The following is a 72,089-nucleotide window of genomic DNA, read 5'->3' on the forward strand; positions in this document are numbered from 1 at the left end:
AGAAGAAAGGGGCATGTGTGTAAATGGAAATTACATGTATTTTGTCTTATATGTCACAAACTACTAAGACAGTCTAAACGTGATTTTTCTCTCCCGTAGTGTTTAGTTCCCACTTTTATGGGTGTGTTTGGGAATCACGTTGAGGAAGAGAGAAGCTCGTTTGAGCGTCTTGAACGTTCCACTTTTATGTTTGGCAATCTTTTAGAACTCTCAACCTAGAAGTGCTTATACCTCTAAACGTACGTTTATCAGAAGCAAAAATTTCTAGCTTATGCGTTCACGTTGGAAAAGTTTGGTTATCATTAAGAAATTAGATGAGAATTTTTTTCCTTTTCTACCAATTTTATCCTTTGTTTTCTTCTATAAAAAAAATGCAAGTAACCATATAACTTTTACAATAGTTCTTTATGTATGTTTTTCGTTCCAATTTTTTTTCATGCAAATTTATTTCAATCACGGTGCAGATAAAAAAATTTATTATTTTTTATTTATATAAATTCTTTTTTCTATTTTTTATTGTACTATATTTATGTTGTGTATAAATTTTTTTATTTTTTATTTGATTTTATTCGTATGAATTTTATTTACTTTTTATTATATTTTTTTTATATAATATATGTTGTTGATCGTAATTATTATATACGATGTTTGCATGTTTTTTTTCGTTTTTATTGTACTTCTGATTGTACTTTATTTTCGTCTTTATTATATACTAATTATAAGTAACAAAAGAGTCATAAATAATAAAAATTTATAGTCTAAAATGAGACTAAATTAAAGAGTACTAACGGTACTAAAAAATTTATAGAACATTTTCTTTTTCTTTGACATTATAAATGTATAATACTATCTTTCATATTTTTATTTTTATTGTATTTATTTTATTTATATGATAAATATTTTTATATTTTTTTAATGTTCTGTTTTTTCATGTATATTATTATTTTTAATTGTTTTCTAGTTCATATGAATTTTTTTTATTATATGAATTTTTTATGATATCTCGTATTATTTTTTATGTATTTTATTAGTGTTTTATCATGTCTCTTAATAAGATCTATTCAAATATCTAAAGTAAAATAATAGAATAATATAAAAAATTATTTAAATTGATGTCTCTTTTAGTAATTTTTCATCTAAAAGTGATTTTGAGTAGTATAATCCAAACAACATTTATTTTACTATAATCCATTTTGATATAAAGATTGCCAAACATAAATCACGTTAACACAAACTTACTTTTCATCAAAAGCAAGTTTGCAAAATCAATTTTGTACAAACTATAGTTTGCAAACTGTAATCCAAACACACACAAAGTCGACGCTTTATATTTCTTGTTTTTTAAGGTGGGGGGAATTCACGCAAAGTAAACTTATCGGATTAGCATTTAGCAGAGAAACCAGACGCACCAGATTTCAGGGAGGCCTATGTAAACAAGAAGATGGATGCAAATTAAAATTAGAGTGCTGGAAGTTCAAGCAAGACAGGAAAAAAGAAAACATTGGATGAAAGCTCAACTTTTGGTCTTGGAAGGCTAAAATAACTAGCAACAAACGACACCATCAGACATAAACGCGTGGCATAAACACAAATACTGTTTCCTTGTTCTCACTGTCACAGGCATGCTTCAAAGGTGCTGCTGCTATTCTCTGCATCGTCGAGCATTTGCACGACCTGTCGAACACCTTCCTCAATTTCCTTCCGGATCACTCCATCAGGCATATCAAATGTCCTCCTAAAGGAGCGTGATCTTCCACCAGGCTGGGGATCTACCACATCAAGCATTGCTTCCAGCTCATCCACGATCGACCTCTTTGCATATCGCACCATCCGATCAACTCCCTAAAATACAAGTAATGAGAAAAATCACAAGGAAAACAGATGAATGGTAATGCTCCTTTTAACACACTCATGATCGTGATGTAGTCAGAATCTTAGGCAGGTGCAAAATTCCGTTCTTTTTATGGCTAGGAGTCTAGGACACCATGACTTACCTATGCAGTACTTAAAATTTAATGCTTTATTATGATTAACGTCACCATATTTGAAATAAACTGATCTTCACTGCCTAATTCTTGAACAGATACAGAGATATGTAGATGGGAACTGGGAAGCAAGCAGAAGCCAGAATGATTGTACAACTACTGCAAAACATGGTTTAGATTTTAGAAGATGAACTCTTCTAAACTATGATTGAATCTTCAAACTTGCCTAAAGTCCATATGCTACACAATTTCTAATAGTTTTCAACTGCACGTGGTGTTAGAGACAACTAAAAATGCCCTAGGATTTACTACAGTCAACCACATTTTCAATAGTCTGATGTTTAGAGGTTATAAACTGTGAGAAAGAAAGATCTATTCCATAGACAAAAGACAAAGATATTCAGAAATTGGAGATCGCTACCTCAATGGCATCCACTGTGAGGAGCAAGACAATGATTTTCTCTGAAAACCTCTGGCGTTCCTCTGCATCACGTGACAAGTGACGACGGTAGGAAAAGTTATTGAATTGAGCTCTGATTTCCTTTAACTTGGATTTTGCAACAGCAAGTTCTCTAAGGGCACGTAGAGCTTTGGATCTACGGATCAGATATGTTCTAAAGCTGATCTGGATCAACATTGCAGCATCTTGTGGAGATAATTCCTTCCTTTTGCCTCTGTTATTTTGAACAGCTCCAAACCTCTTTGCAAATGCCTTACTCAACAAGAAAGTTAGCTTGCAGAACTCAGCATGCTTAAATGTTTTACGTATAAAATTCCAATAACAGAAGCGTATGTGTGTGCTACACATTCAATTAGATGCATTTGAGACAAAAATGAAATGTAGCATGCTTATTTAATGCACTAGTATCTGTCATAATACTAATCTAAATGGTGCAGATTTCACCTTAGAATTTGAATTATAATTAGAGGTCCCAGCCTTCTGTAATGATCACACAAAAAGAAATAACGAAAGAAAAAAAACAATAAATAAATAAATAATGCATCTACTACTTCATTTAGCGACCACTTGCAAGAATTCAGGACACGAACAAAATAAATGCATTTAAGACCAACATTATCATTTGAACAGATTATGCAACTTCAAACAAAAGAATAATTAAAAAACAAAAAAGCAGCACATTATTGGAATTCATATGGAACATTCAAGTTCTGAGAACAAGAGCAAGAAAACATGTACAATCGGATTACAAGCTAGTTCTCAAAAAAAAAAAAAGAAAAAAAAAGAGACAAGCTAGTTAACTTTGGAAAGCAACTCACTTTTCAAAACCAACAGATTCAAACACTACAATCAATCACACATTTGCAATGTAATTGAATTTAATTAAACAATAAACCACGATTACGCATCTAATATAACTAGTAATGCTGATTCAACCCTGCTTAGCGACACTTACTTAAACATAAATCAAGCAAGCAAGCAAGCATTTATCAACCAAACAAGCCATGTCCTTCACTTAATCACTTCCGAATACAGTTTCAAAATCCGATTCACAAACTCAACAGATAAGAAACCAACACAAACCTGTCTCAACACGAGGGTTCTGTGATCACTGGGTTCTTCAATCTCCACAATGCGCAATGCACTCCCTTTCTTCTTCTTTTCATGCTCAGTCTCCTTCTCCTTTTCCTTATTCTTCTTCTTCTTCTCAGCATCAGCACTTTCAACTTCAAACGTGTACTTCCTCGTGTTCCCACTCTCCTCTCCCTTTCCCTTAATCTCAGCCGTCCATTTGATGTTCCTCGCCGCCGCCGCCTTCCTCTTCTCCTCCTCAACGATCTCCGCCACCCACTTGTACTTCCTGTCAAACCCGTTCCTCTCCGCTCCCTTGATCTCCGCCGTCCAAGTGTACTTCCGATCTCCAACACCGCCGACGCCGCCGCATCTTTTCGCGGCTAGGACCCGATCGAATCGATACTCCAACTCGGAGACTCGGTCCGACAGGTTCTGAAGGAACAGCTCGGTCTCGAGCTGCTTCTCGACGCGGTGCTTAACTCGCCGCAGAGCGATCGCCGCCGAGTGCGGCGGGACGATCAGATCGGCGACGGAGTCGACGGTGTCTTCGAAGAGGTCGAAGCAGAGTGAGTCTTCGACGAAGGAAGGGAAGGTTAGGGTTCTGGTTGGGACCACAATGGAGGAAGTTTCGGCGAAGAACAATGGCAGAGATGGTGGTGATGATGATGATGAGAAAGTGTTAGAGTAGTAGCAGAAGGGTTGTTCTTCGATGAGCTCAAATCGCCTGAATCGGCTCATGGTGACTGGTGAGTGACACAGCGAGTTAACTCTGAGTCAGAATCGGTAACAAACTCGTTCACGTGAAGAAACAGAGAAACACAACAATAAAGCGTGGAATGAACAAATGCGTCAACGAATGAATCAATTATATTGAATCGGGTTTAAAATGGAGAACGCGACAAAGTATTGAGGAGAACGAGGACGAAGGAGCAGAGCGTCTAAAGGTGGAAGGTGGTGACTGGTGAGGGTATTTGTGGGAATTCATCTCCTGAAGGTGATGGGATTAGAATGTTGGTGGTGATGATTTATGATGTTGCTGATGCGGGGTTGGGTGTAAACTTTGGGCGCCGCATATTGAATTGACCAAAGTGGGGTCATTGATTGAGATTAATTACGGTGGATGCCAACAATCTTATTATTACTGTATTTATTTATGGTCTCGTCCTAAGACGATTGTGTTTTTGGTAGGGAATGCAATTGTGCCTCCCATGTGACCTTTTACTCGATTCATGGCCCCACATCCCTGGCACTATGCGACCAAACTATTTGAGTGATGAATTTAACTTTACATGTGAATGCGATTGTTGAATTATTATGTTAACTATACCTAAAAATTAATGACCAAATAAATACTCTTACAATCTACATCTCTTGTAATAATTTTTGCGCTGAACTTGAAAAGGGGTAGTACAGATATGGTTGAGCAGGAGCGTCACATTTAAAGGAGTTGGATTATGACTCAATCTTACATGTAAAAGAACCTTTCGCAATATATACTTTGTATGAACTCTGTCCATGTTATGTATTAGCATTTTTTATAGTTGATTCTAAAATTATTTTATATAAAAATAAATAAATCAATTGTTTAAAGTTAAAATAAAATATGCATGTCTTCGTTGTAAAAAGTAGATAACAAGTTATTGTGGTTCGTAGAAAAGTCAAAATTACTAGTAATAAAAAAGGGAATTTTTTTTATTTTGAGTTGTATTAATAAATTTTTAATATAATGCACTTATACTAATACGGATATGAATACGACATGGGATATACGGATACACAAATTTAAAATTTTAGAAGATATAGAGAAATGATATATATATATATATATATCAATTATTTTTTAGATAAATTATAATAATATTTTGATATTTATTAATATTTAAAATATAAATTAATTTTTTATTATTTTTAATTATATAAAGTATTTAAAAAAATTATTTTAATAAATAATAATATATATTATTTTTAAACTTATTTCAAGAATACATATTAAAAACAATGTTAAATACACTAATACGTGATAATATTTAGGGTTAAGTACGATTTTGGTTCTTAAAGTAGAGACTGAAAATTTTTTTCGTCCCCAACCTTTTTTTATTTACAAAATCGTCTCTAAAATTTGACTTATTTTCAAATCACCATTCGGACCAAAATACCCTTATTTTTCTTCGCCAAAATACCCAATTTCTATTCTTCTTTTTCATTCTTCTCCATCAATAGCTAGCAACAACAACAATAAAATCAGCAACAATGAATCAAAAGAAAGAACAATGAAGCACAACAATAATGAATCCGAATCCGAATCAGAAGCATAAGAACAATGAATAAAAAACAAAAACAATCACTATAAGAAAAATACCCATTCAGGTACACTTAAAAAGTGTAGCCAAAATTGAAAAAAAAATGATGTCTTAGACTACGGCTACGCTTTTTGGGCTATGGCTACGCTTTTTGGGGTGATTCCTATTCGGCCGTTGCCTATTCTCAAAGGCTACGCTTTTGGCATTTGGAAATAGGGTGCGCTTTTTAAGTAATGCTGTTCAGTATCAAAGGCTACGCTTTTCAGCTTCCATTTTTACCATAATAGGCTACGCTTTTCAGCACTACTGCATCACCTGTAAAGCGTAGCTACATTGTATACCATGACTACCATTTATAAGTGTAACCTTAGGTCCTCTTTTTTTTTTGTATACCATAACTATTGTATATAAGTGTAGCCTTAGGTCCCTTATTGTTTTTTTTTATTTTCTATATATATATATATTAATAATTTTTTTTCTAAAACCTAATATTTAATAATATAATTATATATATAATCCTATATTTTTAATTAAATTAGTGAAATATTATAAAATAAAAATAAATACATAATAATACTATATAATATTCTTTAAATAATAAAAATTATCCTTAAATAAGATTTAGGTTGCCATAATAAATTAGCAGCCATAAAATCTTCTATTGGAAATAATATAATTATTTCTCTAAAAAATAAAATTTATTTCTCTAAAAATAAATTACTTCAAACATAAGATCTTCTATTTGGGAATAATACAAATTAGCAGCCATCATTCTAGCTAGTAAACAAACATCTCTTGTCATTTCAGGAGTCACTCTCTGATTATTATCTGCTCATTTATCCCTATGTTCTTCATTTATCATGGAAGTAGCTCATTCCTGCTCTCATCTCATCTTGTGATGTTGGAGGAGTTCTCCTGATTTCGTCCGTTCGAAATGCAGCTTAAATCTACACAAACAAAAGTTACATAAGCTTATCAGAGATATAATTCTCTGCAAAATAACTTCAAATACAGATGATTAATAAAAATGCTTCACCATGTGAAAAAATGAATCTTAAAATTACTTTAGTTGTCTTTATTTCTTTTTTTAATTCTTCAATTGTAATAAGCTCCACTATAAGTGTTGAACTCTTTCTCTCTTTCAAAAAGAAAAACTTTGGAATTATAAAGAATGAAGCACTTGATACCATTGTCTATATTCTTGATTGAATAAATATCTTAGAAGTATATTTTCAGTACTTAGTACACAAATTAAGAAAGAAAAAGAAATCACCAAATTTACTTTCTAGTTTGCATTATTGAAATGTACTTGTCCTGTTTTACTGAAAAAGATCAGATAGCATATGAATTATCAATTTACTTTAAGCGTGAAAATTATAATTTCATATCTAAAAGTGCGAAAATTGTTGATGGATTGGACAGACGATGCAACGCTTACGAGGAAGAGGAGCGGCGAGATCTAGTGGCAAGGACCGAACGACGAGGAGCAGCGATGGTGACGAAGACCGAACGATAAGCAGCAGCGGTGACGGATTCCCTTCTTCTTCTCTTTCCCACCTTTCCTTCCCCCTCTTCTTCCCTGAAAACCCCCTCTCCCAGCGTTCCTTCCTCCTTTCTTTTTCTTTTATTTTTTAATTTTATATTTTTTAGTTAGGAGTAATTTGATAATAAAAATTAAAATTTTAGTAAAAATGATGATTTTAATTTGAAATTAAGTTAAATTTTAAGGACGATTTTATAAATAAAAAAGGTTAGAGACAAAAAAAAATTTTAATTTCTATCTTAAAAACTAAAATCATACTTAACCCTAATATTTAAATGTATTTAAATATATTTAAAATAAAAAATTTCAATTTTTATTAATTTTTATTAAGACACAATTAAACAAAACACTAATATCAAATAAGTGTCTATGAATGTTAGACACGCACGCAACTGAACAGAATAACTCACCTTAATAGGTTTTAAAATTTAAACAATGTCAGCTTTCACAGCTACCGTATGGTTGAGGGGTTGAAGCTAGATAATAAAGATTCTGAAGATGGACTTTGGTTACGTTATGAGAGTCCGTCTAAAAAATTAAGTAGTAGGTTTTATGATGGGCTCAATATTTAGGGTAATTTCATCTATTTATTTTTCCTTTGGAATCATTTTATAAAAAAATTTAAATATTAATTATATTAGATATATACTAAAAATTAATAATTAAATCAACTTACTATTATAAAATAAATATTAAAATATATATTTAAAAATAAAATAATATATATTTATATATAAAATATATATTAGTTGATTTGATCATTAGTTTTTTAATATATATAATATTTTTTTTAAAAAGGAATGACTTCTTAATTTTTTTTTTCAAAAGAATTTTTAAAACTAAGAAAAAAGAAAAAGAATAGAAGAGTATATTGTTTGAAAATGGTTGGAAATAGAATTTAAATAAATCTACAAACTATAAAAAAACATTTAACTTTAGCAAGTTAGCCAAATTAACTATAAAGACTTTTGTAGTGTATATATATATATATATATATATATATATATATATAAAGCTTATAGTTGATATAAATATTTTATTTTATCTCACACTATATTTGTTATTAGACTAGAAGTGAGTCGAATTGAATATACTAAATTTAAATTTAATTCGAAAAAATTGAATTCATTTCACAATTCAACTTATAAACAATTAATACTATTTGTAAAGATTAAATTTACAATATACATTTTATGAATTCTGTTCATATTATGTACTAATATTTTTTTTATGACTAATTCTAAAATTGTTTTATATAAAAATAAATAAATCAATAAAGTTGAAACGAAGAACTATGTCCTCGTTGCAGAAAGTAGATAACAAGTTATTGTGGATTGTAGAAAAGTCAAAGTTACTAGTAATAAAAAATTCTTTAATTTTGGGTTTTATTGATAAATTTTAAGCATGGATATTGATATAAACATAGAATATAATATAATATAAAGTATGTGAATACATAATTTTAAATTTTTAAAATATATATAATATTAAATATTTTTTGAATAAATTATAATAATATTTTAAAATTTTATTAATATTTAAAATATTTTTAACTGTTTTTAATATATTTTTAATTATATAAAATATTTAAAATATATATATTTTAATAAATAATAATATATTATTTAAATTTATTTTAAAAATATATATTAAAAATAAAATTAAATATATTGATATTTAATAATATTTAAATATGTTTAAATATATTAAAAAAATAAAATTTTTTATTAAAAAACAGTTAAATATAAAATAAAATCGTGTCTAAAATATATTCAACAAGTGAATATAATAACTCAGCTAAGGGCATGTCTTTAATAGTTTTTAAACAATGTCAGCTTTCACAGCTTGCAGTTGAATAATTAAGATTCTGAATATGGACTTTGGTTACGTTCGATCGAGAGTTCATAAAAAAAAACTAAGAGGTAGGTGAGACCGTGAGAGGTTTAATGAGCTCAATATTTAGGGTATTTTCATTTATTTATTTTTCTTTTGGAATCATTTTATCAAAAAAATTAAATTTTAAGTGTATAAGATATATACTAAAAATTAACAACTAAATTAACTTGTTATTGTAAAATAAATATTAAAATATATACTAAAAAAATAAAATAACATATATACATTTATACATAAAATATATATTAGTTGATTTGATAATTATTTTTTATATATACATAATATTTTTAGTTTTTAAAAAATGATTTCTTAATTTTTTCAAAAGAATTGTTAAAACTAAGAAAAAAAAGAAGAATATAAGAGTATATTTTTTTAAAATGGTTGGAAAAGAAATTAAATCCACAGACCATAAAAAAATATTTCACTTTAATAAGTTAGCCAAATTAACTATAAAAACTTTTGTACTATTAAATGTATATATATAAATTAAAGCTCTTCTAGTTGATATAAATATTTTATTTTCTCTGTTACGATATTTGTTGTTAGGATAGAAGTGAGTCGAATAGTTGAGTTTAGGATCCCTTTAGATTAACTTTAAAAAAAAAAAGTAATTATTTTTTATTTGTTTTTAAATTTTTTTTAATCAAAAAAAATTATTTCACATTGAGATAAACTTTTTAAAAAAAAATTTGTAAGTACGTCTTTTACTTTTATTTTTTTTAAAAAACAAAATATTGCTAGTTTATAGAAAAAATAAATAATTTATTTTTTTAATAAAAATATTAAAAAAAGCATATCCAAATAGATTTTAGTACTAATTTAGATTGGCTTTTTTTGTTAAAAAAATATTTCTTTCAAAAAAAATACTTTTTTATTTTAAACATGTTCGCATATCATTTAAAAAAAGGTACTTTTACTAAAAAAGTAAATAACTTATTTTTTCTAAAAGCCAATAACACATTGCTTTTAAAAACAAAAGGAAAAGTAGTTTTTAAATCTTTTCTTTATCAAAAATATCTTTTATCATGATTAGTAATTACAATTTATATCTTTAATTCTAATTTTTTCTCCAAATCTTTGATTTCTCTTTAAATCTTATTTTTCCTCTAAATATTAAACTTCATATCCTAATTTTTTTTCTATATTTACATTTATATATTCTCTTCATGTTTTTTACATCTATCTTCTTTTTAATTTAGGACAAAATACATTCAATCGTATGCAGTTTATATATGTATTCTTTAGATTTTGTCTACGTCCACTATTTAGAAAGAAACTGTTGTTTGCATAAAACCAAAACTAATTAGTCCTGCCATCTTAGATTTCATGGTGCAATACGTGAATATATATAGTTTTTGCAAAAGCCAAATGAATCACTTAAACCATGGTTAATGTAACAGCAAACTAAAAGTAAATCTTCGAGTTATTATATCTTGTTAGTTATTACATTTTATTATTAATTTTGGTTACATTTTCAATTAATTATACAAGATATATATATATATATATATATATATATATATATATATTATTAAATTAATTTAAATTTAGTTTATTCTAGTGTCTTACATTTAAAAGATTCTTAGCACTATAGAAATATAAAATATCATCTTTCTAAATTTAAGAGATTATATATTTAGATCACAAAATGTTTTTAACTACTATCATTTAGATCACGTAATAAAATTTTTAACTACTATTATTCAAGTGTTACTGAACAAACTTTTAGAATTTTTAAAGCAAGATAGAAGATTTAACAAAATATGACTAACTTCAAATTTAAGACTCAATTTTAAATCATACAGGCTTGTTTTACTCTACATGTTTATATAAGAAGAACAAACTCAAATAATGTTAATATCTTTAAGCAATTTAACGATATCTCAAAGAAAGAAAACATTAAAAGATGTTCGGTACTTCGGATCCCGGACGAAACGGTGGTGCTCTAAGAGTGTGATGGTGGGAATCGACTTGGATCTAGGTTTGGTGAGTGAGGGTTGAAACTTCACGACTTTTCGAGCTGTTGCGGTGCGAAAAGGGGGGAGCTACCTGCAATGACACTCCGACGCTCAAGTTAGAGTTTGCACAGATGGTAGTAAATGTATAGAGGTAGTGACGTACCGTGGGGGAGGGGTAGGACCCTCCCCTTTTATACTCAGTGTCCCAGGGCGGGTCCCACAGGAATGCTTGGCACCTTCCAGAAAATTTTCCCCTCCCAGCTACCTTCCAGCTGCCATGAACCCTGCTGGAGGAGAGGGGGTCTGGGAACTTCCCTCGGATCGGCTGTTTGCGATTCGCCGGGTCGGTCGCTTGGGTCGGGTCGCCGCATCAGGCAGGCCGGGTCGGAACAGTGCCCCCAACGCGCCAGCTATGGTTGCGAGAACCATGGGTGGCGCGTGATGCTTTGGCTATCTCGTCACTGGGTCGGTTTGCCGACAATCGTGGTAGGGGCGTGCCCCCTACGTGCGAGTGAGGCTCGTGGCCTTGATGGAGCGTCCTTTGTCACCTCGTTCTTCGCGTTGTGCATTTAATGCTCTTAATGGTTGATTCAAATCCTGCGCAAAATGTCAATCTTGCCCCCCGCCTTTCGCGCTTTCCAGCGTCAGTTGTCACTTCAGTTTTCTCTCGCCTTTTAACGTTTCAGATTCTAACTCTCCCACTCATGACCACATTTTCCTCACTTCCCTTCTATATTCTCTGAAGTGCTTCGTTGTGAATCGATTGCTTCTTCCAAATTCTTTTGGGATTTCCCAGCCCCTCTTGATCACCTCCATCAGTCTGGTAAGTACTTCTTCTTCCCCTGCTCCTGCGTTTTACTCTGCGTTTATGCTGCTTTCCTTCATCTTGGATTTATTCATGATCTGCGTATTTTGCTGGGTTGCATGCCTGATTCGGACCGATGCTAGGTAGACAATAGGGGGTTACCATGTTAGGTTTTTTGGTTTTTTAGGCCTTTGGATCTCGCTCGACTGTAAATTATTGTAGGTTTGGCTTTTGTTTAACTATGGATAGACAAACTGTAGTATCTGGTGTTAGTTCCGATTTTCCAACCTCATAGACTGATTATAAGTGGTGACCTCGGACATGAAGGACACCCTCTCGCAGATGACTTTAGAGGAACTCACGGAGTTCCGACGAGAGGAATACCTTTGCGGGGGAGGTCCCGAGGAAGAGAACTATGAGGTGTTTGTTCCCAACGACCAGGAACGGATATGTCATCTAAACCTACACACTCCCCGGATCGCTGATTGGATCTGGATGTACAAAGCTATGTCCACTAACTTGGGGATTCATATTCCCCCCCCCTTTCAAATGGCGCTATTCAACCGGTGTGATGTGGCGTCGTCTCAACTACATCCAAACAGCTAGGCATCTTTTCACTGTTTCGAGATGGTTTGTGAATTTTTAGAACTGTCGGCCTCAGTGGAGGTTTTCTTGTTTCTTTTTGTTCCGACGAATCCTTCTAAAGAGGAGGAGGGCAAAGAAGGGATTCATGTCTTTTCGATTGGCCCAAGGTCGGAGGATCTTTGGCTTGTTTGAAGATTCCTACCACGGATTTAAGGATAAATATTTCAAGGTTCGCCCCGTCACAGGTCGGCACACCTTCTGGTTGACTTTGGAGGGGGAATGCCGAATCCCGACCTATTGGAGTTTTGGGGCGGGTGCTAACGCGTTCACAAAGGTGACGTACAAAGGATTGTCGCCAGAGAACAAAAATATTGCCGACGTGCTGTTGGCTGTGTTTGAGAAAAATCACGTCAATCCCCACCTCTTGATGGGGGACCCTGAAATGGGCAAAGCCTATATTTGTGAGTTATTCGGGTGAACGTTGAGCCCATCTTTATTTGTTTGTCCTCGTTTTCTCTTGATTTTAACTGATGTTCTTGTTTTGTATTTGATTTTGTAGTATCTATGGATGCCGACCAAGTTGGTCTTGACAATCTGATGTCCAAATTCCTTCTTAATGACGAAGACAGCTCCACTACTCCTCCCGTAGATCCCACGATTGCCTCTGGTCCTGAAGTTCAATCTTGCCCTCCTCAGGGGGAAGTTGCCAGGACCAGCAATAATCCAGTTCTTCCTCTTGAGGAGGCTTCCGAGGAAAGGGGTCCAGAAGTCACCATCATTGACAACCCTCGGAAGAGGAAACCGACTTCTTCCCCAGAAGGAGTTCTTACTTGCATGGAAAAGAACTTCGATGCTGGCTTCTTCATTGATGCTCAGCTCCTCCCAGGAACTAAGGAGTTTTTTTATGGTGGGGACCTCGCTTCTCAGGCCAAGTGGGTATATCGCACTCTCCTCCGGGCCGCTGCAATTGCGAGGAAAACGGAGCCCGTTCTTGCTGGTGCTTGGAACCTGGAGAACAAGCTTCAAGGAGCTGTTAATTCTGCAGAAAGAGCCAAGGCAGAGGCGACTACCTTGAAGGCCCAGCTAGCCACTGCCCAGGAGAAGTTGTCGGCCTTCGACGAGGCGGTTGCCGGACTTACTAAGCGCGAGCTTGCCTTGGAGGCGCATGTTTCCACTGCACAAGCTTGGGTGGCATAGCTGGAGAAGGAACTGGCCGCTTCGGTGGCCTCCGCAGATGCCACCAAAGCGGAGGTTGTTGCCTTGAAGAAGAACAAAGAGACCGTGAAAGAGGCGAGAGACGCCATTATGGCCACGGACAAGGCGATTAAGGCCCAGGTGAAGCTCCTAGCTCCCAAGTTTGACGTGTTCACCGTGGGTGCCTTCAAGACCATCAGGGATGGGAAGATTGTCGACCTCTCTAAGAAATGAGTTGTTTGTACTTTTATTTCTTTGTTTTTTGTTTGGTAGTTTGTAATACAATTGTTGCCAATCCACCGTTCTGACTTTTTAAAGCCGACTTAAGGCTTTTATGTATGTTTTGTGGTTTTTGAAACAATGTTACTGCAAAAACCTAAGCCGAGTTGTGGCTTTTTCATTTAAGCGTCTGGATTTTGGCCTTATTTGATAGCCGTTAATGGTAGCGTTTACGATATCTAGGATTCCCGGGGTAATCAGTCCCAAGATGCTGTATCGCCGTCGAACTGGCAGATTTCACAAGGAACATTTGGTCTCCCCTGAATGCGATTATATTATGATAAACTATGATTTACGTAAACGACCAACAAGAGATAAACATAAAACGGGCCTTACTAAACCGGGAGATTATTCGCCCGCTGGGAGTGCTTCGACTTTTAGGAGTAGAATCTCCTTAGGTCACTCACATTCCAGTTGTTCCAACTTATAGGCTCAGTTACCGACCACTTCCTTTATTCTGTATGGACTTTCCCAGTTGGTCACTAACTTTCCTTCCCCCAGTGTCGGGAGACCCACGTCGTTATGTCATAAGACTAGGTCGTTTGGCTCGAAATCTCTCTTTAGCACTTTGGCGTTGTAACACAAGGCCATTCTTTATTTTAATGCCGTCTCTGATAAGTGGGCCATCTCTTTAGTCTCATCTACTAAGTTCTTCTCCACGGCCTCCTCGACTCCACCCGAGAGTAGTCGTGGGCTCGGTTCCCCAACCTCCACGGGTATTATCGCGTCAACCCCATAGGTGAGCCGGAAAGGCGTCTCCCCGGTGGAGGACTGCTGCGTTGTTCGATAGGACCACAAAACTGACACTAGCTCGTCTGCCCAAGCTCCCTTCTTTTGGTCAAGTCGCTTTTTAAGGCCTTGAAGGATGACCTTGTTCACCGCCTCGACCTGACCGTTAGTTTGGCGGTGCTCAACAAACGAGAACTTCTGATTTATCCCTAAACCGACGAGAAATTTCCCAACTTCTTGTTGGCAAATTGCGTCCCATTGTCCGAGATAACGACCTCTGGGATTCCGAATCTGGCTATTACTTGCCTCCACATGAACTTCCGGGAATTTGCCGAGGATATGCTGGCTAACGGCTCGGCCTCTACCCACTTCGTATAATAATCGATAGCGACAATTAGGTACTTGACCTGTCCGGGCCCGACCGAAAAAGGCCCTAAGAGATCGGCACCCCATTAGGAGAATGGTCGGGAGGCCATCAGTAGGCTAAGTTCAGCCGCCGGCGCTTTGTGAAAGTTGGCATTTTCCTGGCATCTCTTGCATTTCTTCACAAACTCCTTGAAATCTGTCATCATTGAGGGCCAATAGTAGCCGGCCCTGACGAGTTTTCGGGCTAAGACCTTTCTTCCGATGTGGTGGCCGCAGCACCCTTCGTGGACTTCGCTTAATAAGTAGTCCGTCTGGTTGGGGCGCAGGCACTTCAATAGAGGTTGGTTCAACGCTTTCTTGAATAGCCCCTTGTATTATTGTATACTTGGCCGCTTCTACGTTACAAGACCATAACAGGTCAGTTTCAAAAGAAGTAAAAGGAAAGGTGATGTTCATTTGGCTAAAAAAGAAGTCATAAGTATAGAAGAAGGGACGCTCCCCCTGGATCAGGACTGGGAAGCAAACTCTATCGCCAGAATCAGGTGCTACCAACTCATAATTGACCTCCTGATCCGCACTGCTACAGACACGATGATGCTTTCTAAGTGTCGCACAAAATTCTAAATCGACTAAAGAAACACACAGCAAGACAAGAGAGTCCAGCCAATCGGACATCCCTTCGGGAACCTCAGAAGACGCCTCGACAATATTTTTTCGAGAAGACATGGCCAACTAATCCTACAAAGCAAGAAAAAGATTGGGTTACTAAAAAGGTAAAGACATCCCAGACGAAATCAAAATAACTCGGACAGCACATGTGAGCGCGGTACAGCAGATAAAAAGGAAAACCCCAGGACACAACCTAGAGTCCAGGGGCATCCTTTGGAGGCAGAAAAAAGATTCAGAGAAGCCTACAAGCCTACATCTTTACACGTCCCAACAAAAAGCAAATAAAGTCATCAAAATAAGCGTTGATAGAAACTACAACCTCAGTCCACCCAACAGCAAGAACATGCCAAACGGAAAAACAGATAAAGGCGCAATCTTTTCTTCAAAAATCAAACGAATCAGGCAACAACATGCAAAAGCCTTAGGAAGCTTCAAATTGCCAAGAGAACATCAGAGGAGAAAAAGCCAGAAATCGCAGCAACAAAAAATACAGAAAAGCGAAAAGGATAAAAACTTTCCCAAATATACACTCAAACAAAAACCCTACTGTACCAGGAAGTAAAACAATGCAAGCAAAAAAAAAAAGATGAACCAACCTGAAAAAGGAGAAGCGCGCGGAGAGCGAAGACGAAGAGATCAGGAGTTGCCGTCGAAAGAAAAAAGAGAACCCACGATTGCCAAACAATGTCACAAAGAAAAATGCGAAAGGGCAGACGACAGACGAAAACAACAAAAGTAAGAAAGAAAAGGGGAAGTTACAGAAAGGAGAAAAAACCGTCTCCGTGTGTGAAGTTCAAAATAAAAGAAGCAAAAGAAACGGGGCATTGAAAACCAATTAATGGGGCATTAAAAATCCTCGCGCATTCCCAAGGCCAGGGCACTAAACGCAAAAGCGCGCACTTTCAGAGGAAACAGAACAGAAACGTTCCGCATTCAAAAAAGGAGAACTCTACAAAATAGAAATCGACAAAATGCTCGAGTTCAGCTTCACCAAAGAAAGATCGAAGTCCTAAAACTAAAGACTCGACCTCAAAAAGGAAGACCGAGCTCGAGCAGGGGCACTGTTCATACCCTGGGTCGAGCTGTCCGACCCGGGATGTTCTACAGACAAAACGACCGATCTCTTTAGGTCAGGACAACCCGACCTCTTCTCAAAGAGCTCGGCCAAGTCACAGGAAAGCCCAAACAAAGGGCCCAAATAGAGGAACACGTCCCAAATCCAAGGGCAGCCCAAGCCCGTAGATATAAAGGCGGTTCCCTTGAAGATAAGATGACCTCACTTGAAGATAAGATAAAGATAAGATAAGATAACTAACTTATCTTATCTAAGAAGATCATTCTACGCCATTATAAATACACTAGAGCACCCAGGTATAACTCAAACTCTGATTCTACTCAATACCTGCTTAATACCCTTGCTAACTTAAGCATCGGAGTCCCTTGCAGGTACCCCCCACCCTCCGCCCTCCGGGGACGAAGGATCAGCATCATCACCAAGTCAGACACAACACCCCCGACCAGCACAGAAGATCTTGTCCGAGATCGACCTACAGTTTCAGGTAACCCCCGGAACACCTGGTGTCATTGGAAGTATTGTTGCAGCCTACGGGAGGAGGTCAGGAGCGCATATGCCAGCTTTTCCAGCTTACTGTACCTCAGCTCTGCCCCTTGCAACGCCTTGCTCACAAAGTAGATCGGTTGCTGGATCTTCCCTTCTTCCCGTACCAGGACGGTCGCCAAAGCCTCATCAGTTACTGCTAAGTACAAGTATAATGTCTCTCCATTTATGGGTTTACCGAGAACATGTGGTGCCGAGATTCTATTCTTGAAGTGATTGAAGGCTTCCTCGCACGTCTGGGTCCATTCGAACACTATCCCTTTTTTCATCAAATTGAAGAACGAAAGAGTTTCGGCAGCCGACGCACCGAGAAACCGAGATAGCACCGTGAGTCTTCCCGCTAGTCTCTGTACATCTTTAACACATCCCGGGCTCGTCATCTGTAGGATTGCCTCACATTTTTCTGGGTTGGCTTCCAGTCCTCTTTGGGTTATCGTAAAATCCAAGAACTTCCCGGCTTCCATGGCAAAGGCGTACTTGAGGGGGTTAAGCCTCATGTTGTGCCACCGAAGAGGTACGAACACGGTCTCTAGATCACTGATGAGGTCTTCGGCCTAGGTGGTCTTCACCAGGATGTCGTCTACGTACACTTTGACCGTCTTGCCGATAAGACTACTAAATACCTTGTTCATCAGCCTTTGATACGTAGCTCCTGCGTTTTTCGTCTAAACGGCATCACTTTGTAACAGTATGTACCGTCTAGCGTTATGAAAGCCGTTTTCTCCTCGTCTGGCCGGTGCATCGGTATCTATTAGGGCATCAATGTTAAGGAGGGGGAAGGAATTCTTGGGACGAGCTCTGTTGATAATGGAATAATTCATGCACATTCTCCACTTCCCATTGGCTTTCTTGATGAGGACTACGTTTGACAGCCAAGTCGAGTAGTCCAGTTCTCGGATGAACCCCGCTTCCAGTAGGTTGGCCGTTTGCTTGGCCACCTCGTCAACTCTTTCCTGAGACATTTTCCTTCTTCTTTGTGACACCGGTAAGCTTCTGCCTTCACAGCTAGGTGGTGTGATATGAACTGGGGGTCAATCCCCGGCATGTTGGCTGGCATCCAGGCGAATAGGTCGCTGTTCGCCAGATCATCTCGACCAATGGTTCTTTCAAGTTATGAGGAGGTTTATGTTCACGAAGGTGAACTTTTCTTCTGATTTGCTGACCCTGAACTTCTCGAGGTCTCCTTCAGGTTCTGGCCTGGGCTTGTCGTCAACCCTAGCGTCTAGATCAGCGAGGAATATCCCGGATGCCTCTTTGGACTTCTTTCTTAGGGAGAGATTGGCGTTGTCACACGCAACTGTCGTTTTCAAATCTCCCCTGATGGATCCAACCGACCCATCATCAGCAACAAACTTCATCATCAGTAGCTTGGTACAAATTACTGCTCCGAACTCACTGTTGATTTTCCTTCCCAAGATGAGGTTGTAGGCCATGGAGTCCCTTAAAACAACAAACTCTGCCATTATCGACCTGTTCTCTCGACCTCCTCCTATGGAGACTGGTAGGGAGACTACCCCATCAGACTTGATAAAGTTATCGCGTAAGCCGACCACACCGTGTTGGTGGGTTTTTAGGTCGGTGTCTCGGAGGCCCAGAGCATCAAACACGTTACAGAACATGATGTTCGAATTGGCTTCGATGTCTACGAGGATTCGCTTGACTAGGCCGGTTCCCACTCTTGCTATGATCACCATAGGAGGGTTTTCTGGCAAATCGTCGAACCATTGATCCTCTGGTTCGAATGATATTGATGGGATCCTCCTGGAGGAAGGCGCGAGAGTTGACGATGATACAGCCAAGACTTTAGCATCTTTCCTGCATGTCGACTTCGACCTGGGGGTAACAATGGTGAGGTCGCGTTGATTGTCCTCCTCGGGTTCTTGTCTCGGTCAAACAGCGCGGCTCTTGTCGTCGCCAGATTGGTCACGATCCCGCCTCCTGGGTTCTCTTATGAGATGAGAGAACTCTGCCAGCTTACCTTCTCGTATCGCCTGCTCCAAAGCATCCTTCAAATCGAAACAATCTTGGGTCTTGTGGCCGAAGCCCTTGTTGTAGTCGCAGTAGAAGTTTTTGTTCCCTCTAATTCTATCTTTGAGTTGTCGGGGCTTCGACAGGATGCCTTTGTCGGCTATCTGCTGGTATACGTCGACGATCGGGGCTGTCATGGGGTGTAGTTAGTAAACTTCCCTACCCGGGGGAACGGCTTGAAGGCTTTAGCTGGCGCTCTGTCCTTGGAGTGCTCCTTAGGTCTTTCCCCGTTACCGGGCTGACGAGCAGGATGATAGGCGGGCTGCCGCTTGTTGGCTGCCACGACTTGGCTAACCCCCTCGTCGTTGATATACTCCCTAGCCACATTTTGGATTTCTTGCATCGTCCACACGGGCTTGGTGGTAAGGTGCTTCCTGAAATCTTCGTTCAGCAACTCCGTTCGTCAAGCATAATCTGGCTATCGAGTTATTCAAGTCGTCAATCTCCAAGTATTCATCATTGAACCTGTCCAGGTACTTCCTGGTCGGTTCCCCGCTTATCTGCGTCACCCCTAGCAAGTTGATCGGGTGCTTCGCTTTGGCAATGCGAGTGGTGAACTGAGCCAAGAAAGCGCGGGTTATGTCCGCTAAGGTTGTCACAGAGTCCTAGGGGAGAGCATTGAACCAGCGGATTGCCGGCCCCGCCTTGGGGAACGTCTCTCCCAACTACAACGTTCACATGCGTTCATTGTCCTCCTCGGGTTCTTGTCTCGGTCTCACGGCGTGGCTCTTGTCGTCGCCAGATCGGTCACGATCCCGCCTCCTGGGTTCTCTTATGAGATGAGAGAACTCTGCCAGCTTACCTTCCCGTATCGCCTGCTCCGGAGCATCCTTCAAATCGAAACAATCTTGAGTCTTATGGTCGAAGCCCTTGTGGTAGTCGCAGTAGAGGTTTTTGTTCCCTCCAGTTCTATCCTTGAGTTGTTGGGGCTTTGACAGGATGTCTTTGTCAGCTATCTGCTGGTATACCCCGACGATCGGGGCTGACAGGGGGGGTGTAATTATTAAACTTTCCTACTCGGGGGAACGGCTTGAAGGCTTTAGCTGGCGCTCCGTCCATGGGGTGCTCCTTAGGCCTTTCTCCGTTACCGGGCTGACGAGCAGTATGATAGGCGGCTGCTGTTTGTTAGCTGCCACGACTTGGTTAACCTCTTCGTCATTGATATACTCCCTAGCCACATTTTGGATTTCTTGCATCGTCCACATGGACTTGGTGGTAAGGTGCTCTTTGAAATCTTCGTTCAGCAACCCGTTCGTCAAGCATAAACTGGCCACCGAGTCGGTCAGGCCATCAATCTCCAAACATTCATCATTGAATCTATCCAGGTACTTCTTGGTCGGTTTTTCACTTCTCTGTGTCACCCCTAGCAAATTTATCGGGTACTTCACTTTGGCAATAGGCATGGTGAATTGAGCCAGAAAAGCGCGGATTATATCCACAAAGGTTGTCATGGAACTCTAGAGGAGAGCATTAAACCAATGGATTGCCAGCTCCGTTAAGGTTACTGTCAACTTCCACCGAATAAAAATGATGCCAACATGAAGAAAAAAAATGAACATTTTTATAAGATTAGATTTTTTTATTGAAATTACAAATCTCAAAAAATCGGACCCGAAAGTTCATGGCTTCCATGGAATCTCTCTCTCACGAACGATCTCTCCCTCTCTATTTGTTCTTTCTTGGCTTCGGTTGCTTTTAATTGATCAGAGAATTATCTAACTTAATGATAATGATGCGTCATGCTTTAATGGCATTCGGCCAAAGACAAATGAATAATAATTCTTTTAACTTTTTAAAAATATTTTATTATAATAAAAATAGTTTGAAAATTCTAATAGATTTTAAATTTAAAGTATTATAAATTTAATTTAATTACATTTAGAAAAAATAAATTTTTTAAATAAAATAATAAATCATAAATAACTCGTTATTTAATTTTTAAAAATGTGGAGTATTACACTTTTAGTTGATATAAATATTTTATTTTTTCTGTTACGATATTTGTTGTTAGGATAAAAGTGAGTAGAATAATTTTAGATTGACTTTTGAAAAAAAGTAGTTATTTTTTCATTTTTAAAAATAATTTTTTTAATTGATAAAAATTATTTTATATTTAGATAAATTTAAAAAAATGTAAGTATTAAAAACGTGTTTTGTTTTTATTTTTTTAAAAACAAAGTATGGTTAGTTTTTAGAAAAAATAAATAATTTATTTTTTAATAAAAATATTTAAAAAAACGTATTCAAATAGATTTTAATGCTAATTTGGATTTTTTTTGTAAAAAAAATATTTTTTTTAAAAAAAAGTAATTTCTTTTTATTTTAAACATGTTTGCATATCATTTTTAAAAAAGAACTTTTATTAAAAAAAACAAATAATTTACTTTTTTTTAAACCAATAACACATTGCTTTTAAAAACAAGCAAAAACAAGAGCAGTTTTTAAATCTTTTCTTTGTCAAAAATAGTAATTCTAATTTATATCTTTAATTTTAATTTTTTTTCCAAATCTTCAATTTTTCTTTAAATTTTTTTTAAATATTAAACTTCATATCCTAATTTTCTTCTACATTTACATTTATATATTCTTTTCATATTTTTTACATTTATATTCATTTTAATTTAGGACAAAATACATTTTAAAATTGTTTTTCATTAATTTTACGTCTATTAATGAATAATTTAGATATACATAGAAATATTATTCTATAATTTAAATATAAATATGGTACTCCAAGAGTACTCTCATATATATCTTTATTAGGATCGAAAATTATGCATTCTAATTTGTTATGATTGGAAATTATGCTTTTTAAGATAGAAAATATTTAATATAGTTTAATATCAAAAGTTGTATATATATATTCATGACTAATAGAAAAATAAGTTCAATTTTTTACATAATATCAAAGAAATTGTCCTCTATACCTCTGTCTGTCTGGAACCATTCCGCCTTCTCCATCAGTCTCCCTCGCTTCCTCTTTCCAGCAACCGCAAAACTCTTCTTTCAAAATAAGGTTCTGTCTTTTCATGTTAAAGTAGATGGAATGCGGTTTTGTAATTGGATTTTTTTTTTCACATTTTGGCGTTATAAATAAGAGCCTCTTCTGTAAATCCTTCAATTTGTCATCTAATCCTTCCTGCTTCAAGAACTTTAGTATGCAAGCAGCATTAAAAATTTTCGTGAGCAATTAATATTGTTTCTTGGCGGTGCGTGAGTCGGGGGAGAAGTTTTGTCGGTATGTGCAATCGCAGTAGCACTTCTTATTATATTTACGGGCAATGAGGACAACTCGCCATTGGAGTATGACGAGAGAAATGAAGAACGAAGGATTATCAGTAATTATAATTGATTGATTACAGATTTAGCACTTAAAAATTCTGTTTCGGTGATTATATCCAAAATATTTTTTTTGGCACAGAAAGATTTCACGCATCGAATACTGGCAAGCTGTATAATTAAGACATATATAGAAATATTATATATTTAAGTATAAATACAGTACTCCAAAAGTACTTATATATATTGTTTATTAGGATAGAAAATTATACATTTTAATTTATTAGTATAATAAATTATATTTTTTAAGATAAAAATATTTAATATAGTTTAATATAAAAATTATATATATATATATATTCATAATTAATAAAAAAATAAATTGAATTTTCTATAACGGCTTTTGATTTACATATATATCATCTTTATTATTCTATTCAATTTAAATTAAATATTCATATTTAATTGTATCCAGTTTATATATATATCTTTAGATTTTGTTTACGTCGACTATTTAGAAAGAAACAATGTTTGCATAAAACCAAAACTAATGAGTGCTGCCATCTTTAAATTTCATGGTGCAAAACGTGAATATATATAGTTTTTGCAAAAGCCAAATGAATCACTTAAACCATGGTTAATATAACATCAAACTAAAAGTCAATCTTACAGTTATTATATCTTATTAGTTATTACATTTTATTATTAATTTTGGTTACATTTTTAATTAATTATAATATATATATATATATTATATCTATTATATATTTCTAATTTTATAATTAAAATATATTACATGTCACTTTTTCATTGTAATTGCAATCAAATTTTTTCCCCTAAAATTAAAAAATTTTCATCTTCTTTTTACTAATTTTACAACCAAATGTATCACATATTATTCTTTCATTGTAATTGAAATTAAATCTTTCCTTCTAAAATTAAAGAATTCTTCCATCTTCCTTGCTAATTTTGCAACCAAAATGTGCTACACATGTTACTCTTTCATTGCAATTGAAATCAAATATTTTCTTCCAAAATTAAAGAGTTCTCCCCTCCTCCATTTTCTTTTTTCTATTTTTCTCATTCCTTCAACCACTCTATCTATTTTATATATCATTATCAATATCAATGACTAATTACTAATTTGATAATCAAAACCTGCAACATGACATTCTTTAATTGCATTAAAATTGAAATTGAAATTGAAATATATCTATATTATGTATCATATGTTACTATCTAATTTCATTATCAAATGTGTCACATGACACTCTCTTATTAAAATTGAGATCAAATATTTTTTTTTCAAAATTAATAAACTCCCTTTCTAAATTTTTTCACCTATCTATCTCTATTTTTCTATTTCTCTCTACTATTGTTACTCTATATATAATTTATATTTTATATTAGTAATTTGACAAATCAAAATATGTCATCCGATATTTTTTTACAATTAAAATAAAAAATTTTCTTTCAAAATTAACAAACTCTCACACTCACTCTCATTCTTCATCTTTATCTTTCTCTCTCTTTTCTCTCATACAGAAAACAAAATTAACAAAATAATATAGTTTAAATAAAAAATATTATTATTATTGCTATTATATACATAGTTTTTTAGTTTTTTATTTAGTTTTAAATTTTTACCGCTTATCTTTCTAATTTATATTTAAATTTATCTTCTTTCAAATATTTATTACTTATAATTTGGAGATAATACTAATATTATAATTAAAAGTAAGAATCAAGATTCAATTATTAAAAAAAAATAATTTTGAGTTGATTTTATAACTATTAGTATAATTTTTTATGCTAATATCTAATTATATTTTTATATACACAAAGAAAAAAATATTATTTTTAAATAGCAAGTATAAAAGTTAATTATTTCTATTTGTGCAACAGACTTAACAGTTAATTCCTAATTAAATGTAAAAGTATACACGTTAAATTGTTTTAAATTATAGATAACGAAGGTTAAAATTAATTACTAATAAAAAATTATATTTTTCATATAAAAATAATAACTAAAAATTTTATTATTTGACTTTTTATCTACAGATACATTGGTCTTTTTAGCCAGACACTTTTGTCAACCTACTACTTTTTTTTTGTCAAAATAATTTGCTTTTATAAATCTTTTGTGCCATGCATAATCTATACTATCAAACCAAAATGGACCGTAATTTTAAAAAATTTATACTTCCATAATATTATTACGGATAAAAATACTAGTATATATATATATATATATATATATATATATATATATATATTTAAATTAAGGATTAGTTATTCTATTGGTCTCTATAGATTTGCAAAATTTTTAATTAGGTCCTTCTACTTTTTTTCTTTTAATTGAGTCCTTGCACCAAAACTTTTTTTTTAATTGGGTTCCTACATCTTTTTTTCCTTTTATTTGGGTCGCTGCACTAAATATTTTTAGCTGAATTCCTATAAAATTAAGCTAATTATTACTAAAATGAACTTAATTGAAAAAAAATTAGTACAAAAACCCAATTAAAAAGAGAAAAATTATAGGAATCTAATTAAAAATTTTACGAAATTATAGAGACTAATAAAATAATTAAATCTTAAATTAATTTAAATTTAGTTGATTATAATGTCTTATATTTAAAAGATTCTTAGGATCTTATAAAAATATAAAATATCATCTTTCTGAATTTAAGACATTATTTGGATCACAAAATATTTTTAAATATTATCATTTAGATTATGTGATAAGATTTTTAACTACTCTCATTCAAGTGTTATTGAACAAATTTTTGGAGTTTGCAGTAAGATAGAAGATTTTATTAAATATGACTAATTTTAAATTTAAGACTTAATTTAATATCATATGGACTTGTTTTACTCTGTATATTTATATAAGAAAAATAAACTCAAATGATATTAATATTCTTAAGCAATTTAAAGATATTTTAGAGAAAAAAGATATTGAAAGAGAAGATGACAGTGATGATAATACCAATGACCATAATGATAAAATTATATGGAAAGAACTAACTCAAACAGGTAAAAATGATAGAAAAATTAAGAAATCACATCAGAAATGAGTTACCGCAACGTATGCGTCATTAGTATTTTATAAGTTAATTTAAACTAAGCAAATGGATATAGTAGCTATATAGAGATATTAGACTACTAAAGAAAATTGTGTAGTGCTTTATATTTTAATATATTAGTGGCATGTATTAGGAGCTGAAACATGTTAATAGCATGTAATAGGAGTTGAAACATGTTAGTAATAAATTTTATGTTTATTTTTTTATTTTATCCAAATAAAATTAAAAGTACTTTTTATATTTAATTCTTTTTTAAAAGATCTATTCAAATATGAAATAGTTTTTTAATTAAAAAATATTTTTAAAAAAATAAAAAAATTAATTATATTTTTTAAAAAGTCAATTCAAACTAATTCTTAAATTAAATAAAAGTACTTTATTTAAAAAAGTAATTTTTTTACTAAAAAAACCAATCCAAACTAACATTTAATCATACCAAATTCAAATTTGACCCAAAAAAATTAAGTTCGTCTCACAATTTAATTTGAAAACAATCAAAACTACTTGTAAAAATTAAATTCAGCTCAATAAAATCTTAAAAATAAATGGACTTAAATATTATGAATATAATTTATAAGTTTATATAAATAAAATAATATATATTATAAACTATTAATTACATATTATCTATTTATCAATTATAGTTTATAATCTCTATTAAAATTATATATAAAAAATTACTATAAAATCTTATATTTGAATATTAATATATAAGTATGTTGTCATATTCTATTAAAAAAATTATAATTCTACTCTCAATTTTAATAATGTCTCTTTATTTTATATATATATATATATATATATATATATATATAATTATATATTGGGTTGTATGTATGCACGAATTTATAAAAAAAATAATATTATCAAAATAGAAGTGATAATATCCATTTTTTTATCATAAATAATTTAATTAATTATGTTAGGTTATAGTATTACTTATTCAACTTATAATAAAATAAACAAAGATATTATCATACCAACGAACTATAATTTAAATGATATAATTTTTCTATCTTTATTTAAAGCTTTTAAATTTGAGTTTCATTCTTAATTTAAAAAAAAAGTATATATTACCATTTAAATACGACAAATATAAAAAGCAACATCATCTACTTTTCTAAGAAATACCTCTTATGGCTAACCTAAGAAGATACTTAGGTGTTTCCTTTATTCACGAGAGCAGAAGTGCAACCAACAACACTTACCACTATCCCCAGTTATTGTATGCAGACAATGAAACTTTCGGTGACTACTTGCAATAAGATAGATAAATTTTGTCGTGATTTTTTCTAGGGTAACAGTGAAGAAGCGAGGAAAATCCACCTTCTGAGTTAGGATTGGGGATTCGAATCGTGACTAAATTAGTAAATTTTTATTTTAGTCTCTGAGATTCATGCGATTATTTATTTTGGTTCTTGAAATTCAAAATTACCTATAGTGGTCCTCCATATTCAAGTTTGGGCACCAATATGGTCCCTCGACTCTTTCCGATAATGATTAGGCAAATGGAGTGCTGAGATGATACCCTTCCTATCATGTTGGACGCTGTAACGGCTAGCTGATATGACGAGAGTTGTATTTGTATCCAATTTAGTCTCTGAAATCCTAATTATCTTATTATTTATCTGAGTTATAATGACAAAGTTTTAATAAGGGGGGACTAAATTGGATACAAATACAACTCTCGCCACATTAACTAGTCGTTATAGTGTCCAACATGACAGGAATGGTGTCATCTCAGCACTCCATTTGCCTAATCATCACCGGAAAGAGTCGAGGGATTATATTGGTGCCCAAACTTGAATCTGGAGGACCAGTATAGGTAATTTTGAATTTCGGGAACCAAAATAAGTAATCGCGTGAATCTCAGGACCAAAATGGGGATTTAGTCTTTGAATCGCACATAAAACGAATTAGCTATTCCTTATAAAACTTGCTTAGGGTTTAGTTCACAATAGAGATGCTTTGTGGGTAAAGATTATGCGCGCCAAATATGAATATGGAGATAATAACATCACGAATGTTCGCAAGAAAGCATGCAATTCTAATACTTGGAATAGTATTTCAAAGGTCTAGGAAAAGTTTAAAGAGAATCTAATCTGGTGAATCGATGATGGTAAAAAAGCCCTCTTCTAGAAAGATCATTGGGTTCGGAATTCCTAAACTTCGGGACTTAGCTCTTGTTAGCATAGATGAAGAAAATCTCAAAGAAGCGGTCGGTGTGTATGATAACTCTGCGAGAAGTTGGGACTTGGACGCTATTGCTCAAATGCTCCCTAAGGAAGTCATGGATCATTTACGCATTCTCAAGACTCCCAATCCTACTATAAGGAATGACACGTTAGGATGGTACCCAACAACAAGTGAGGAATTCTCTATTAAGTCTGCTTATGATGCATATTTCAGAGACAATACAAGAAACAATAATTTCTATAAAAATTTATGGAAAATTAAAATTTTTCAATGACTAAGAACTTTTAACTGGTTCCTATCACATGAAGCTTTGCTTACAAATAGCAATAGAAGATGAAGAGAATTTATAGTAGATGGCCAGATGTCATGGTGAAGAAGAGACGTTGCTCCACACCCTCTGAGACTATCATTACATCTGGCCAATGTGAACTAGCATCGTGAACATTGATACATAGGAGACATTGTTCTGATAATCTTTCCAGGATCTGGTAAAATTGAACCTGTTTCTGGTCTTCCATAAACAAAATGGGACTCCATGGCCCATTATTTTCATTACCACTTGCGATATTGCCTGAAAATATAGAAATAATTTCATTTTCAAGAATGAGAACGTGCAAAACAATCAACTTCAACACTTGATTACTAACCTTGCTGAGAACTACAATTTTGCACTCACTATTACAGAAAAAAGTACAAGAAGGCTAAAACGTACCAGAGAAGTTTTAGTTGGCTGGGAGCCACCAGAACTAGGCTGGTTTAAACTCAACGTAGATGGATCAGTCATTCAGTTAGGAAATCGAGGAGCATGTGGCAAAATTATTCGAGATTAGTATGGTGACACCGTCACGAATTTCAGCATGAATATAGGTGTGTGCACCATCACGTACAATAACAAAAATTTGGGGCTTTTTATGTTGGGTCAAGCCTGCAACCAAAATGGGGATCCAAGATTTAGTGATAGAATCAGACTCAAAATGTGCTCGTTTGCTGCTCCAAAAGAAGGCGATGAATAATAGACATAGTAGCTCCACCCTCATCAGAACAATCAAAGAGCTTATGGTAAAATTGAACAAGGTTAAGGTTAAGCACATCTTCAAAGAAGCCAACTTTTGTGCGGATGTACTTGCTAAGTACGGTCAAGAGCAGGAGGTTGGCTATCACGGCTTTAAGCATCCTCCTCCCTTGCTACATCTTCATCTCCTTGCTGATAGAATGGGTGTTAAATTTCCCAGGATTATTCTAGTGTGATTGTTTGTTGTTTCTTGGGCTTTTGGCTCCCCACTTGATTAAAAAAAATGTCAATAGATTAAGGCATATATAAGACAAGACTCAAATAATTCGATATTTATTTAAATAAATAAGAAAAATGATCACTTGACTCATTTAAATTTTTTTTCAAAGATAGTAGGTTATATTTTGTTAATTATTGAAAAATGAAATACGAAGATGTCCAAAAGCAGGACAACATAAAAAAGGTGGAGATTTTTCAAAATAATACACTGAAGATATTCATCCAACGGTACATGGTCGAAAAACGAAGAAAAATCTTAAAGAAGAAAGGATAATAAATCAAATTGAATGAAACTAAGATATTGTCTCATGGAGATGACGATCTAAATTGGGAGTTCTTTGGATTTCACGGAGCAACTTGACAGAGTTTGCTAGAATGGCAGACGTCGTTGAAGTAGAACCTTCAAAAATTAACTGGTTGCGAGTTTTCCACCATTTTCAGCAAATTATGGCAAGCAATTGAGGATTACGATCATCATTCTTCAACGGGTTAAACATCTCTGGTTATGCAGTCCACATGTCCAAAAGTTGTTAGGGCTCTGAGGGGGAAGACAGTCACGAAGATAACTCTAAGACCATACTTCTTTGATTCTAGAGCAATCTATAAAATAATGAGTAATTGTTTCTGTTGCTTCATGACAGGAGGGGCATATTGGCGATATAGATGGGATGCGTCGGTGAATCTAAGCAAGCACCAGAAGTCGACCATGGAGAGCTTTCCTGATAAATAGCTTAATTTTGTAAGATAAGTTCAACTTTTATAGATCAATCCATGGCTTTTTTTGCTGCGTATAATTAGGGCAAAGTTCCAGAAGTGGATGGTGAAATAAATAGCCAATTTTATAACTTGAAGCTATATCATATTGCTTGGATTTGTTCAAATCTCGTTGCAATTTGTCCCTACTCTGCTGAATTTTAATTGACAAAATCCTGTCTGCACTATCTTAGAGAAATAATTCTTGAATGAGATTCTGATTCCAATTCCTGTTTTCAGTAATTAGGTCTTTAATTCTTGGAACCAACTCAGAAATAGCCTGTCTTTTTGACATGTCAGAAATCATTAAAGGATATAGAGGAGGCAGCCAAGGATCCTCAAAGGTTCAGATATTCTCTCCAGTACCCACAGCCTAGTTAAGACCTGTTTCAACAATCTTTCGTCTTTCTAGTATGCTCCTCCATCTCCAAGAATGTAAGACTCAAATTTCTGCAGTTATAGCATTATCATTGCTAAAGTATTTATCTCTTAGAATTTTGGAAAATAGGAAAGTAGGATGTGTTACGAGTCGCCAAAACTGTTTGCCTAAAAGCGCCAGATTTTGGATTATGGGATCTTTAAATCCAAGGCCTCCTTCTCTTCGTGGGTGAATCATAGTGCGCCAGATTTTGGATTATGGGATCTTTAAATCCAAGGCCTCCTTCTCTTCGTGGGTGAATCATAGTGTCCCAGCTAATCCAAACCATCCGCCTTTGAAAATCTTTTTGTCCCCACCAGAACTAAGAAAGTAGAGAGTGAATTTTTGAAATTAAACCATCAGCCAACTTGAAATAAGACAATGTATAAATAGAAATAGCTTCTCTCACTACTTTAAGCAATACTTGTCTACCACCCGACGATAGAAGATTGCGCTTCCACCCTTGGATTCTTTTTTGAACCTTCTCTTTGATCATACTAAAAGAAACCTTTTTCAATTTAGAGACTGTAGAAGGCAAACCAAGGTATCTATCTGGGCCCAAACATGATTAATATTCATAGAGTTAGCCAGTAGTGTACGAATAGTGGAGGGAGTGTTGTGGCTAAACAATACAGGAGATTTATTAAGATTTATCCTCTGGTCACTGATGCTTTCATAAGAATTCATTAAATGTAAGATGTTTGAACATGCTTCAAGATTAGCCTTACAGAATAAAATGGAATCATCAGCAAAGAGGAGGTAGTTCACCTTGGGACATCACCTATGTATCTGAAGATCCTGAATTAGGGTCCGTTTGGGAAACACCAAAAAATTACTTTTTTCAACTTTTGACTTATAGAAAGTTACATTAATGTGTTTGGTACAATTTGCCAAATTGGCCTTAGTCTGTTTTGTTCTATCTTATGTAGTAAGAAGGAGAGACTTTCTGCACATAAAAGAAAAAGATAGGGAGATAGAGGATCTCCTTGTCGAATACCTCTATTTGGTTTGAAGAAACCATAGGATTGTTCTTCTACAATGATATAATAAGAAATAATTGTCAATAATTCTGAAATCCACATGATCCACCGGGAGTCAAAACCAAACTTCTCTAATATAAATAAAAAAAAGTGTCATTCCATCCTATTATATGCCTTACTCATATCTAATTTTAACATCATTTCATTTTTAAGTCCTTTTTTTTGTTCTTCAAGTAATACATACACTCATGAGTAATTGAGATATTATCAGAGATTAATCTACCTTTAAATTAGTTTTTATGATATTCACAATTTGACAAATCAAAAGCTAATTTGTCATTAATATGAACTCTACTACTGCATACACATAGGTGAATAAAATCCATATGGTTATAAATTTATAATTTGTTGGCTAATATTTATTTTCCTATTTCTTTTGTCAAGGCAGGCTGGAAGTTTTGCCCAAAAAAAAAAGAAAGGCGTTTTTTGGTCTGGAAAAAAAGAAGGCTGGAAGCTAAATACTAACTTCTAGTTTTGGGCTGTAGCTAAAATGGTCTAATGAAAAGTTGGGCCATCCCAGTGGTCTGGAAAAAAAGAAGGCTGGAAGCTAAATACTAACTTCTAGTTTTGGGCTGTAGCTAAAATGGTCTAATGAAAAGTTGGGCCATCCCAGTATTGCCAGCTCACTAAAAGAACCGGCAATAGAGGAAGAAAAAAAATTTAAAAAAAAAAAAAATTATACGCTTAAACGACGTCGTTTAGATCACGCCTCCGGCGTCGCCTCCGTTATCCATTTCTCCTCCTGTATCGCTAGTCCGTGTGCTGCCACCCGCGTCTCTGCTGCCTCTTCGCCGGCGTCTTTCTACTCTTCGTCGTCGTCTCTCACCTCTCCTGCCGGTTCTCCCTCGTCCCTGGTAAGATTCATTGCTCTTTCATAATTTATTTTTATATGCTAAAATTCTATTTTGTTTCATAAGTTTGATTTTAATGTTGTGACGTTGTTTGCTAATTTTATGTGGTTTTGTTGGCTGTTGTATTTGAATGTCAGCTTTGGCTGTTCTATTTCAAATTTTGTTGGTTGTGTTCATGCCATTCCTCCTGTGCAATCCAAGAAACTCTCATGAACATGCGAAATGTGTGGTTTATCATTAATTAGAATAGGCCTTGTTTTGCTCTTTTTCCTTTTTCTTATCATCAATTTAAGTTATGTGCATTTTGATTTTATTTTAGTTATGATATTTGATAAGTTGATCTTGAAGGTGAAATTTTACCTTAGTATATAGTGAAGAAGAAGAGTGAGGGTGGAGACCTGACAGTGGTGGATTCCGTTTCCATATTGGTCGAAATATAGAGCTAAAAAGTTGAACCCTGCCATTATCGACCACTATCAAAAATAAAATTGATAACGTCACTTCCCATTACTCATCTCACTTCGTTTCTCTTCTTTTCTATTCTTCCTTTAAGTTTTTGTTTTCCCTTATGCTTTCTGCTGAACTGTTATTATTTTATTATTTTTATTTTTTATTTGCAGTGTTTGGTTGATTTGATGGGTTAATGAATGATGATATGCCCTATGGCATGTACAACTTTTGAATAAAAACGGAACATTTATATTCCTAATCTTAATTTTTATTGTTAACTTGTTTGGTTTTAGGGTTTTAGAGATTTTGATAGTTGTTGTTGATGATGAGGGAACAGTGATGGAGAGTGCTTTTGGGAATGCTTCTGCCATTACAGACCAGAGGCAAAAGATAGAGGGGAATGCAGTACAAAAGCACATCCTTTCTGCTGTTATTTCTTCCAGTGACATTGTTCAGGTTCAGGCTAGGAGATTTATTGACCGCAGTTCAGTTTCTTTTCCTTGTCCCATAACTTCTTTTTTTCTTTTGTTAATCTAGGGATTTATTTGCTTTCCTCAATTTCAAGCTCTTGATAATCTTGATGTTTTTGGTTTTGTAGTGTCATTGGATGATGTCCCATTAGTAGTGTCGCGGCAGCTGTTACAAGCTTTTGCTCGAGTTGGGAAGATTACAGCCAGCGACCCAGAAAGAAATTGCACATTACACCCTTGCGCAGATTCAGCCTCGCGTTGTGTCCTTTGAAGAGAAGGTTTAAATTTATGCATTCTGCAATAGGAGACTTTAAATTGTATCCTACTTACTTAATAGTAGTGTATAACTGTTGTTTATGGAAAGCTTTATCTTGCAGGAAACATGCTTCTGTAATCCCCTCTTTGCTAGCAATCGTTTTTTACTTTTTTCCATTCTTGTTTGATGGGTAAATTCTGCAAACCAAAAATACTTACTGGATAAAGAGGATTTTTTACTCACGTTTTGTGCTATCCTGAACAATCGTATAACTTGTCCTGAGATGATGGGAAGGAGAAGAGGAAAATCACTCTTTTGCTTCTAGAGTCACTTGTTTGGATATGCATTCGACAACGTAATTATTACTATGGTAGTTCATTATTATGTCAATCATCAGGAATGCGGTCTTAGAAAATTTCTGGCCACCAAGTTTATTTGCTTGTGTGAAATAATGTGTTTCTGTTTCAGCACCAAATAAGAAACACACTCCTTCCTTAATAATTTTATAATTTTATATTTTTTGCAAGGAAATCCTTATTAGATGGTTCTTTTTCTAAGACCGCGTTTGACTTTTTCTTTTCTTTTGTTTGTTTTGGCTCTTCTTAGGAGGATCTCTTGTCCTCCAATCTTGTATTATTTTTCTCTGTCTTAGTTGTATCCTTCTTTTTATCAATTTTTTCTTTTTTAAAAAAGAAATGCCATATAGGATAGTTGTAACAAATCATGAAAGAGCACAAGTATTCAATACTATATTATCTATAATTTTTAGCGTTATATACTGTCTATTGCAATTCCAGTTCTATGTTTTGCATATATATGAACATTATTATTTTAAGGGATGTTTCGTCCTTTCTAACTACACTTTTTGTCTTTGTTACTGATGGAAATATCATTTATTTATTTTTGCAAAGCAAAGTCTTCAATTAAAATCTACCCTTTTTTGGCAGGATGATGATGCTGTCCATGCCGAAGCTTTTATTAATAAAGCATCGTTTTTGGTTAGCAATAGTCAGCACTCAGCGTGAAGCACTGAATTTGCAGTATAAGGTTTGAAAACTTATGGCTGTGAAAGATGACTTAGCTTAATGATCCATGAATTCATTGAGTCTTGACAGATCTGATTCTGTATTTTCCAATTTTTTTTACCTCTCAGTATGGTATGCAAGGATCTCAGATTTGAAGAGGAAATTCTTGGAAGCAGCTTTGCGATATTATGATATATCTCAAATTGAGAAAAAGACAAATAGATGAGTATGTATGTTGCATTCAGTCTTTTTTGTCTGAATTTATTGATATCCTTGTGTCTTTCTACGTATGCACTTGGTGTATTCTTTATTGTAGGAAGATCAATGAGGAAGCCCTTGAGCAAGCTTTATCTGTTGCTCTTACATGCACATTATTGGCAGCTGCAGGACCGCAATGTTAACATTTTCTTGCAACATTGTACGAGGTATTTGATTCAATCATTATTCATTAATGACTGTACAATTGTGAAAGTTCTGTTCACAATGTCAAATGTTATTATATTAATGTTTGCGTACTTTGATTATGATGAGCGGTGTTCAAAGTTAAATATCCATCATTTGTGGCTTTCCTTGCTGATTGTATAATGTGAATCCATTTATATCAGGTGTATTTGGAGAGAATTCTTAGAATGTACTTAAAAGAGTTCAAAGTAAGCTAAAGAGGTAGAAAATCCAATGTTTGTTACTAGCGGAGCACATTATCTTAGCCAAATTTGTCCTTGGACCAATGGCCAATTATGATATGCAACACACCAGAATTTCAAAAGGTGGTATGCATGAAATAGAGAAAATCCAAAGAAAATTTGTTTGGGGGAAAACTCAAAACGAAAAAAAAAAGCATCATGTAAGCTCGGAGATTCTTTATCACTACAAGAAGCAAGGAGGAATAGGGTTCAAGAAGCTTCAAATAATGAATGATGTTTTTCTCATCAAACTAGTTTGGAAGCTCATATGGGATCCTAATACTCTATGGGGACAGGTGCTTATTCAAAAGTATGCAAAGAATCGGTGCTGCAGTCAAGGATTAATAGCCAAAGCCTCAGATTCTCTATTATGGAAGGAGTTATCTAGAATTTGGCCGGTTATGCAAAACCTTTTGGTATGGAACATCGAAAATTGAAGAAGTGTTAATTTTTGGAATGATAGATGGATAAAAAGAACCCCACAGCTGAGAACTATGGTGGAAGATACCCCTCCTAATGTTATGAATATGACTAAAGTTGCTGATTTTGTAGATAATAATGGAGATTGGGATTTACACCTTTTGAACAACATACTTCCAGGAAGTATAGTTAAAAAAATAAGAGCTATACTACCGCCTAATTAGAATGGAGGAGAGGACTTTCTGGGATGGAGCTTAACAACAAGTGGTACTTTCACTATAGCTACTGGCTATAAAAGACCCTCACACAACAACAAAGCAACCCTCTAAACTATGGAGCACTGTCTGAAAATGGAGAGGACCAGAAAGAATGCGAATTTTTATGTGGCTTATGAGTCGAAATAGGCTGTTCACTGCTGCAAGGAGTGGAAGAATTTTGGGCGCTTCTAGCTGCTGTCACGCTTGCCCAATTGTGGAGGAGACCACTCTTCATGTCATGAGAGATTATCCAAAAGCTTCACCTATTTGGAACCAATTTATGACCCCTACTTTGAGATCACTATTTTTCACTTCCCCTTGTGAAGTATGGCTTGACTTCAATATCCATAATGACATTGGGACATCTACTACTATCCCGTGGTTAGATATATTTATATCAACTTGTTGGTGGATGTGGTAATGAATAAAAAAGTGTTTGAAGCTCCGTATACACGACCTATGATAGTAACACAAATTATTAAAGAGTATGCATCAAACTGTAGGAGAGCTTTCATAAAGAATAAATTTGTTGAGCACACATGACAAGACATACAAGTTAATATTGGTTGGAAACCACCTGACAGAGTATGGGTTAAATTGAATGTTGATGGATCAGCCATAGAAAATGAAGAGAAGGCTGACTGTGGAGGGATTATCCGAACGCACGAAGGGGAATGGTTGGCGGGTTTTAGCAATAATCTTGGATCATACCAAGCAAGTCTCGCAGAATTATGGAGTGTGTTCTATGGGCTAAAGCTTGTATGGGAGCTGGGGTTCGAAGAATCATTGTTGAAATGGATCTCTCAAGAAATATATGATTGCAACAGCAAGGATTATGAAGAACAACAGCAGGGAGCGATCCTTATAAAAGTTCTGGAATACAAGAATAGGCCTTGACAGCTAACTTTCAGGAAAATATATAGAGAAGCTAATCAATACGTCGAATGGTTAGCTAAGAGAAGCACTCATTATCAACCTGACCTTAGATTTATTGATGTTTGTTCAGATGAACTGATTCCTAAGCTTAATGATGTAAAAAGGATTTCAATGTCCCGGATGATCTCAGTTGTGTAATATTCTTTTGGGCTCAGGCTCCATTTTTACACACACAAAAAATATTTTATAAATTATTGTAGTTGTCATTCAAATATTAGAGGTGTAAAAACCCTCCTTTTGATTTCGTGATGAAATCATGTTGTGGACAAGTGAGGTTGAACGAGTCTCTCTCTTGTTACATTAGGAAATTGATAGAAGTTTGAGTAGTCCCTTCGATTCAATTCTCAAACTATGGCGTGAACAAGTTAGGTTGAGAAAATCGGATAGAAAATAGGGTGATTCTCTTTGTATTTAATTTCAATCTATTTTTTTTTAAATTTCAATGTATCTTTTTATTCTAGTTGAATTCTTGTTTTCATGTTTCTTCTCTTTTTCCTTATCATTTTGTATCAAATTTCAGGTATTAGATTGATCTTTATTAATCTATATTTGTTTTTCTTACGTCAAACAAAAAAAAGTTCAAAAAAAAGAGTTCAGTGTCTCTAGTGTATTTATGTTCTTGTTATCTTTGTCTTTTTTGTGGTATTTCATTATTGTTTGTCTTTTTTGTGGTATTTCATTATTGTTTTTGTTGTTCTTATTGATTTCATTATTTAAAAAAAATAAATAAAACATCCATTTAACATGAGAAAAGAATTTTATTTTTTTTAAAAAATATATTTTTATTTGAAATTTAATTCCATAATTTAGAATGACTATAATATATTATAAGAATAGAATTCAAATTTAAAAAATGTGAGAGTTGATTTATAAATTAGACTATTTTTTGTCTGACTTATAAATAAAGAAAAAATGAGAATTGGAGTTTTTAAAGGAATCCAAATAATTTATTTTTAGTTGTTTCAAAAAAAAAAAAACTTCAACTCTTAAATGATTTCTAATTCCCAACATTTTAAACAAATTCATAGTGCCAAAAATTTATCTTTCTTATATTTATTCCTTTCATATACTATTTATTCTTTTCATACACTAATTTTTCCATAGAAATATTCTCCAACTTCAAATTTCCATTAGGGGGCAATAGCAGTGCGGATTCCAGGGGAGTTTTGTCACCCCTGCATACAAACATGGCACATACATGTTAAAGTAGGTAGAATTATATAATTTTTCGTGACCTGAAAACTTGAATAAGTATAATGTTTTTCATTTATTGCATCTCCTTGAAGGAAATAGAAAAAATATATATTTATTTTATTATTTCTGAGTTATAAAATTTTAACAACACTTTTAAATTATAACTCAATTATAAATTATCATAAATACCATGATCTTAAGCATAATAGAAACTACCTATTTTCTATTTATAAATCTCAGGCACAACAAAAATTATGGTGGGAGAAAAAAAAACTATCAAAAGATATTTTGATCGTGTAGAAAAATTCTCAACCCAAATAAATTAACTATTGCTCCTTTCTACTTTTAACAGAGTCAAATTGAAAAAACAAATAAACTTTAATAATTTATAGCTAACACCCTTTTAGTCCAGGGTAGAAACAACATCGTAACACTATGATTAAACAAAAAATGCAGCACGTTACATCAAAAATAGGCATCAAAATGAAATAACTATAATATAAATTGCAATGCAGCATAAAAGAATTTCAAAATGACTTTAAAATGATGTTAATACAGTTAAGTTTAAATTTTAGTCACAATCCAAGGGCTATTTAGTTGATTAGTTGCTTCAATTTAATAAGTTTACTAAGCTGATGCCAGTTGTGCTTCTGAGTTCTGTGACATGTTCCATGCTAGCAAAGTTTAAAAGATAATCCAAATTACAAAACCATTGATTAGAAGACTAGTCTAGTAGATCCTAAAAGTAAGTTATATGCAACAGAATTCATGTGAATACCATTGAAGTTGGCTAAGTTGGAAGGGCTGCAAAACTATGTTGCTCCACAGAAGGATCAAAACAGCCACAGAAAATAAGAATGATGAATCCCATCAAGAACATCCCTAACACAAACCCACAAGCTTTTGCATAACATGCACTATTGCCTCCTCTTCTTTTTTCTTCCTTACTTCCCAATTCTTTTCTCTCAACCCTCAAGCCAGAAAAACCTTCAAAAAATTCCTTAGCATCTTCATAATTAGCAAAAGATGCGATCCTATCAAATCCAACCTTTGTTATCTCCCTCTCATCATGAAATTCCACCATATCCTTGTCAGTGTCGCCAACATCATCATGAAAAACCTCTTCTTCTTCTTCTTCTTCTTCTTCTTGTCCGTCGTCATTGGAGCAAGAGCAGGTAGAATCATTGTCGATGTTGATGTCTTCAGGGGACAGTGTCTGATGAGTGTCCCATGCATGAAAGGCTTTCTCCAAGGAGGCAAGTCTCTCGGAAATGTGGTGCAGATGGTGGGGACTTGATGACAATGGTGATTGAGAATTGGAAGCAACTTCAGCAGATAACAATTTCCGAATGAAAGCAATCTTGTTCTTTATGTCTTTGGAGAGAGATTCATGGGACTGTGTCTGATCAGGGGCATGCAGCAACAAATCATCCAGTATGGATGAGAGTTCCTGGAGTTTTGAATGCAGCACTGAGCTTTTCTTTGTCATCCTTTCTCTCTTTTTTCTCTGATGTGTGCAGTTGAAAATAGTGGGTGTTTTGAGGTTGCAGTTACTAACTCTTGAGAAATGGAAACTGTGAGATTAGAAAGGAGGTAGGTGGCATTTGTAATTGGACCCCTCAAACCTGAATAGTAAAAACAAGGAAGGCCCAATCTTATGCTAATTAACAAGAAGTTACAACATTTCATAAAAGAGCAACATTTATGCTAAGTATTGAACTCTTCATTAAAGAATGCTGCATCATTCCAAATCATTCCAATGCAACATTTGTTTTTGTTTGATGTTTTGTGGAGATGAATTATTCCGGTGATGTGGACTAATTCTTGATCTTTTGTTGGACTGAATTTGTTAGATACAGTGTTTGAAATAAATAAATAATTAATAAACTTATTTTTGAAATTAATTTTTATTATTCAAACTAGTAAAAAAATAACTGCAATAAAAGATTCAACAAAATTACTTATTGGCACGTAATAAGCAATCATCAAATATTCAAATGAGTGATGCCACATTTTGCTTTTTAATTGGCTCTTCGGTTATTCTTAGACAGAATGTGGCAATTGTTGTATGAAAATCTCAATACAAATTGTGACTTCAATCACATTGGACATTATCAATCATGTAAAATTTTGACTTGGTAAAATTTTTTGAAAATATATTTATCTTTTTTAAAAGTATTTATGAGAAATTTTTTTAAAGTTGGTTTATATTTATCAAAATTAAAATATTTAATATAATTTTATATATGAATTAATATTTAAATTTAATTTTTATATTAATATTTATTATAATATTTTTAAATTTTAAAAATTAGTTTATCAAACATATTTAATATTGTTTGTGTTTATTAAAAATTATTTTTAATTTAATTTTTTAAACACAGATACTACAATTTTCAAAACATAATGAGGTCATTGACAAAAAAATATCTAGCTTGGTTTTTAAATTTTTTTTTTGGTAAAGGAGCTAATCAATTCCAAAAAAATGATTAGAAATCGGGTTGAGTATTTTTTTTTTAAGAGTCTCGTTGTTTTTTTCAGATAATTTTCAGGAGTCAGGAGTCAGTGGAGTATTCACTCTTTTAATAACGACGGATTTGCATATACTCTCTCAAACAAGAACAAATGCCCTTCAAATAGTAAAGAATTCATTCTAAAAAATATTCCAAATTAAAAGAGAGTCAGAACAATCCTTTATCCAAGAATCATTTTTCGTTCGAAACACACGACCAAAACCGGTAAAATTATGGTTCTAGAAGATGATAGCGTCGCAATTAACTCTTACCATGTCCGTAAAAAGAGTAGTCTGAAGATGTCTAAACTTGTAAAAATCATGCACAAGTTTTCTAGAATTAAAAGCAACCTTATAATCTGATCGAACATTAACATTTTGAATGTTAAAAAATTTGTTAGTTACGGTGACGCCAAATTCACCAAAGCTCAGTAAAAGAAAATAAAGTTTTCTTTCAATAATTTTGACCGAAGATAGTTAAAGATGATTATTAGTCCACTAATAAAAACATCATTATCTAACCTTATTATTCTCAAGATGGCTATTAGCTCAAACACTTTGAGCCCTATCACATTTTAAAAAAGAATGGAAAATAGACTTTGATCTATTCTCACATTAGAGTGTGGACACTGATTCTCTACTTTTAATAACAGGAAAGAGTCACATATAATTATTTTAATATAAAATTAAAAATAAAAAATTATTACATAATTTTTAATTATTCATATAACGATTTTTAATTATTAACATATCAGGTGAAGAGTTTCCCCGTTTAGTTATACAATATGTGCTGCTACTGTTGTTCTATTTCTGCCACTGCCATTCGGATCGTGAGAAGTAGCCTCTGCACAAGTCAATACCAACGAAAATATTTTTTCCACATGAGAAATAATTCGAAAAAAGAACAAATTAAAAACAAAAAACAACAATTCTATACAAGTTCAACTTACTTTTCGTGCAGACCCCATCAATGGGATCCCACACAAGATCATTGATGCAAAAGCACCTCTTGATCCCACTCCCAGAGCTAGGATCTAGTCCACACGTTGACGTGGCAGAATCACAATCCTTCTGCGATGCGCAAACCGTTTCCCTGGGCAACAACCACTGGATCTCCAAACCGGGTTGGGGCCACCGGTTCACCGGAAGATCCGGGTTTAAGTTCACAAAACTTGAATAGGCACTGCAACCAACATCCCTAACCCGAATCTGGTAGGAGTTACTGGACCCGCCGGTACGGAACGTGCAACAAAGCAGTCCGTTATTACAAACGGAGGCGGAGGCGGTGGCGTTGATGTAGGTATGGCAGAGGCTGGAGGAGGAGCAGTTAAGCGGCGACAAAAGAAGCGCCTGGGTGCAATTGAGGTAAACAATGGTGTTGGAGCTTGTGATGTTGAAAGGGAGAGTGTTGTTGAGTTGGATCCCTTGGTGAATCTTGTCGGTGGTGATGCACGTGTTCGGCACGAGCGGTGCCGGACGAATCACGAGACGCTGGGACTTAGGGTTTATGGACTCGATCGGGTAGGAGTTGTTGAGCGTGTCGAAGACGAGGGTGTTGGTGGTGCAACGGATTTTGTAGGCGGGGTCGCCACAGGTTGGGGTGGTGCTTAGCGGGAATGGGACGGTGGTGTTGCCGCAAGGGGGGCATGGGGTGGCTGGTGTCACGTGAGGAGCACGTGAGATGAAAAGAATGGATAGTAGAAGCAAGAGGATGAGGTTTGTTGGGGTGGCCTCCATTGTTGCGCGGTGAATGAAGAGAGAACAAATTGAATGGAATGCATCATGCATTAACGTCATGGTTAGTGCTATATATCGCGCCAATTATGGTTTTTGCTATTTTATTTTATTTTGTTTCTTGTTATTTCTATATATTTATTGCGTTCAATACTGAGGACTTTGACTTTGAGCATTAAATAATAAATATTATTTAAGAATGATATTATTATATATTTAGAAAAAATATAATGCCGTTAGTTTTTAAATAAATAAGATCACTCCCTTTTAATTTGCTTATCAAATTGTTATCATTAAGTAGAAAATAATTTTCTTCAATAATATCCAGTGGAAAAAAGAAACGTTTAATAATTATATTATTACTAATGCATTTTTTAATGTTTCTCTAATGTTATAAAAATAGGAAGTTAAATAAATTTGTATTTATCATTTTAAAATTAAAAACAATTAATAAAAGTTTTCGTGAGAAATTATTGATATAGTAAAAAAAAAGTTAATTTGTAATTTAACAAATTATTTCCTTTCGAAAAAATATTACAATCATAAATATTCGTCGTAGGAAAAATAGGCTCAATAACTTTAATAATAATTACTATACTTTTATAAGTAGTGATAAATGACAGTGACAATGAAAAATGAAAATGTGAATTAATGTATTAATTAAGTTCTTTCAATCTTTTTAATTCATAATATTTTGGGTCAATTTTAGTTAATATTAAAATATTTTATTTGACTATTATTTAATAAAGGTTAAACCATAAATAGAGTTGGATGCAATGCTGACTTAAAATAAGTATAATTTTGTCAAATCTCAAATATAATTTATACTATTTATACTTCTAAAAAAATATCATTAACAGATATTCTGAAAATACTTGATAAAGTTTTAATGTATATATAATATATTTATAAAAAAATTCTATTATATTATTGACAGGCATGTGCTAACAAAATTTCAAAAAAAAAACCCCAAAACAAGGAATAAAAATTAAATTGAGTTACATGCTTTATTTAAAGGATTTTGTTAGAACACTTATATAAATAAAAATTAAATTTTGTTATGAATTGAAATAGATAAAAGAATATATCTTTAATTTTGGTTAATTCTCAAATTGTTGAACCATTATTATTGTTGTTGTTGCTTGTTGTTGTTATTATTATTATATATACAAATAAGAAAATAAAATTGGGTGTAGTGTTAAAAAAAAAGATAAAAAAAAGTACATTTAAAAGAGAATGTTGTTATAAATTTTTTCAAATTTATTGTATCGAAAAATGCTTGGCATTATCTATGGGGGTTTAAGTGAGAAACTTTAATAAGGAAAAAAAATATGAAACTTCTCTATTCTGAGAAGAGATGTTTTGATGCACTTTTATCTCGTTTATTTATGAAATATGTCTTTTGAGTTTATTTAGATGCTATTAAATTATTAAAAAAATTATAATAAAATTTTTTTTTACAATGTTTGATAAAATTGTAATAGTAAAAATAAAAATATTAAAAAATATATATTTTTTAGAATTTATAATTTACATTCATTTTTTAAAGATATTTTCATTTTTAAAAAATTTTTTAACATAATAAATAAACAAAAAATACTTTAATATTTGTTCATACCCTGGCCCAATAATAAGGGCCCAGGTCTAAATAAAAGGCCTGATCCGAAGAATTAAGCCTAGCTAAGCACCGACCTTCATATAAGAAGTCGGTGTTGACCACGACCTACTCTAAAGAAGTCGGGCACGAGATTAGTTGGCAGATAAACACTCATTCAAATGTGTAACCGCCCCTAAAATCTCTCTAACCGCTTCATAAAGCCATATCTTAACCTCCCTAAGATAATGGGACGGTTAACACCCTAAAGATATGGCACTACTCCAACGGTGGTTATTGGCTCACCACTATAAATACACTGACACCCCTCAGGTATCTCTAAGCCCAATACTCTCTAGACCTGCCCACACCCTTGCTAACTTAGGCATCGGAGTGTCTTTGCAGGTACCACCCCCCATTCATCCACGAGCACAAGTCGGAAGGAGGCTCCAACGTGCAAACTAGCTCGGAAGCCACCATCCGCGGACGATTGGGCCATCCAATTCCACCCAGTCCATCAATCTCCGGTTACCCACCATAACATTGGCGCCGTTGTCGGGGACCTAAGAGATCATCCATCGATGGCGGATAGATCCCACGAAGAAGGCCATGTGAAGACAGATTCTGAACAAGAGAATCTGGACATAGGCAACAACGATGTGGATCTCACCCTCCACCAAGAAATCGATAATCCACACAGGGAAGGCACTTCCGGAATAAAGAATCCGAAGGTAAACTCCTCAGAAAGGCGCGAGTCAGAAAAAGAAGGACCACCCCATGTAACTGAACTCATGGGATTAGTCCACAGCCGCCTGGAACAATTAGAACAAGAGCGGGAGCGGCAAAAGGAAACTGAAAAGAACCTAAAAGAGGAGATGGAACGACGAAAAGAGTTGGAAAGAAAACTCTTAAAGTTAAGAATCCTCCCTCAAAAGTTGTAACTCCCGTGATGAACAAGAAGAACTACCTTTAGGTGGGGAGGATCCTTTTAGCGAGGACATAATGAGAGCAAAAGTTCCGAGGAACTTTAAAAGCCCTGATATGGACCTCTACGATGGAACCACGGATCCAAAGCATCACCTGAGTAACTTCAAAAGTCGGATGTACCTGGCCGATGCTTCCGACGCTACGCGATGCAAAGCTTTTCCGACCACTCTATCAAAAGCAGCGATGAAGTGGTTCGACAGCCTCCCCCCGAGGTCGGTTACTAGCTTTGAAGACCTCTCAAGGAAATTTTTGATGAGGTTCTCAATCCAGAAAGACAAAGTGAAACATGCACCGAGCCTCCTGGGAAGAAAACAGGAGATCGGAGAATCTTTGCGAGCCTATATGGAAAGATTCAACAAAGCATGTTTGGAGATTCAAGACCTGCCTACAGAGGCAGTCATAATGGGATTAGTCAATGGACTCAGAGAAGGTCCCTTCTCGCAGTCCATATCCAAAAGACATCCCGTTTCTCTATGTGATGTACAGGAAAGAGCTGAAAAGTACATCAATATAGAGGAAAACGCCAAACTAAGAGACCTGAGTTGGCGACCTGGGCCCCCTCCCTCAACAAAAGAGAGGGAAAGGGAAACCAAGAAAAAGGAAGAACTCGGTCTCGAAAGGCCAAGAAAATATCACTCTTATACTCCTCTGAAAGTTTCTATAGTGGACGTATATAGAGAGATTTGTAACACTGAGAGATTGCCACCCCCTAGACCCATTAAAAATAAAAAAGGGGGAAGCCGCAACGATTACTGTGAGTACCATAAGACATATGGTCACTCCACAAACGACTGTTACGACCTTAAAAATGTGATAGAAAAGCTGGCTAGAGAAGGTCGACTTGATAGATATCTCATAGAAAGGTCGGACGGTCACGGAAAGAGAAAGCGAGACGACATGGATAGAAGAGACCCACCACCGCAGACTCCAGAGAGGCATATCCACATGATCTCAGGAGGGTTTGCAGGAGGGGGACTTACCAAATCCTCTCGCAAAAGACATCTCAAAAGAGTCTACCAGGTCGGGGAGGAGACACCCGACCTTCCCACCATTTCATTCACAAAAGAAGATGGGCAAGGAATAATCCCTGGACATGATGATCCGGTAGTGATAACCATGATTCTAGCAAATGCCCATCTCCACAGAACCCTAGTAGACCAAGGAAGCTCGGCGGACATCCTTTTTAAGCCCGCTTTCGACAAACTAGGGTTAGATGAGAAAGAATTAAGAGCCTACCCCGACACCCTATACGGATTAAGGGACACGCCAATAAAACCACTAGGATTTTTGCCCCTTCACACCACTTTTGGAAAAGGGGAAAAATCAAAGACTCTGAGTATAGACTTCATAGTCATTGATGAGGGGTCAGCCTATAATGCCTTAATCGGCAGAACTACCCTTAATCGGCTCGGAGCAGTGGTATCCACTCTTCACCTCTGCATGAAATTCCCGACCTCAGCGGGAATAGCAACGGTAAGGGGAGACAAAAAATTGGCGAGGAAATGCTACAATGAAAGCCTAAATCTGAGAGGAAAAGGCAGAGAAGTTCACACAATAGAGCTCGGTGGCGCAAGGGCCAGAGAAGAGCTGCGACCACAACCGGGAGGAAAAACCGAGGAGATACAGGTCGGTAAAGAGGAAGGAAAAAACACTCATGTAGGAGCCAACCTGAGGGAAACCCTAAAACAAAAATTGATCGAGCTCCTAAGAGATAATTCCGACCTCTTCGCCTGGAAGGCTTCTGACATGCCTGGGATTGACCCCGAGCTCATGTCCCACAAGCTCTTGGTTTATCCAGGGTCCCGACCTGTACAACAAAAAAGACGCAAGCTCGGCACAGAACGAGCCCTAATAGTAGAAGAGCAAGTACAGGCGCTCCTGGAAGCCGGCTTTATTAGAGAGGTCAAGTACCCAACATGGCTAGCCAATGTAGTGCTAGTCAAAAAACAGAATGGTAAATGGAGAATGTGTGTCGACTATACCGACCTAAATAAGGCATGTCCCAAGGACCCTTACCCCCTACCAAGTATTGATACCCTAGTGGATTCCAGCTCGGGGTACCAATACTTATCATTCATGGACGCCTACTCGGGATATAATCAAATCCCGATGTATGAGCCAGACCAGGAGAAAACATCATTCATCACACCCAGAGCTAACTTCTGCTACGTGGTCATGCCATTCGGACTAAAGAATGCGGGGGCCACATATCAAAGGTTGATGAATAAAGTGTTTTCCCCTCATCTGGGGAGCCTAATGGAGGTATACGTCGACGACATGTTGATAAAAACAAAGAAAGAAGACGACCTCTTGACAGACCTCTCGCAAGTCTTTGATACTATAAGGCTGCACGGGATGAGACTAAACCCCGCAAAGTGCGCCTTCGCGGTGGAAGCAGGGAAATTTCTAGGGTTTATGCTAACACAAAGAGGGATCGAAGCTAACCCCGACAAGTGTAGAGCCATCCTAGAAATGAAAAGTCTGACTTGTTTGAGAGAAGTCCAGCAGCTAAACGGCCGACTTGCAGCTCTCTCCAGATTTTTGGCAGGCTCGGCATTGAAATTCCTGCCACTATTCTCCTTATTAAGAAAGGGATGCCAGTTCAAATGGACTCCTGAATGCGAGGAGGCATTCCAGGAGTTCAAAAAGTTTTTAAGCCAACCTCCTATTCTAACCCGACCAGTACCTGGGAAAGACCTCGTCCTGTACTTATCCGTAGCAAACAAGGCTGTCTCATCAGCCCTGATAAAAGAAGACAAGGTCGGACAACATCCAGTCTACTTCAGCAGTAAAGTTCTACAAGGCCCTGAACTAAGGTACCACAAACTAGAAAAGTTTGCCTACTCCTTAGTAATAGCCTCACGAAGGCTACGACCCTACTTTCAGGCCCATACAATAAAAGTCCGTACGAACCAACCCATGAAGCAAATCCTCCAAAAGACGGATGTTGTAGGGAGAATGGTCCAATGGGCAATAGAGCTTTCCGAGTTCGACTTAACATATGAAACTCGGACAGCGATCAAAGCTCAATGCCTCGCCGACTTCGTTGCAGAATACGCAGGGGATCAAGAGGAAAAACCAACTACATGGGAACTCTATGTAGATGGATCCTCCAACAAAACGGGAAGCGGCGCAGGCATAATATTGGTAGATGAAAGAGGAACCCAGATAGAGGTCTCCTTAAAATTTGAATTTCCGGCTTCAAATAATCAGGCAGAATATGAAGCCTTGATTGCCGGACTAAAACTAGCAGAAGAAGTCGGTGCTACAAAGATGATGATATATAGCGACTCACAAGTGGTGACCTCCCAGATAAGTGGAGAATATCAGGCAAAAGACCCAAATATGAAGAGGTACTTGGAAAAAACTTTGGAGTACCTTGGGCGTTTTGAGGAAACCGAGGTCAAACACATAACTTGGGATCTAAACAGCAGAGCATACGCCCTATCCAAGTTAGCAAGTACCAAACCAGGAGGGAACAACAGAAGCCTGATCCAAGAAACCCTCCAGGAACCCTCAGTAATAAAAGATAAACAAGAAGTACTTGAGGTAGTCGGTTTAAACCTCGGATGGATGAACCCCTTAGTTGAATACATGAAATTCGACATCCTCCCTAAAGAGGAGAAAGAAGCTAAAAAGATCCGAAGGGAAGCACAACACTACACCTTGGTGAGAAATATCCTCTACAGAAGGGGGATATCAACACCACTATTAAAGTGTGTACCGACCTCAAGAACTGACGAGGTGTTGGAGGAAGAACATAGTGGGATCTGCGGAAACCATCTCGGAGCAAGGTCACTAGCCAGGAAAGTAATCCGAGATGGATTCTACTGGCCGACCTTGCAGAAAGATGCCACAGAATTTGTGAAAAAGTGTCAACCATGTCAGATGCATGCAAATTTCCACGTAGCTCCACCAGAAGAGCTCATCAGTATCACTTCTCCATGGCCTTTTGCAAAATGGGGAATAGATTTGTTAGGTCCTTTTCCCCAAGCGCCAGGACAAGTCAAATACCTGATCGTGGGGATAGATTACTTCACAAAGTGGATAGAAGCAGAACCATTGGCCACCATCACCGCTCAAAGAAGTCGCAGGTTCCTCTACAAAAATATCATCACAAGATATGGGATACCTTATTCCATTACTACAGACAATGGAACCCAATTCACCGACGCCACCTTCAGAAGCTTAGTAGCCAGTATGAAAATCAAACATCAGTTCACCTCGGTGGAGCACCCACAAGCCAATGGGCAAGCCGAAGCAGCCAACAAAGTCATACTGGCAGGGCTAAAAAGGAGATTGCAAGAAGCAAAAGGAGCTTGAAGAAGGAAATCAGGAGAAGGAAAGCTCGCCGCAAATTGGAAGGGACCATACAAAGTCAATGAAGCTTTAGGAAAAGGTTATTACAAAGTAACCGACCTGAACGACACTAAGTTACCAAGGTCGTGGCATGCTTGTAATATGAAAAGGTACTACAGTTAAAAGCGAACTCTACTCCCTGATGTACTCTTTTCCCAACTTCATGATTTTTTCCTAAATTTAAAGGGTTTTTTCTGGAGAAGGGTTTTTAACGAGGCATCATAGTAGAGGCTAAGGGAAAATAGGCTATTAAAACCTTTAGTAGCAAGAAGGTACCTACCCAATAAATAAAGATCTTTTTCATCTACAATATCTCTTATAAAATCCTTTTTATTTTTTATTTTCTAAGTCTTTCTACGAAACGTGCCGACTTAAGCTCGACAAAACGTGAAAATCCCATGAATCGACCTAAGTGGTCGTCAGGATAAAACGACGAGGTACAAGTCGGTGTAAAGAGGTTATATGAGTCGATCGTAAAAACTCGGGAACAAATCCGACTTATAAGTCGAAACGAGGTCCCGAGTAGGAAAGCTCGGGAACACTTCGATCCATAAATCGGAGTGTAGAACCGAGTAGAAGAAAAACGCATCGCAAAAATAACCTAAGTCATAAGAACTCGCTAAAACAAAGTTGAGTATGAGGGATAGCGAAAAGAGATAGGAAAACCTAGGAAGAAGTTTAAAGGCTGTCCCAAAAGTCCTTAAACAAAAAGCTCAGAAAAACAAACAAAGCCAAAAAGAAAGGTTTTCAAGAAAAGGTCAAGGGGAATTCAGAAAATCAAAAAGGCATACGCGCATAAGGTAACTTAAACCCTTATCCAAAAAAGGGTATTTATCTTGTTAAGTTAAAACCCTTATTAAAAAAGGGTACTTATAAAATATTTTGTTTACGGCCTTAAAAGGCCAAAAGAAATTGTTCAACCAACCAACAAGAAATAAAAGAGTTTAAAAAAGGGGGGACTCACAGGCCGAGCCCCCATATAGCCATAAAAAAGTTATTTTTTCAGAGGAGTAGACGGATCACCACCACCAGAGTCAGGAAGAGCGCCATCAGGACCAGGAAGAGAAGCACCCATAGAAGAGGAAGTCGGAGGAATAACTGAAGAACTCGGAGCGTCCTTAGAACGAGGAGGGGACTCAATGATCCTCTGCCCCCGAGTCTTCAATTCTGACTCGGAAACAATCACGGGGACAGGAGGATCCACGATAGCACCATCAATGACAACTTTATCAGGATGTAAAGGAGAAAGATCCAAGTCGGGAGCGATAACTTTGACTTGCTCCAGGAAAATCCTCCAAGACTCCTCGGCACCATCAGCGATAGAGTCCTCCAACTCAGCGTACGCATTTCGAGAATTCAGCAAATCCTTCTTCACAGACACAAGATCTTGAAATAAACTCTGATAACTCTCCTGTGCTGTCTTCCTCAAGTTCGCCTCCATGTTGCATTGGGCCCGCAGCTTGCTCTCCTTCTCCCGAAGGCTATCTCTCTCCGCCCTCAGTTTAGCTACCTCCTCCTTCAACTCCCTCTCGTGGTCCTGGTAAGAAAGAAGCCTCCCCTCCAACTCTTCAACCTTCGAGGTTACCCCCAAAGAGCTGAGAGGAGTCTTCTCAAAAATGTCCAAAAGCTTCCCACAAACACCTGCCGCCCTAAAACTCTCCTCAGCCAGAGCGGTGAGGTGGTTTCGAACAGAAACATCATCCATACTTATATGAGGATAGATGTTCTTTCGGACGAATGCGAGAGCATCCGCCTTAACCCCACCATCAAAAGAAGAGCCAGACTCTAAAGTCTTGCGCTTCTTCTTCTCTGGCTCAGGAAGAAGTCGGGCGGAAGGGAGTGGCTGAGACAAAGTTGAAGAAATCACAATAGGCTGAGAGGGAGTCCCCACGTTTTGGGGAGGAGGAGGAGGAGAGATGATTGCGCTGGCACCACCTGTCCTGGCCCGGGACTTTGTCTTAGCCTCCTGAACTCTCTGGTAAGATTCCTGAGCATTCTTCATTGCCATGTCTGCAAAAGAAACAAATAGCAAAGATTACAAGTCGGCAAACCGAAAGTCGGCAGATACAAGTCGGAAATAAGGAATACATATACTACCTAGTTGCGACTGAACAAAGGTCGGCGATCCCTGGAGGAATTTCCTAGTGTCCAAGTATGGGGCCCTCCCCCACACTTCTCGGAAAAACCCCACAATGGCCGCCTCCACCTCGTCCAGGTCGTCTAGGCTGTACTTCTCACAAGGAGAAGCCTCCAGCCAGTATAAAGAAAAGCGAGGAGAGGAGTTGTCGTCCAGAAAAAAGGGGTGGTGACCCTCTACAGCTTGCACTTTGAAAAAGTAATTTTTAAAGTCATGGAAGGACTCGTCAAAAAGGGTAAAAATTCTCCGACCTTGTATGGCTCGGAAGGAAACCCATTGTTGTTTATTGTTTTGCCCACTAAAGGACTTAGTCATGTGAAAAAGAAAGAAGAAAATCCTTAAAGAGGTCGGAAAGTCCAAAGCATGGCTAATAAACTGATAAATTTTCAAGAAACCCCAAGAGTTGGGGTGAAGTTGGGTAGGGGCAACTCGACAGTGGTGTAAAACAGATATTTCAAAATCTGAAAAAGGAAGAAAAACACCCAAACGGGTGATCATACATTCATACATAAAGAAAAAATGAGGGGCCGCCTCATTGGCCCTCCCAAAACAAACCCGGTCTTCCGGACCCGGGATTACCAACTCATATTTTGGCTCGTCCTCCTTCGAAGTACAAACCCTGTGGTGAGTACGAAGATGAGTAATAAACTCAGCATCGACCAAGGGTTCCTTCCCCAGGACCGTAACATCAACCCACTGAGAAAGAACATCTACGGAAGCCATTTTCTTTTTTCTTATAAAAGGTGACAGAAACCTACAAAAAGAAAAAAGAAAAGAAAAATAAAAAAACACGGTCTCTAAAGGGAGGAGACACGAAGCCAAAATCTACAAATCAACCTATCTACCCGCAAAATAAAAGCATGCAAATACAAGGCGTATCATAAAAGAAGAAAAGCTAACCTTTATCTGAAAAGGTGGAGGTTGAAAGAAGCAGAAGACTTCAAACGCAAGAATGCAGCACGAACGAAGAAAGAAGAAATTTGAAAGATTGCAGAAACGGAAAAATGAAAGAAAGGGAAAGTATTTATAAACATGCTAAGGGGCATAATGGTAAAAACGGAGCAGTCATTAATGAGAGTGCACCGTTACCAAAGCCATCAATCCCTAAGTGCATCCCTAACGGACACGACGCTTGAATAGACGTAACTGTCAGAAACAAAAGGTCGCGAAAATCACGTCGGTTTAAAAAACCCGTGTTTCCTCCGAGAAAGTCGGCTACGAACCCGAGTTAAATACTTGAACCCAAGCCCTAAAGGAATCTTGGGCTCAAGTAGGGGCACTGTTCATTCCCTGGCCCAATAATAAGGGCCCAGGTCCAAATAAAAGGCCTGATCCGAAGAATTAAGCCTAGCTAAGCACCGACCTTCATATAAGAAGTCGGTGTTGACCACGACCTACTCTAAAGAAGTCGGACACGAGATTAGTTGGCAGATAAACACTCATTCAAATGTGTAACCGCCCCTAAAATCTCTTTAACCGCTTCATAAAGCCATATCTTAACCTCCCTAAGATAATGGGACGGTTAACACCCTAAAGATATGGCACTAATCCAACGGTGGTTATTGGCTCACCACTATAAATACACTGACACCCCTTAGGTATCTCTAAGCCCAATACTCTCTAGACCTGCCCACACCCTTGCTAACTTAGGCATCGGAGTGTCTTTGCAGGTACCACCCCCCATTCATCCACGAGCACAAGTCGGAAGGAGGCTCCAACGTGCAAACTAGCTCGGAAGCCACCATCCGCGGACGATTGGGCCATCCAATTCCACCCAGTCCATCAATCTCCGGTTACCCACCGTAACAATATTATTATATTTAAATATAATTATCAAATAAAAATATAATTTTATATGAAATATTTAAATATAAAATTATTTTTTTAAAAAATATTTTAAGAATATATCACTTAAAAAAAAGATTTTTTGTAAAAAGTCACACAAACAAATCTTTTATTTTAGCAAGATTAAAATAATATCCATTTTAATCTATTTCACAAAAATACCCATTAATAATTATCATATATACATATATATCATGATTTTGAAAACGAAACCAGACTGATCGAATTAATTGAAAAACCGACTATTTGGTCGGTTCGGTTGATGCAAAAAACAGACTAACAAAAATTATTTTAAAAATCGGTCGAATTAATAATTAACCAGTGTACCGATGAAATTTGAGTTTTTTTTTTGGATTTTCGATTCATCATATACCTTCAAACGACGTCATTTTCTTTATCAACTCTCCTAGAAATACCCCACTTCTCTCTCTCTTAACTGGAAACCGGCAATAAAACGATCCGATCCGATATTTATAACTGTTGGAAAAAAACCGCTTGAAAACCGTCGATTTGGCCGGTTACTGATCGGTTGGACCGGATGATAACCGGCCGGTTCGAATAAAACGAAGCAAATAAAAAAAAAAAAAACAAAACAAAAGCAGAACCGTTCGTGACCAACCAACCCCACCCCCCAATTCTTCCCCCAATCATTCGTGCACTCCCTGGAGACTTCTGAAGCCAAGGAAAACCCTAGCCCTTCATCGCCGCCGCCGTCCCCAGGTCTTCAGCGCCGCTGCCGTCCCCGGGTCCTCAGCGCCGCCGCTGCTTCCTCTTCCCCGTGTCGTTTTCATCTTCGCTGGCACGTCGTTTTCATCTTCCTCTTCCCCAGGTAGCTCGGCACGTCGTTTTCATCTTCGCTGGCTTCTCGGCACGGAACCCAGGTTAGTGGCCCTGCTTTCAATTCTTCGCCTCCGCTTCTTCCTTTTAATTTCTGAATGTTCGGTCTTCTTCTTCGTTTGAAGTTCTGAAATTGTTGTTCAATTTTTGTTCCATTTTTCTTGTAATGTTTTGTAAATTGTAATTGTCTGCTGCTGATAGATCTGTCTTGTATTTGCTGGTTGCTGATAGCTGTAAATTTTTTTTTTTTCAAATTTACTGATGGCTCGATGGCTCTGTTAGTCTGTTGCTTTCAATTCTTTGCGCTGTTACTGACGGCTCTGTTACTGATGGCTCGATGGCTCTGTTAGTTGCTGATGGGCCTTAATTTTTTTGTTCAAATTTACTGATGGCTTTGTTTGTAGTTGCTGGTTTTGCTGGGTGAAGGTTTAGTGGTTTGGAATGTTTTATAATGTGCTAATGTTTGTAATTGCTGGCTTTGTTTGTAATTGCTGGGTGAAGGTTTAGTGTTTTGTGATTATTGGTTAATGTTTTGGTTTAGTGTTCTCTCTTTTCCAGATTTCCCTTCTCCCTGTATTTCTGCATGTTGCTGAATTGGTAATCAATAAATTTGCCTTTTTGCTGTAAATCGGGACTTTACTAGGATTTGTTAAATTTGTGCTGTAACTTGAATTTGTTGCTGAATTTGTTGCTTCCCCGTCACAGAATCAGAACAGAATGCTCAGTCAGTGCTTGATTGATTGGCTTTGCTCACTGATTGTATTTGATGATAAATTTTAAATTGATAACTTTTAAATTTTAAATTTGCTGCCCATGTTACTGATTCACTGTTCTTTCAGTGCTTTTTGTTGTTGTTAATCATTGTGATGAGTTTTGTTAAAATTTGCACTGCCTATATTACTCAGTGTTCCTTCAGTGCTTTTTGTTGTTGTTAATAATTGTGATGAACTTTGTTAAAATTTGCACTGCCTATGTTACTGATTCACGGATTCATCCCTCTTGTCATTATCATTGGCATGAACTCCGAACCAAAACCCCAACTCTCTGGATAAAATTGTAACGAAAGCTGATTGGGACTTTTTCTTCTACTTAAGGTATGAATCAGAATGATGAGGCCAAGTTGTGAATACACAAGTGTCAACGGACTATAATATATATTGAGTTTGTGACATTAGAGGGGTGTAATAATATTATAATAACAATAATGGAGTCATGTTACTTGAATATTGAGGTTTAACATTTAAACTCTCAGCTTACCAGCCCTGTTTGATTCTTCATCTCAGGCAATTGAATCGAATCAACCAGGCCTTCCTTTTCTTTTTCTTTTAGTTGATTCTTAATTTTTCTAATATATGTAGCTTTCTGAATCAAGTGGATCAGATTATGTAGTTTTCTTGATTTGGGATATTTTTAGAGACGCATTAGAAGAGCTATTTTATTATTGTGTTTGCTATAATAATATTCGCATGTTCTGTATGCTTGTGATTGTTTCGGTGTTTACATTTTCTTTCCAAGTCACTTGCTGTGGTTGTTCTTTGAGTTAAGGCTTTGTATGTGTGTGTGAGAATATGTGATAATGTTGAATGCTGTTGCATCTAATAAGAGTTCTTGGAGTACCCTCATCTTTGGTCCTTTATAATTTATTTATTATTTTATTCTAAAACAATTTTTTCGGTTGAACTACCGGTTGGACCAATAAACCACTGAACCAGTTATTAAAACGGTTTGATGACCGGTCCGGTTTTCAGAACTTTGGTTTTGTGTTTTTATTAAATCTGTAGATGATTATCTGATTATTAAGCTCAGGTTCTGCTGTGCTGTTGTGTGTTTTGTGTTTTGTGTTTCAGGGTTTTAGCTGCTGAGAGAGTAATACTAATATGCCGCTAATGTGTTTTGTATTTTTGTGACTTAATTATGCTCAGATAGTTAGATTAGATTGTGATTGTTTTATAATTTATTGAATTCAGTTATGGATGACACTATCAATCAAGAAGCGATTCCTGATAATAATACATCTGTGGATAACAAGTTGCCTGTATTAGAAAAATGACTCTTGCATTCTTATACACTAAATGTGACTTGTATTAGATGGAGGTTGAAAAAATAATTAAGAGTAAAAGGTTACTAATTTTTTGGTTAATTTTTTGAATTGCTGGAATTTGTTTATCAGCTTAGGTTCTATTTCAATTTGGTTCATCCTTTTGTTCGATATTTTGTCTATATCTAATTAAATGTGAGGAATTTGAAGTCAGCATTTCTTGGAAGTTCTATTACACCATCAAACTGGGGGTGGTTAAATGAAGAAAAGTAAGGCTGCGTTTGTTTTTAGAGACAGGACAGAACATGACACTGAGACGGAGACAATAGGACGGAGACACTAAAAATTATTTTTTGTGTATTGTGTTTGGATACGATGGACAAGACACTAATGTAATGTCTAGTATTATGTTTGGATACACATGGACAAGACTAAAATATTATATGAAATGACTAAAATAGTCCTGTGATTCCAAATTTTCTACATCAATACAAATTAATTTAATAAAAAATGAAAGTACGTAGGAGTACAGACAGAACTTGAAAAAATATTTGAAGAGGCAAAAAATTTTAATAAAAAAATATATTAGTATTTATATTAAAATAAAATTTATAAATATAATTATTTTATTTAAAAATTTATTATTAATATGTAGGAATACATATGGTTAAGATTAATAAAAAAAATAAATTTGAGTTTGATTAATAAAAAATTTTGTTTAAGTTAATAAGCCAAATTAATTTTAAATAAAAAATTAATTTAAAAAAAATTCATTTTTACATGAAAAAATAATTAATTTTTGCATATAAAAATCTATTTTTATTTAAAAAAAACTAATTTTTTTTTATCTAAAAACTGATTTTTCTTTATAAAAAACTGATTTTTTCTTTAAATCATATAAAATTAATTACAATTTATAATTTTTTTTAGCATTTTAAAAGATCAATTTTACTTTTGATAATATTTATCTTTTAAAAGTTTTAAGATTAATTATTTTTGTTATTATTTTTATTACAAATGAAATAATATAATATAAGGTTATAATGGTATTGAAGTAAAACGATAAAAAGAAAAGAATTATCTACCTCCAATAAAAAATTCTACAAAAAGGAGAGAGTACTTGGAAAAAAAGAAATAGAGAAAGAACATGAAGAAAAAAGTATCTCTGAATAACGCAATAGGAAAAATAAGAAGGGATAATAGTGGAAAAAAGGAAAACAAAATTTATAAAATTATCCGTGTCCACTCTTCCAAATTCCGTGTCCATCATTGTCCTTCGTGAAAGAGTGGACACAAAAGTATCAAAAATTGTCTCGGAGACAATATGTCCACTGTCCATGTCTCTACTTCCAAACACTTTTTAAACAAGTGTTGTCCATGTCTCCGTGTCCTGCCCTCGAAAACAAACGCTACGAGGCTCTATGAAGAAACAAATTAATTTTAGATTTATTCATGTCTTGTTCTTCTGTGCAAATGTTGAGTCTTTAGTTGTTGCAAACTTGATACAATATATGCTAATCTGTTAATCAACATTCATGTGAGGTTTAAGATAAAATTAGTAAAACTTTTGTTGCTTAAGAGTAAATAAAACATAACAAGTTGAACTTATTTTATAAATATTTTGGACAGCTCCATCAAATGGAATTTTCGTAGAGAGCCCCATCAAATATTTTGCCTAGATTGTATGATTATTGATTAATTGTTCTGTTGTGTTTTGTGATTTTATAGTGATGTGATACTGTTTTATGCTTTTGTGATTCAATTGTACTGTCCATCATTATGTTGTAAGGTGTTTATTTATAATTTATTTATTATTTTATTATAAAACGATTTTTCAGGTTGAACCGATTAGACCAGTAAATCAGTGAACTAGTAGTTAGACCAGTTCGATAATCGGTCCGATTTTCAGAACCTTAATTTTTTGTTGAGTGAATTTGTTGAGTTAATTTTGCTGATGGGATTCTGAGTTAGAGTTGATGGTTGAATTATTGTTAATTTTGTATTCTGAGTTGGCTTGTTGCTGAAGTGATTCTGAATTTAGTTTGGATGTTGAGTCTGGATTTTTTGTTTAGTTTTTCCGATTTTGGATTTTTCAATTTTGGATCTGTTTTTGGATTATGAGTTTTCGTTGTTGAATACTTGATGGGAAGTCTTTGTTGAAATGTTTTATGATTTTGAATTCTATTGTCAATAGTTTGAGTTTTTGTGTAATTTTGTGTATTCTATTGTTGTTGATTTTATATTTTTGTTACTAATGTAATGAGTATTGGGATTTTTTTATTTTAATAAATAAATGAATTATAATAATTATTAAAATAAATAATTTAAAAAATATTTACCAAAATAAATATTTCTTACTCTGTAAACGAGATAATTTTGCATATATTTCGTTTACAGTGTAATAAGACAGGTGGACGCAACGTATATCTCGTTTAATTCAAACTTTTAGCATGTAGGAGAGATTAAAATGGATAAGTTTGATCAATTAGTACTCAAAAAGGTTGATGGGAGAGTGGGAAGAGAATTACGTTATCCCACTATCCACGTTAGAGATAACCGTTCCAATTCTCTTCCTACTATTCCCATCAATCTCTCCTAATAGTTGGCAAACGGTTATTTTTATTTTTTAAATTTAAATCAATCCAATTGGATCATAAGAGAATTGAAACGGTTATCTCCCACTCTTCTATTAATTTTTTTGAGTATTAATTGATCAAACATATATATTTTAATCTCTTCTATCAATTTTTTTATGTACTAATTACATGCTAAAAGTTTGGATTATTAATATTATTAATACTTTTTATTATTTTCAAATTTTTTTTTAAAAATGCATGTAATATTTATCTCGTTTACCGTATACATGTATCACATTCACCTGTTTTATCTCGTCGTGTAAACGAGATACATGTAAAATTACATGTAAACGAGATAAGAGAAGTATTTATTTTGGTAAATATTTTTTAAATTATTTTTTTCGATCATTATTATAATTAATTTATTTATTAAAATTTAAAAACCATGAGTATTGTTGCTAATTATTAGATTAGAACTTAGAAATTATTTAAAAAAAATTATTTTGTGAATTTTTAGTGATAAAATATAAACAAGTTATTATGTAAAATTATAAAATTTTAAAAATTTAAAAATTATTGAATTTGAAAATTTAAAATTTTATATTAAATTTTTAATAATTTTATTATATATTTAATTAAATCAGTTTAATCACGGTTCAACTCTGATTGGACCTTTAAATTATTGAACTAATCACCTTATGGATTTATTGACAAATTCTATTCTCACAACCTTATATATATATATATATTATTTAGTTGATTTAAAAAGTAATAATAAATTTTAATATAAAATATAAATTTATTAGATCTTTTGACTAGAATTCTATCCATATTATAAATTTATCAATTTCATTCTATCTAATCCGATTTGTAAAAATAAATTTATTTTACTTAAATACGACATATAATCTTTTCATATTTTATAATATTAAATATTATTTATATATGATTAACTAATTAAATTATTAATTTGATATTAATAAGTATTTATACAAAAGATAAAAATTGGAGTTTAAATCTGGACTTGTTTCCCTCTGCTTTAAGCCCTAATGTTAAAGTGATGATTTACACATAATAATATGAATAAAATATGTGAAAACGTGTGATTTGGGTAAAATAAAATTATCACTGCAATTTACTCGTAATCTTTCAGAAAAAAGCTCACTCTCAGTTGGAAAAAACTTACGCTCGCTTTATTTACTAATAAAGTAATAATTTAGAAAAAACATATGAAAACATTGATTTAGAGAAAGGAATAATTAATTATTTATTTTAGTTTAAAAATGTGAAAAACCAACAAGTAATGCAAATCCACAAACCCCAATAGTTATTGTTAATAGTTATTGTTTTTATAGACAAGGTGACCGTGTTTAAAGCAAAAAACGAAAAAGAAAAAAAAAAAGAAAAAAAAACCGAGAGAGGAAGTCCAAAACTTTTTCTCTCATTCGCATAATCCAATTCCTCTTCTTCCTCTGCAGTCTGCAATCTGAGTCTGCATTTCTGCATTCAACTTCTTCAGAAGAGAAGAGGATGGTTCTGTCTCAGAAGATTCACGAAGCTTTCAAGGGCACAGTAGAGAGGATCACGAGCGCTCGAACCGTCTCAGCCTTCAAAGAGAAAGGAGTTCTCAGTGTCTCCGAGTTCGTCACCGCCGGCGACAATCTCGTTGCCAAATGCCCCACTTGGTCCTGGTAAATTTTCCCCTTTCCTTTTTTTTTTCCATCCCAAAGATTTAATCTTTCTTAATTAGGGTCCCTGTTACACGATGTTTTCCTTCCTCTAATGGCTATTCGTTATTTCCAAAATATATATTTTTTTAAATCTGCTTTCAAGCTTCAAAATTTTACCTCTCAGAAGGATTTCAATCAAGTTATATAGCTTCGGTCCCTGTAACAAAGGGTTTGGGGTCATATGGGACTTTCGGGGATGATTTGAATCATGTACTAACTACTAATATTAAGTATTAACTACTAGCAAGCATTGAACATTTTCATTCATTTGTGTTATGGCAATTGCTAAAGCTCAAAATTAAGAGGTCCTTTTTGTGCCCTCATTAATTGTTAATATTCTGTTTTCCCATTGCACATAATAGGGAATCTGGTGAGCCAAGCAAAAGGAAGCCATATTTGCCAGCGGATAAACAATTCTTAATTACTAGGAATGGTAAGAGTCGAGCTTGGGATGTATTTGTATGTCATACATCTTCTTTGTTCTTGTTATCTTCAGTCTAGTTTGAACTGTGTTATGTTGTTCTTTCTGTCCTTAAAGCTAGAAAGTTATGATACCTGTATTTCCCTGAGGTTCTCCTGAATTTGTTATTGTGGTCTTAAACAAGTAACTGTGGCTGTCCTCATTAATGCTGGTTTATGAAGTTACTTAACACTTGACAGTGCCTTGTTTGCGGAGAGCTGCATCTGTTGAAGAAGAATACGAAGCGGCTGGAGGAGAAGTTCTACTTGATGATGAAGAAAATGATGGATGGCTAGCAACTCATGGAAAACCTAAAGGTATGTATGTTGCTGGAGGCATTATTCTAGGGTTGTGTTACATTGCCTTACACAAGCTTGGGGTTAGGTTAGTCCACTACCTAAAATAACCCCCCACAATCTTAGTGCAATAATGGTTTCGTAGTATTTGCTTTTTACAAATATAGGCTTATCCCAAAGTTAGTTAGTATTATGTTCATTAAATGCAAGTGGTGGGGCAACAGCATCGCAGATCGGTGTCAATGTCAGACTCTCATGTCGAGCTTCTGGGCGTGCCACAACCCCCATCTAATCATAAACTTCCACCTTTCTTTCCCTAAAACAGACTCTTACCAATTTTTTCCACCCTCGTCATCTATGCTTCGATCTGTGCTCATTGTTGTGACCACTGTGTTTCGTTGAATTCCCCAATTCTGCTCCTCCTTTTGATGAAAAAGAGAGTGAATGACCAAGTTGCTCCATTGACATACTCACATAAACATATTGGGTTGGCCAATCAAATCCTTTAATAATCTGTTTTCTACCTTGGAACTGCTCCCCTCCCCACCAACCCACCACAACCACAAAAAAAAAACCCTTAACGGGCTTTCCATATTTGAATTAAGTTCTTCCCATTCGTTAGTGGGATACCAGCAAATGTCCAGGTAGACAAGTATTAAGGTCTCAGCAACTGTTTTTCCCTTGAGTCCAGTGTGGCTAGCTCACCTCCAGCCAACAAAGACCTAAGGATTTATCTGCAAAATATTGAAATCTCCAAAATTTCAAATAAATTTTCAAGCTACTAACCAGAATTGAAATAATTACCATTGAAATTGAAATAAAATCCGTCCTATGGTTGTGAGCATGAATAATATATCTGTTTATAATACTTTTTTATACAGGACTAGCATAAGTCCCAAACTTGTGGGAGTAACAAAACAAGAGCTTCTATTCTATATCAGTATATTGTGATTTGGTTCTAATCCCATTCCCTGATGCTCATACCTTACACCTGTATTATTACTTTTTATTTCTTTCTTTCAAGAAACCAAATCCGACGAGGAAGAGGATTTACCTTCCATGGAAAGCCTAGAAATCAGCAAAAAGGGACCTATTAAGCAAATTTCATCCTACATGGGAGGTGATGAGGAAGATGATATTCCGGATATGGCTGAGTTTGAAGAAACTGATAACATTGTTACAGATCCTGTAAGTTGGGTGTCACTTTCTAGGAAGTTAGATTGTGGTTTCCTAACTGTTATACATCTGTATTTGGACTGAAAAGTGAAGTTTTATTGAATCACATGAAAGAGAACAGAAATATGTATCGTCTGTCATATGCAGATGTATTCTCATACTATGCTTGTTGTAAGAGTCTTTTCAGGGTAGTCTGTCCTCGCAATATTTGTTGGAATTAAAATGTTAGGTAGGCTGTAAGCAATTACAACCTGAAAGTGAGCTCTAACTCAATTTTTCATTTTAATACTTTTTATTTTTTATTTGCATAATTTGTAATAGTAATATAATATTTCAAATAATTCTCCACTAGTTTACTTATTTTTTATTAACTATATACTTTCACTCTTTACTTGTTTAGTAATGATTTAAGAAATGTGATTTTGTCATTGTTTACTCTTCAGTCTACATATCTAGTGGCTCATGAACCTGATGATGATAATATTCTACGAACCCGAACTTACGACGTTAGTATCACGTAAGATGAGTTTCAAACTTTCAGTGTAACTTTTCTTGATTGCCATTTTGTTCCTGAACAAACTGCTACTTGTGATATCAGAGAAGACTGGGTATCTTTTCCCGACATATCACACAAGTGCTAAGATTTTCCTGAATAAACTATTGGAGGATATTTATTCCTGACATATTTGTACTTCTCCTATTTTCTTTGTTGTATCTTGTTCTTTCTGTCAGATAGAAAGGACTACCTATTTTGTATTTGAAACAAACAGTCTTTAGACAATAGTTTGAAAAGTTCTATTTGACTTGTTTGTAGGTATGATAAATATTATCAAACACCTCGAGTATGGCTTACCGGGTATGATGAGGTTTGTTTTCCACAAGATCTTCTTTTAACTATATATATTCATTCACTTTTGTCTGGTCTATAAGCCTACGGTGAACCTACCAGGACAACTAATGTTTGCTTATTTTAAGTAGTGGATATAAATTATGTGAATATCCTGAACTGGGGGCTCAGGGGGTGGGTTAATAAAAGTTCCTTAATCTTTTTTCATTTTTATACCTTGGAAACTTAGTTCACTGGTTTATGATCCCATCTTTCCATCTTGCAGTCAAGGATGCTTTTGCAACAAGAACTTGTCCTTGAAGATGTTAGTCAGGACCATGCTCGCAAAACGGTGAGATATGAGATGAATTGTTTATGTGAAAGATATTTTATCAGAATTCAATACGATGTTTATTGTTGGATGAATCATTTTGATGTATAGATCATAGTTACATGCTTAAAGGGTAAAACTATCAAGCTTAATACTTCCTATGTTTTTAACCCCTCTATTTATCAATTTATAGTTTGCTAAACTTATGTTAATACGTTGTTGTTCTAACATGAAATATATACAGGTAACAATTGAGGACCACCCTCACTTGCCTGGTAAGCATGCATCTATTCATCCATGTCGACATGGAGCAGTGATGAAGAAAATCATTGATGTGTTGATGTCACGTGGGGTTGAGCCAGAAGTTGACAAGTAAACCCTTTCTGTCTAAGATATTATTGCTTTCATAGAAACGTAATTAAAATCTTCCACATGGTGATATAAACTGGAGTTTTCTTTTAATAAATCTAAAGCAACATTGTCTGTAATTGTTTACAACATCCATACAAATATTGTTTCCTCATTAGCTTCACAATTTTTTATTTATCGGATATGTAATTACCGGGTTTCAGGTGATGGAATATTTGATTATGGAATCTGCTTAAAGATTGTTTGTAGCATATAGTCAAGCATGCATTTGTTTTTTGTTCAATAGTCATTTACCCCTTTCCTAGTTTCCATGGTTAATTATATTATGTTCCTCGAGATAGCGGCAACTTTATATGCTTGAGATGCCATATTGAATTCCAAGATGTATGCTTATGCCTGTTAATTTAACTTCAACCACTCCATACAACTTGAATTCCCACAAATAATGACTTGTTTTTATTCAAATTCGTGAGTTGTGTAAGCTTTCAACTGGAACTTGGTACGGCGCTTCTGGATCTGGTCACTCTTAGCAATGCCCGACTTAGTATAATCACATTTTATTCCTTGGAGTGGCATAACTAAATATGAGTGATGTATTTGTGTAGGTACCTGTTCTTATTCTTAAAGTTTATGGCCTCTGTAATTCCAACTATTGAGTATGATTACACAATGGACTTTGATCTTGGTAGCTCCAGCAACAACTGACTAAGGTAACTGATTTTTATTTATTTTCCTTAGTATCATAACATGGCTTTTATCTTTCATTCTTATATTCTTTTGTTTTTTTTTCAGATGGTAGCAGCACATTCAAGTATAATTGGGGAATATACTCCATTGTTGATCTCCCATTGGATCCAATGCAGAAACACTCAGTCCTTTTATCTTGTTTTGTTGGTTTGTTGCGCATGTATTCAAATTGCGTATAAACCTTGCTGTTGTTGCCAAGTGTACATGTCATGTAAATTACAGCCACGTTAGTGTGGTTTGGTTACTGTCTTTGTACATATATAGCTAACTCTATGTCACTCTCTATAATGAAATATATGGCCGCCAATGCTTATCGTTACGTTCCCCCTAACTTCTATTTAAAAAAAAAAAAATCATAGATTTCATTAAGATAACAAGAGTTACAATTAGGACCACTTGAGTCATCGGTAATAGAAGAAATGAGATTTTCCAACAAAAATTAAGCTAGAGAGAATGATAGTCAAATAGAAGTCACTACTCACTTGTGTAAATCACACTTAAAATGTGCGGCGAAACTTGTAGTTAATTTTGCTTAGTCGCTTGTGCTCTTCATGCATAGGAAATTGAAAGTGTTAAATAAATATCAAAATGTGTCACCTTATATGGTTTTTAAAAGCGAATCACTTAATGTTGAGCTTGTTAAGCTATTATGTACGTTTTTGTAGTGAAATGTTGATTAGATTTGGACTTATTTAATGTATGAATCATTCATATTGACAATGTAAAAAGTTGTTATATTTACTAATCTAATGTTACATAATTGGATGTACATGTAAAAAGTAAAAATAAAATTGCCTTACACTATATCAAAATTAAATTTTTCTTTAGAAATTGCTAATATCCCTTACCAAAAAATATGCCATAAATAACTAGTGTTTAGATGAGCTTATAATAAAATATCTTTTTTTGAGTTATTATTTTAAAAGATCATTTAAAAAAGTAAAAATAATTTATTTATTATGTGAAAAATATTTTTTTACTTAAATTTTTTTTTAAAAAATATAAATGGTAGCTTCTAAAAAATGTAGATTATTTTTAATATGAGATGAAGATGGTGTTTTGATTGAATATTGATATTTGAAATATATTACAAAATTGTGAATGTGTAGAAAATGTGTCCAACATACATGCATTCTACTTATTGACTTTTCACATACAAAATTCACTATAATTATATCAAATAATTTCATTTTCAACAAAAACACCAATATTTTTTTCATATAAAAAAATTAGCCTCTAAAATTTATATAATATTAATATTAAAAAGAAAGAAAAGAAAAATATATGATTGATAATTTGATATAGTGCTTATTGTGTAGAATGGGAAACGTGTCTCCCCTGTATATAATTGCTATAAATGGTCCATCTTCTCCGATCTGAATCTATCAAAAAGAAAATAACATAACAGCAGAGTGATCACTGATCAGTCGCTGAATACAGCTAATTAACACAAGACCATGAGGAAACAATACCTCTCTTTTCTTCTTCTATCTCTCTTCCTTTCTGCAGATGCCCGTGGCGATTCCAATGTAAGTATTCAATTTCACACATACACACCTCTTTTCTTAATTTATCTATTCATATACGTACTTTAATTTAATTTTACACTCTTCACGAACCGATCCATCTAATCAACATGTATGTATCTATGTATGTATGTACGTATAAGCAGGAGTGTGTGTACACGATGTACGTGAAAACCGGATCCATCATAAAGGGAGGAACAGACGCAAACATAACTGTCACTCTCAGTGACGCAAAGGCCCGCGAGGTTCGAGTCCCAAACCTCCGGGCCTGGGGGATCATGGGCCAAGGCTATGACTACCTGGAGCGCGGCAATCTTGACGCCTTCACCGGCCGAGGCCCATGCATAGACACCCCGGTCTGCCGCCTCAACCTCACCTCTGACGGCTCTGGCTCCCACCATGGTTGGTATTGCGACTATGTTGAGGTAACTACCACTGGCCCCCATAAATCATGCTCCCAGACCTTCTTCTACGTTGACCAGTGGCTCGCTGATGATGTCAGCCCCTACAATCTCACCGCCGTCCTCGACGGATGCCACCGTGCACAATACGCCCGTCGTGGCAGCAGGTTCAGTGTCGGGAATAATGCCAAGTTATCGTCGGCTTGATGAGATAGATGCATGATTCAATTCATTGATTCATCGTTCTTTCTTTTTCCTTCTTTTGATTTATTTTCTTTTGTGGTAGTTGATGTTTGATCTCTTTTAGTTGTTTTCAATTTCGTGCATGCTGTAGAGAAGTGGTATGTGATGATGCTTTATGCGTATGCATGGTGAAAATTGTTAATTGAAAGGATATTCTTCTTGGGTATTGGCGTTGTAATGAGGAATTATTTATGGTGAAAATCCTTAATTTTACGTAAAGTTAAAATCGACTATACTTAAATTTTCATCTTTATTTATTTGACAACTATTTTAACAAAAATGTTTGTGATCTTTATTTATATGATCACATTTTAAATAAAAATAATATTTTTATAATATATAAAAAAATTTATAATCTATTCAATAATTAAAATAAAATATTTTTTATAAAAATAATTATAAAATATTAATTAAAATATATATTTATTTATTTTTGACACGAAGATCGAGCTTTATTGATTTGTTGAACCACGTCTTAGTGAAATATGTTAAAAGGTTAATAGTCAAATTAATTTTTAAAAGATTACTCATTCTTTAAATTTGTCTTTAAAATATTTTTTAATTAAATTATTCTTTAAAAAATTATAAATTAATCATTTTCGTTCTTCAGTTGCTTAATTAGTAGTTTTCATAAATGATTGGTGATATAGAACGTTAACTCACATCATACATGACACTTAGCTAGTATATTTAATTAGACGCTAAACAAATATATTTATGAAAATTTATCAATTTAGTGTCATTAGGTTATGTTACGGTTATGGTTTATATAATTGAGAAAATGGACTAAATTAATAGATTTTAATAAACATACTTATTCAGCATCTAACTAAATATGTAAGGTGTTATTCATACCCTATTCCATACTAGACCTAATAAGGAAAAAAAGGCCCATAAAAAATGATGGCCTCTCCTAACTTACCTAACCTCTCAAGAGGTCGGACATGACAAAAGGTTCAGTTTTACTTATCCAAATAAGTAACTGCTTCATCGAATCTCTCCAACTATTTCTATATCCGCTAAAAGATAGATTTTAACAAACTTCCAAGATAAAGGGAACGATTGTCCACCAACAAAGGTAAAACTACTCCAAAAGGTGGTTATCGGCTCTACTATAAATACATTGACACCCCTCAGGTATATTCATGTTCTAATCTACTAAAAATCTGCCTAAAATCCTTACTAACTTAAGCATCAGAATCTCTTGCAGATACCACCCCCACCTCCTTATGAGAAACTCGGATGGCAGCATATCGGTACAAGAACAAGTTGGACGCTACATCACAAGGAGTCTAGACCTCACGTTCAAGCCCAAATCACCATTTCAAGTAACCCTTGGAATATTGGTACTATTGCCAGGGACCTGGAGCTCAACCTTTGATAATGGCGGACAATCAATACAATGATGGTCATACGACATACATCTGAGTCAGAACCGGAACCCCACCGTGATAACCTCATGCTCGCAATACCTCCACCTCGGAAAAGAACGCATGTTCCCTACGAAGAAGGAACATCGGGGAACCCCCAGCCATGATGGATCCAATCAAAGGTCCATCCGCCTGAAGATGAAGAACCTCCTCATCTATCAGAGATATTAGGCCTAGTCCATGGCCATCATGGATGATTAGAGCAACTCGAGTTGGAAGCAGAACGACAATGAAAAGCAAAATGAGAAATGCGAAAGGAGGTACAACGACGAAAAGAGCTGGAAGGAAAGCTCTTAAGTTTGGAAGATGACTTCCGAAGACGGAGTAATCGAGCAGATCGAGAGGAAAGCCCTCTGGAAGGTGAAGATCTGTTTGTTGAGGAGATCATACGGGCCAGAGTACCAAGAAATTTTAAAACACTCGACATGAATCTTTATGACGAAACGACTGACTCGAGACACCATCTCAACAACTTCAAAAGTTGGATGTACCTAGCTGATGCCTCTGACGCAACTCGTTGCAAAGCATTCCTGACAACTTTGACCAAAGTCGTGATGAAGTGGTTCGATAACTTACCTCCTAAGTCGGTAACTTGTTTTGATGACCTGACAAGGAAGTTTTTTACTAGATTCTCAGTTCAGAAGGATAAAGTGAAGCGTGTTCCAAGCTTGCTAGGGGTTAAACAAGTCAAAGAGCCACTCTGGGATTACATGGAAAGATTCAACACAGTATGCTAGGAGATACAAAACTTACCTACTGAAGCAATGATAATGGGGTTAGTTAACGGCTTTAAAAAAGGGTTGTTCTCTCAATCCATATCTAAGCGACACTCAACTTCCTTGTACGAAGTACAAGAACAGACGGAAAAATTCATCAATATGGAAGAAAATTTCCGACTAATAAAGCCTCTTTCAAGGCCTAGCCTGCCCTATCTATCTCAGAAAAAGGAGAAAGAAGCCAAGAAAAAAGAAGAATACAACTTGAAAAAATCTCGAAGGTATCATAATTATACTCCACTTTGAGTCTCTCTTGTAAATTCTACAGGGAGATATGCCACACTGAGAAGCTTCCACCTTCTTGCTCAATCAAACACAAAAAGGAAGGAAGTCGGACAAAATACTGCGGATGTCATAAGCTTTATGGACATTCTATCAACGATTGTTATGATTTAAAGAATGTCATAGAGAAGTTAGCTAGAGAATGTCGGTTAAATAGGTACTTAGCAGAGAGGTCGGATGACCAAAGAAAAAGAAAAAGATGAAAAAAGAGAACGACAAGAACGTCTACCTCAAACTCTTGAACTACACATACACATGATTAATGGGAAATTTGCTAGAGGAAGAATCTCAAAATCATAATGGAAAATGCATTTTAAAGATTTACCATAGGAGTAGAGATACAATATCCTATCACTTTAATAATATTCTCAGGAGCTCCGATGTCTCTTAGCATATCCATAACAAAGACCCAATTTAATATGTCATAAGCCTTTTCAAGATTTACTTTGATAGCCATAAGCCTTTGCTATGGACTTATTGCATATTGTATATACCACTTCTTGAGCTATTAAAATATTGTCTATACTAATTCTACCAATAACAAAGCTCGCTTGTGTGTTAGAAATAAAATTAGGCATATAAATTTTTAATTTAGTAGTAATAATTTTAGTGACAATTTCATAACAAATATTACATAAACTAATAGGTCTAGAATTTTCAAAACTTTCTGGAGAATGAACTTTAGGAATTATAGCTATTAGAGTCTGGTTTACCATAGCAATGTTACTAGGATCTCTAAAAATAGATTTCACTCAATCAATAAGGGAATAAGCAATGACATCCAAGAATGTTGAAGAAATTTTGTTGGGAGACCATCACTCCCTAGTGCTTTCTAACTTTCCATATAAAAAATTGCATCTTTTTTTTTGGGAGAAATATCTCTATTTGCATATTGTTGGTCAGGAAGTCTAGAAAAGTTTCTAGTGATAGGAAAAGGAGTCGGACTACCTTTTAAAGAATAAAATTTTTTGAAAAAATTAACACCCCATTTTTTAAGTTGTTCCACATTATCTTCAATTTCCATCATCATTTTTGAGAGCAGCATTAACTCTTTGATGGAATATTTGGTATTTTTGTCACCAAATCTGATAATGTTGCCCCTTAACATTTGTTGCCAATAGCTCTCTTTTTGAATCACTATTTTTTCATATTTTTTTCAAAGGTCTATTTGAAGCTTATTTAGAAAAAGGTTATTGGCAAATGACATGTTGTTGTTGATTCATTCAGGTCTAGATATAAGGCACTATTTTTTTTCTGAAAATATGACTAAAAATCTCATTCCAAAGTTTAACAGTGTTAGACTGTCAGTAAAGCTTTTAATGTTGCTAGTCAAACTGACATCATTGCTCCAATACCTTTTTATTTTTACCATATTATCATATTCTTTATGTAGGATCCAAGATGCTAAAAATCTGAAAGGCCTTTCCCTATCCTCTCTGGCATGAATATGATAATCAAGAAGAATGGGCAAATGATTATATTTAAGTTTAGGTAAATGCTTAACTCTTACATCCGAAAAAGTATTGACAAATGCATAATTATTAATAAACCGATTAAAACGTCTTTTAGTATTATTTCTTTGCCAGGTAAAAGGGGACCTTTAAAGTCTAGGTCATGAAATCCGCAATTATTCATACAAGAAATAAATCTATTAGTATCATTAAAGAGATTAGAAGAATTCTCTGTATTATTGAGGGAGAGGATGTAGTTAAAATCATCGCCTAAGCACCAGAGACCAGTAATAAAAGAAGAAATATTTTTCAAATTTGTCTATAATTTACTCTTACTTCTCATATGAGGGTTGCCATAAATTGTAGTAAGATTTCACCAGCGAGTGTTCTTTCAATTGACTTTTTATATAGATAAATTATTTGTGACAACTGATAAGTTTAATGTTCCAAGACTCTTTTATCCACAGACACCAAATACCACCAGAGATTCCTTCCATTTCACTGAAGCACCATGAGTCAAAGCCCAAATGCTTAACAATTCCTTCGACTTTAGCTCGTGAGACGTGAGTTTCAAGCAAGATACAAATCTTGAAATTATATTTGTATCTTAAATTAGAAATAATAGAATTGAACCCCTTTAAATAAGCTCCTCTATGGTTCCAAATGATAATATTAATCATAAAAATGATTTTTAAGAATAAAGTAACTAGCAAGAGTAAGAATAACTCCCTAAACTCAAAAGAACAGTCCTCAAGCTTTCATAAGTTTTTTTTGGAGTAGTAACTCCCTCACTCCCATTAGGAAGAGTTTCCCATGATAAACAATTGACTTTTTCCATCATGACAACTTCTTGACTATTAGTGCTTGATTCAGGAGGTTTTTTTTGACATGTTCTGAACTTTGATCTCTAGTTCCGCCTCCCATGATTTTAGAAATTATAGAACTAGATGGGGAGAGGAGGGTCAAGGGCCGCATTAGTAGAGATGAGATATTCATTTTGATGGCTATGGTAAACCTGATTGCCAACCCTTTTAAATTGATCCCAGTATTTCTGATGAGCAACTTTTTTTTTTCTTAGTAGATGCCGCAATCTTCATATTCTCATTTGGAGTTAATATGTGCTCACATTATTCTGTCTTGCATTATTTGTATGAGGCTGTTTTGTGTTTCTTTTTCTGTTAATACGTCGCTTCGCTTGTGGTTTTTCTGTTTATTTTAATGGCACCAAAGGGAGACGAATCATCTTCACGGAGGAGCACAACCTGAAGAATGAGACGGCCACTGAGATAACTGAGGTGGTTGAGTTCCTTTCATTCTATTTTTTCTCCCGTT

At 34.9% G+C, this 72,089-nt stretch overlaps 4 protein-coding genes and 1 pseudogene across 5 annotated transcripts; 3 read left to right on the plus strand and 2 right to left on the minus strand.

Moving 5' to 3' along the window:
- Nucleotides 1–1,430: 1,430 nt before the first annotated feature.
- On the minus strand, nt 1,431–4,524 carry LOC130969752 (BAG family molecular chaperone regulator 7). Its single transcript, XM_057895622.1, has 3 exons — nt 3,529–4,524; nt 2,407–2,697; nt 1,431–1,842 (listed from the first exon to the last, which is right to left on the minus strand). The coding sequence occupies exons 1-3, from the start codon at nt 4,255–4,257 to the stop codon at nt 1,615–1,617; spliced, it is 1,248 nt and encodes a 415-aa protein (XP_057751605.1). The 5' UTR covers nt 4,258–4,524; the 3' UTR covers nt 1,431–1,614.
- Nucleotides 4,525–19,806: 15,282 nt separating this feature from the next.
- LOC130965573 (uncharacterized) lies at nt 19,807–20,940 on the minus strand. Its single transcript, XM_057890340.1, has 3 exons — nt 20,517–20,940; nt 20,292–20,471; nt 19,807–20,075 (listed from the first exon to the last, which is right to left on the minus strand). The coding sequence occupies exons 1-3, from the start codon at nt 20,938–20,940 to the stop codon at nt 19,807–19,809; spliced, it is 873 nt and encodes a 290-aa protein (XP_057746323.1).
- A 12,102-nt stretch (nt 20,941–33,042) lies between these two features.
- LOC130969983 (COP9 signalosome complex subunit 4-like) lies at nt 33,043–33,607 on the plus strand (annotated as a pseudogene).
- A 20,273-nt stretch (nt 33,608–53,880) lies between these two features.
- Nucleotides 53,881–65,001, plus strand: LOC130968656 (autophagy-related protein 3-like). The gene is made up of 11 exons (XM_057894047.1): nt 53,881–54,143; nt 60,192–60,404; nt 60,806–60,876; nt 61,104–61,220; nt 62,224–62,387; nt 62,819–62,892; nt 63,190–63,241; nt 63,488–63,553; nt 63,777–63,904; nt 64,507–64,611; nt 64,694–65,001. The coding sequence occupies exons 2-10, from the start codon at nt 60,244–60,246 to the stop codon at nt 64,604–64,606; spliced, it is 933 nt and encodes a 310-aa protein (XP_057750030.1). The 5' UTR covers nt 53,881–54,143; nt 60,192–60,243; the 3' UTR covers nt 64,607–64,611; nt 64,694–65,001.
- Nucleotides 65,002–65,994: 993 nt separating this feature from the next.
- LOC130965350 (PLAT domain-containing protein 3-like) lies at nt 65,995–66,847 on the plus strand. Of its 2 annotated transcripts, none has more exons than XM_057890119.1 (2): nt 65,995–66,177; nt 66,321–66,847. In XM_057890119.1, exons 1-2 carry the CDS (start codon nt 66,106–66,108, stop codon nt 66,780–66,782), a joined length of 534 nt encoding a protein of 177 aa, XP_057746102.1. In that variant the 5' UTR covers nt 65,995–66,105; the 3' UTR covers nt 66,783–66,847. The 2 variants fall into 2 exon arrangements, with proteins under 2 accessions (XP_057746102.1, XP_057746101.1); XM_057890118.1 differs by having other exon boundaries at nt 66,010–66,177; nt 66,318–66,847.
- Nucleotides 66,848–72,089: the final 5,242 nt, after the last annotated feature.

The sequence above is a fragment of the Arachis stenosperma genome, chromosome 3 (assembly GCF_014773155.1).
Source record: "Arachis stenosperma cultivar V10309 chromosome 3, arast.V10309.gnm1.PFL2, whole genome shotgun sequence".
In the NCBI taxonomy this organism is placed as follows: domain Eukaryota; kingdom Viridiplantae; phylum Streptophyta; class Magnoliopsida; order Fabales; family Fabaceae; genus Arachis; species Arachis stenosperma.

Excerpts from the sequence above, each read along its gene's own strand:
- LOC130968656 (XM_057894047.1), top strand. The coding sequence starts at position 60,244 with ATGGTTCTGTCTCAGAAGATTCACGAAGCTTTCAAGGGCACAGTAGAG. Across the intron at positions 61,221-62,223 it reads AACTCATGGAAAACCTAAAG|AAACCAAATCCGACGAGGAA; the intron begins GTATGTATGTTG and ends CTTTCTTTCAAG. Across the intron at positions 62,388-62,818 it reads ATAACATTGTTACAGATCCT|TCTACATATCTAGTGGCTCA; the intron begins GTAAGTTGGGTG and ends TTTACTCTTCAG.
- LOC130969752 (XM_057895622.1), bottom strand. The coding sequence starts at position 4,257 with ATGAGCCGATTCAGGCGATTTGAGCTCATCGAAGAACAACCCTTCTGC. Across the intron at positions 2,698-3,528 it reads GAACCCTCGTGTTGAGACAG|GCATTTGCAAAGAGGTTTGG; the intron begins GTTTGTGTTGGT and ends TTGTTGAGTAAG. Across the intron at positions 1,843-2,406 it reads TCACAGTGGATGCCATTGAG|GGAGTTGATCGGATGGTGCG; the intron begins GTAGCGATCTCC and ends CTTGTATTTTAG.
- LOC130965573 (XM_057890340.1), bottom strand. The coding sequence starts at position 20,940 with ATGACAACCTTTGTGGATATAATCCGCGCTTTTCTGGCTCAATTCACC. Across the intron at positions 20,472-20,516 it reads CCAGCTAAAGCCTTCAAGCC|CCCCGATCGTCGGGGTATAC; the intron begins GTTCCCCCGAGT and ends CCCCCCTGTCAG. Across the intron at positions 20,076-20,291 it reads GGAGCAGGCGATACGGGAAG|CGGACATAACCCGCGCTTTC; the intron begins GTAAGCTGGCAG and ends TGACAACCTTAG.
- LOC130965350 (XM_057890118.1), top strand. The coding sequence starts at position 66,106 with ATGAGGAAACAATACCTCTCTTTTCTTCTTCTATCTCTCTTCCTTTCT. Across the intron at positions 66,178-66,317 it reads ATGCCCGTGGCGATTCCAAT|CAGGAGTGTGTGTACACGAT; the intron begins GTAAGTATTCAA and ends TGTACGTATAAG.